Consider the following 62,726-nt stretch of genomic DNA (forward strand, 5'->3'; position numbering starts at 1 on the left):
TTAATAATAAATATTAAATTTCATTTCTTAATAAATAGCCTCATTATTTATTTATTTATATGATTTATATATGAGATTAGAATACATGTTAGCTTTTGTAAGTGATTTTTTATTTGAAAATAGAATGTGGAAATTTCTCAATAATATTTGTGTGGAAACCGGCTCTATATGTACCGTTTACATATTTCAGTTAAGGAAAATGAGTGCATGTTTTTACCAAAACTAATATTGTATATATATTTTTAAATGAGTGTATGTGCAAAACAAAATAATTTGCACAAAAAATATAGGGTTCGTCTCTAAAGAAGTTGTTACTTTATCTCGTTTAGAGCATCATTATGGGTGTTTTACGTTATAACTAACATGGTTCAAACGATGGATCTGCGACAGAGAAACTACGGTTTTGAGAGGTACTTGTCACTACATCATTCATTTTCCAAACGATGCATCGTACTCTGATAATTCAGCTGCGAGTTATGTACAGTACCAGATTGCCAAAGTCAGTTTAAATATTAATTATTAGATCTAATTCTAAATCACTGTCTTGCCCTTTTTTAATTAATGTACAGTAAAACGGCAAAGCAAAGAGAAATTTATGTGACATTATTTAGGGATTTTAAATATTTTCACTCCATGTACAACCCCTTTATGCTTTGTTTTGCTTATTTGTGTGGCTCCCTGATAGTAATTGGATGTAAACATTATGATAAATTAGGATAGAGGATAATTTCTGAATTTTAATCTGCCTTTAAAAAAATTTTCCAACATTGTTGATATGCATTACCCGCTATGGACTATTCCCACATTTTTCATGTTGAGAATAGTGTTAGGCATCTGAAAGAAGATGTTGATTTGGTGATTCGATTTTAGTTAACTGATTTGGTATAATCTGCACAGTCTAGCTATTTGGAAACAAAATACTACAACAACCTATGATGAAATTGCATTAGCTAACGCTATATGATCTACTCATAATTATAATAATTCCTTACATTTACATATCGCTTTTCTGGACAATCAAAGCGCTTTACACATTGGGGGTAATCTCCTCATCCACCACCAGTGTGTAGCATCCAACTGGATGATGTGATGACAGCCATATTGCGCCAGACCAAACAGGACCTCAGTTTAAGATCTCATCTGAAAGATGGCACTGAGCAGTATAGAGTCCCCTTCACTATACTGGGGCGTTAGTACCCACATAGACCACAGGTTGAGCGCGCCCTGCTGGTCTCACTAACACCAAATCTGGCAGAACACTAGCTTTCCTATGCGATCTCCCATCCAGGTACTGACCAGGCACAACCCTGCTTAGCTTCAGTGGGTGTCCATGCTATAGTTTAAAAGCTAAAATGGCTGTCAAAATATTTTTTGCAATGTTTACTCACTGTCAAGTTGTTTCAAAACCACTTTATGAGTTTCGTTATTCTGTTGAACACAAAAGAAGATATTATGAATAAAGCTAAAAATGGTAACCATTGACATCTAAAGGAAAAGCAAATATTATGGAAGTTGACATCTCAGTTGGTTTTAAATCTTTTTTTAAATAGTGAACCTCAAAAAGCTTTAGATAAAGAAAATAAAGAGTTTTATTACAGATTCTGTTGTGTTACCTTTGGCCATTAGACTGCTCAGTTTGTAGTTATTTTGTTTTTACAACCAATAGTGAAGTACAATTTTACTTGTTCCATAATCAATATTTTAGTGTAATTCCACCCTCACACCATACACACAGCAAAAGTTGCAGCTACATTTCTCTGTTTAGACATTTGACAAGACCCTGATTTTAAAAATAAATAAATAAATAAATAAATAAATAAATAAATAAATAAATAAATAAATAAATAAATAAATATTTTTGTGCCAAATAGGAAATATTTGGACATAAATAATAATTTAGATGATTTTTTGGGGTATCTTGTCTTGTAGAACACTTGCAGAAGCAAAAAGATGAACACACAACATTTCAGTATTGAAATAAAATATAGTAATGTACTGTATTAAAAGTAAAAGTAAATCATTCCCTCGTGTGAAACAAAAGGTTGCTAGCTGATTAATTAATCCTGTCATGATGTGAGATACACAACTGCTGAATCTATTGTTAATGAATCGTGCTTTTAGCTACAATCTGAGGCAAAATTGTATGTTGTTAGTGAAGATGTCTAGTTTTAAATTATAAATGTTAAGACCCTGTTATCTTAATTATCATGAAATCATTTCAGCCTCTTTCATTGAAACACATCATGTAAACACTGCTAATTATTAGATTTCATGCGGTTGAAACTCTGCCTTGAGCAAAACTCTTGTTTTATCATGTTAACCTATGGCATTTGTTGATTTATTAATGAGTATATCTAGCATAACAGATAAAAATAAAATAAAAACAAGTTTTATTGTGCAATATTTACACTTGTGTAATATACTATTTAATTCATCCTTATTTCTATAGCGCTTTTACAATGTAGATTGTGTCAAAGCAGCTTCACATAGATGATTATATTAAATTGAAAGTGTCCGTCCAGCTAAATATATTAGCTAACAGAGCAGAACACACTCATGAAGTCAATCTTGTGTTGATTGATTTAAAAAAAGGAATCAAAACCCAATGTATTTATCTCAGTTTGTCTTTCGTTTCATATAGAGGTTGTGAAGGGTCCCCATCATTTGTTCCCTAATTCAGCTGTGTTTTTTCCATTCTTTTAACCTCCCGAGACCTACCATGCAATATTGACGAAATCCTTTCACCATTTTGCTCCCAAGCTCACCTTCACCAAAATGATATTAAGAATTCATATCCAATTAAATGAGAGCAGACATTGCCAGTGCTGCAGGATAGCCTTCACTGATGTCGGCATCGGCTTATAGTTATGAATAGTCTTTATATTCAATATTCTCTGTTCCTGAATTGTGCACTACAGAAGCTCAAGGGATAAAACCATTACTGGGGTCTGGAGCTCACAATGACACGCTGCGTCTCTAGGTTATAGATTACATCTTTGAACTTAATGCTGCCTCTGTTGCTGCTTGACACATTTCAAAGGTACCCAAGAATTCTGAAAAACAGAGCTGCATGCGATGTTCATTATTTTTAGAGCTAAACTTAAAATGAACCTGCTTCCTGGATAGAAACTGCATAGGAATAAGCTAGCGGAGTAGGTACTTTTTGTATGGATATATTCATAGACTATTGTGGTATACCATTTACCGATGATTCCTGCATAATGCATTGAGAACTTGATGGCTGGATCATTATGAATCACATCTATTCTTAGTCAGTCACCTGCAGATGAGGATACTGGGATAAAGTAAAGTGCCTGTCCATTTGCAAGGGAATTCCTAATGATTGCAACACAAAATATAGGAGAATATCATGCATGAGATGGAAGATTCATCCATTTTATTAGCCCAGTGTCCACGGTAGGTTATATGGGTATATTATGTATAATTTTGTTTGGGTTATGAGGAAAAACATTATTTATTCAGTGGCGGGGTAGCTAAAAAATTGTCTTTTCCCTCACTGGTATTGCATCCAGTTCTGCTATCATGCTTTCTACTCTTTTCATTCAGACAGCCTTATTACCTGATATAGACACTGCACGTCTAATTCAGGTAAAGGCTAATTTGATATGCTTGAATATAAGAAAGAAAGACAGATGCAAAGAGGGACTGTCAGGTGTTTTAGAGTTAAATGATAGTCCTCAAAGCGTTTTCAATAATTTTCTGTATCTCCACAAGTCTGCTTATAGTGTTATCAGATAATAGATAGTGTATAAAAGGATAGTGAAATAACACAAGTAATTGGATTTTGCTTTGACAGTAAGAGTAGTAAAGAAAATTAAAGATTTCTTGGTCTCAGTGATTATGAATATAGTTTGCAGTTTTATTTTAAATCGATCAGTTTACCTTTGCAAATTTAGTACATGAATGATTTTATTGAAAGGTGCTAAATGTAACTGTTTTAATATATGAATCACTTTTTATTGACTGTGTGAAAATCAAGGGCTGTGACTGATTTTATTGTTATAAAAACAAAAGTGTATGACATTTATGCATCCTCCTGAGAGCTTTACTTCAAATGTTTTTATTTTTTTAATTATTCCAAGTGATTGGAATAAACAATGTTTAGAATAATGCAAAAAATTCAATTTTTAAAAAATATATTTATTATCTGTTTTTTTGTCCTGTCTCTGTAATGCTGTTGCACTGTAGAAGCTCTGTCACGAAAACAAATTCCTAGTATGTGTGAACATACCTGGCAATAAAGCTCTTTCTGATTTCTGATTCTGATTCTGAAAATAGCTAATAAAGAGCTAAGAGTCTAATTTCAATGGGTAAATAATTAAAAGGAGACTAATTCAAACTATAGTCTCACATAGCAAGATTTATTTGGCCTATAGTCATATATATATTTTATAACCAATCTATCATAACAATGTAATTTTCAACAAAGGCTCATTGAAATATGCACCTCAGCCTAGATTTTTGTAAATCTGCAAATACATACTTCAATATACTGTATGTTTCAAGTTAATATGACAGCCGTTTCAAGTTAAAATGGACAATACGGAGCAGTCTGATGCTAACAACATTTGTTCCGCACTAATGATAAGAGACATATTATTGACAAATAAAGGATTATTTTTAATGCAGTTCTTTGCACAATATGAAGTAAATCCCACAAAACTACTTAACAATGTCTATAATTTGTAATCAAATGCATTTGTTTTAAATTTCTAACTCTAAATTTACAACTTTTTCTGGTCCAGTCAGTTTGCTCAGTAGCAGTGATGCAGAGAGCTCATGTTCAAATCTGGTAAAATCCAAAAAAAGATAAAGTCAAGGTAAATCTATGCGGTTGCAGTGGACTTTCATGTTAAGTTTGCTTTTTAAAACAATATCGGCTGGGTTTGGGAAGTGGTTTCAGCACAGTGGTTCATTAGGTGATCTATATGACTAGTCCTGCCTTCTCGTAGACATGCACACGGAGGACGTGTTTCTGAAACATATAACAAAATGTATCGTAAGTAATGTATTTCATATTTACAGTCATCTGAAACATGCAGTGAAACATAGCTGTAAAGCTAATGTAATTTCTGTTTTTCAAAACGTAGGATGAGTCACGTATTGTCTTGAATTTTCACATATTTTAACATAGCTGACGTTTTTCTGTTTGTTTTGTTATTGAAAAGAGAAAGTGCTGCACATATTTACATATACGTACATCTTAATGTCACTCAGCAGTGTGGACATTGTCTGGAGGTTTATTATCAGTGTATTGCTGCAAAGTAATTTTCATTTGTTTTTATACTAGTAATATAGGAATAAAACAGAACTTTGTCCTCAGTTTGGCATCATTTGAATCAAGTTTGGTCAAGTACGGTACCTTATAGACCACTGGTGGTGTCATATACTGTACGCCCATTATGCTACATTTTTTTCTTTTACTTCTCAGATAAACCTTTTCCAAATTTGGGCTATATGAAGTCTAGACCAAGCGATTACACTGTCCAAGCGGTTTTAACACTTTAGTAAACCCTGACAATAGCTTTTAATGCAAAGAGAGTTTGTGCTTGTGCAGGCTGTTTGGCCCTTAGTCTCAAAATATATCTTTATCATAAAGATTTCTAAAACTGGAAGTGGGTGTCTGGAGTCTTAAGTGTGATATTGGGAGAAACTAAAACTGTACCTTGTCTTTACATTGAAGGCCAAGCTTTGCTTTATCACTGATTGTGACTTTGAATTCAGTAGATTGGTTATTTTCAATGTGAGAATTTGTTTTGTGTCTTTTAAGTCATATTACCATAAAATAATCAGTCTAAACCATTTGTTTATTTGTTTTTTTTTCCATCAAACATTCATTATTTGTTCACTGCTGTCTCTGTGAAGGTCTCCCTGATTTAAATCTGACCTGTATATCTGATGCTCTTTTGCTTGACTACACAAATATCATCCCTTACATAGTGTGTGCTGAAAAGAAAAAAGAAAACTGAGCTGATGTAAATCAGACCTCATCATATTCGGCTCGCTTCACTCAGTAAGATCTGAACAGCAAGCCGTTTTTTTCTCCTCAGATTGTCAATTAATTAATTCTGTGCTAATGATAAAGGACCACCTCATGACCCTCTTCTCCACTGGGTTTCAAAAGCTCCTCTGCATCAAGGGATTATCAAGTAAAAGATGTCATTAAAGAAGAAAGGAAAGAGCACATTATCCCTTCCCCCTCTTAAAAATGGTTGAAAAATGGACAGAGAGGTGCATAAGTGTCCTAAATGTATTCAGGGATTTTATCCTACTCCTCACAAACTGATGCTCTTATTAAAACAGCATAAAGACCTTAAAGGTTTTAAAGTGCAGAAGCTTCAAACAGCCTTTGGGCAATTCTTTCCGGCTTTGCCCATCTCTCCTGTGCCCATTGAGCCTCTGCTTTAAAGAAAATGAAAAAATAACAAAGTTTCACTGGTTTAATAGAAGAATTGTATCGGTATCTAATGAAAATGATTCCATAATGTGTTATCAGTTCACGATTCCCCACTGATTTCTCTATAAGTGAAATAACATCAGCTAGAATTATATGATTATATGATCTCATATCTACTTTGCAGACTACCTATTTTTTCTTAATGCAGTTTAGAAATCTTCATTTTATTTAGAGAGAATAAATATCTTTAAAAAGGATCCTCATTTTTTTTTTTTTTTTTTTTCCAAACCGGAGATTAATTTCTTCTCTCTCTCTCTATCCTGCAAAGATTGCAAATAAACTAATACAGAAAAAGTAATACCCGCTTATTCACAGGTTGTTTATAATTGACATGACAATCTGAAATGCACACAGTACTGCCTACTAAAATGAACATTCCCATGTTTTGCTGTGCTCAGTGGGTGATTTATTCACACACACTGCGAGTCAGGCCTCAAATGTTTTTCTGCACATTTACTGTCAGCCTATTGCTTGTCAATCTCCAAAGGGGGTAAAGCTCAGATTTTTAGAGTTTAGGGTGCATCTGTGATTAAACTGGTTTAGAATGATTGCAACATTTCAATTTGTATATTTGTATTGTCACATTAAAGCCCACTGAAAAAAACCTGTGTGTGATTGTGTGTGTTTTCACAGAACAATAATATAATTAGCTTTAGCGCCATCTGCTGGACAGGCAATTTATTTGAATGGGAAAATGGCTATTGCAGTCACATTTAGATCTAAATTGTCAGAATGTACTGTACGTGTGTGCCTTATTTCAAGATATATATATATATATTTTTTTTTAATTTATTTATTTATTTTTTTGTTGTTGTGCACATATACATTTGAAAAGAGTCATCGCTATCATTCTTTCAAAGAAAAATATCCGTTAAACCATCAAATATAAGGAAAGGACAATGATAAACTTGTTTTTAGATAAAAGAGAAAATTATTTGGTTGAAAATGCAGCTTATCACATACAACGTTTTTTACTATGCATAGAAATGCATAGAAAAGTAAAATAAAAATAAAGTAATATTACTAATATTTCATTGGTACTTGTATTTGATCAGCAAGCATGCATTCTTCACATATGCATTCTTAAATAATGGAAGATTTTGGAGCATATACAAAACTTTTACACTCTCTCATCTAAACCAATATGCTTTGAACAAATACATTAACATAACATAAGGTTTCCCTGGTTTTGTTTTACTGTACATCACTATAAATGAAAAGAAAAGATTTTGTGCTGACTGAATGTATTTAAATGCTGACGTACTCCTAACTCCCTTCTATCCGATAAATAATCCAGGACATTAAAGATTCACCTTTAATGTTCAACGCAACTGATCTTGTTTGTTCCTCAGTTATTGCCTATGCAGAAAATGAACATCTTCAGAGTTACTGCTGCTGTATTGTTGCAGTGTTTGCTTGCTCCCGTTCTTCCTGTCGATGTTTATTTTGTGATAATGAACATCGTTGCTCTACATTACCCCTTGCTTGTGCTATTTTGTAATCCTTGTTTACTGTATAAATGTGATGATTCATGCAATTTCTAAGTACAATAGGATCAGCAATAAAAGCACAACATTGATTCTGGCCCAACAAAAACCAAGTACTTTGTGTCCAATACTGAAGGGACAGTTCACCCCAAAAATGACCCTCTCGCTCTATTAGGCTTGTTATAAATGAATAATGAAACAGTTGATTTTACTTACATTTTAAGATTATTAGACTAAACGTCATTAATTCCTTCAGTCTGCAGAGATTTCCCAGTATTTCTCGGTTGCAATAATTAACCCTGAAAAGCAAAGCAAACACTAGCAGATTACTATGGTATAAATACATCACTACAAAATCCTCGAGAGAGAGAGAGAGAGAATGTCACTTACCTGTAACTTAGAATGTCACTTACCTGTTTTATAATGATTTGATCAGCTGTAGTTTGAAATACGAAAAAGAAAACGCTAAGTTTTTCTCTCTAAAGTCCTTATTATGTGGTCTCTGTCGCCGTCTTGTGGCGGTCAATCATAAATTTCTTTGTTCTGCATGCTGATGGCTGCCAACACGCTGAATATATGGAATTATAAATATTTTAAAATAGAAAAATTAAAAAAAACTATCCTTATAAATAAACTGCATAGTTGCTATCTAAATGACTATAATATATACTATAAATATTTGTCAAACTATACTGAGTTTATTCCTCTACTTGTGGGACGGAGTAATATACTGCAGAAAATCGTATGGCTATCAGCCAATCAGATTCGAGAACCAGACACACACAAAGCAATATTAATATGTTTTATAATATGTCTTGTGAAGATGTAAGCAATGATGACTTGCGATTTATCATTTAGCAAGGTTTCAGCTTAAAGCATAAAAAAATGTCAATTTTTAACGTCTTCATCCTAAAAAGTCTGGTATGGATATCAGTTTGTTTTGCATGTATACAATACTGAGAAATTTATGTGTATGAAGGTGATTTTATTTTTGACATGCCACTGAACAAAACTAATAATACATCAATGTTGTTTCTATAAGTAGCCTAAACATAAATAGCAATTATATATAAGTAGCCTAAACATTAAATGTAATATAGCATTATGTAAATAATAATTTAAATAGTTCATTCATCCTGAATGGTGCTGGTGAAGTAATATGTGACAGTTTAAATGTTTTTAAAATATAAAATGTTTATTTTTTATATTATTATTATTATTATTATTATTATTATTATAATTAGTAGTAGTAGTAGTAGTAGTAGTGGTGGTGTTAGACAGGAATACTGTTAGTCTACGTGTAACTTTTTTTTAAGCACAAGAGTTAATGTTCTGCTGAAGAAGAAGACAAAAAACACCACATCCCTAATGTCATGAGAATTAGGTAAAATAATAGTTAATTTTCATTTCTGGGTGAACTATCCCTTTAAACCTACTCATAAATATCAAGCTGACTTATGTGAATCTGCATTTAGGTTGATCTCAGAAGCATTTTTTTCACCCTGCAAATATTCCACACTGTCCCAGTTCAATGACCCATTTAGGGATGTGCCATCCTACCTTTGCATGCATTTTGACACAAGTGTGTCCAAGCCTGGCATCCAGGGAGAAAAAAAAAGCTTATCGCTTCCCTTAAATCACCATGTCTCATCTCTTCTTTTCCACCAGTGATCACCATAGCTGATTTATCGCGCTATGTCCTGCTTACTCTGTTTTATGAGGATTAAGCCTGCCATGCGACATAAGTGGGACAGAGGTGACCGACCGCGCTTGTTCAGAAATGAATCCCGAAACAAGAACAAAGTAAATTTGCTTTCGCACCTCTAGGTTCAGAAATTAGCAGTCACAAAATGCTTTGTCCTCGGTGAATTAAAATATCAGAGCGAAGTTCAATTAGAGCGTCCTGTGATTTCCAGTCCATTACTTCAGAGGAAAGAAAGATGAAAATGTTACAAAAGGCCAAAAGAACTCAGAAAAGGAGAGATAATTGGCCCATCTTTGCATATTGTTGAGAGTGAGTGAGTGTGTGTGCATGTGTATTCAAGCATTGGAATCACATTAAGTACTGTATGTATGCAACACACGTAGCAGTTCCTTTTACGTTCTCTGTGTTTGTGTTTTGGCTAGCTCATGTTTCTCCAGGGAATGCATCCACCGTGATAAGGACATCATTTTCATACAGGCCAATCTGCTCAACAAGCAAGCCGCCCACATATACACCCACACAGTTCTTGGTACTATTAACGTCATGTCATGCAAGTCTGAGCTTGTCTGAAGGTGTGTGTGTGTGTGAGAGAGAATGTTGAGGCTCTAGAGGAAGAGGTGGAGGAGCAGAGTCACAAAACTATGACAGTATCCATCAGCACAGTGGTGAAGGAAGACTCTTTTTGTATCAAAACTGCATGCTGTGCTTTGAGAAGGATGCTGTGTGGTTGCATCAGGAAGTCAGGAAATGTCTTTGCCAGTCACATCATTGTAAAAAACTGAATAGATATGTGTACATAGGGGATGTGTATGTTAATTGGATTATTGTTAGCAGTGTATGACTGTTGAATGAATCTCCATTTCTAAAGGTTTTACATGTACTCAAAAAGGATGCTGCTTGTTCAAACTACATATTTATAATGAGTTGACAAAAACGTATTTTTTATGCTCAGTCCACTGAAATTTGTATAAAAAAATTAAGTTAACTTAATTTATTTGTGTTGGGACAATATTGAAGAATCTGACTAAGGATCTGAGAATCCTTGTAGCAAACTTGTGTTTGTGTTGCTTCAAGAAGGCAACCATTCATTTGTGTTGTGTTTTATTTTCATTTGTTTATATTCATTTATTCTTTATTTATTTATTTTGTTTAATCATATGCTCATCTATTGTTATGAAGCGGACAGGAGACAGAGGTAAGGAAACGTTAGGGTGTTTATTAAATGACAACAAGGAGCACATGAAGGATAGCCAGGAGGATCAGGAATGATGTTGGGGTCTTTTCCTCCGTGGCTGGGTAACAGGAATACACGAGGATGGACAGCACACACCAGATACAGCTGACAGAGGATGACACAGACTTGGAAGGACTGGAAGACAGGACGATTCGGGTGGACCAGGAAGACTAGGAGGAATACAAAGAGAACAGGTAAGTAAAGCGTTTGTTTTAGCTGAGGATGACTACGCTGAGTGGTCGCTCAGTTGTCCGCTTTCGTCGAGACGAGCCCGGACAATGAGCGACTGGAGTGCTGTGCTTTTATCTGGTGCTCGTGAATGTGATGCAGCTGTGTGCTCATTAGAAGTCAGGTGATGGTGATCTTCGTGAGTGGGGATCGTGAGAGCCTGACCAATCCGTGACAGTACCCCCCTCCCCAGGGCCCGCTCCTGAGGGCCGACACCTCCGACGCCGTGGTGGTCTCCCTCTGCCTCTAGGCGCTGGGAACTCAGGGTGGCTCTCATGAAACTCCACCATGAGACTAGGATCGAGAATATCAGCTCTGGGAACCCATGTCCTTTCTTCGGGGCCGTACCCTTCCCAGTCCACCAGGTACTCCAACTGGCCACCACGACGTCGGGAACGCAAGATCTCCTTCACTGCGTAGACGGCTCCTTCTTCTAGGAGCAGTGGAGGAGGGGGTTCCTCTTCGTGGTCAGGCTCTGTGGAGGGAAGAACAGGATCGTGATAGGGTTTCAGGAGTGATACGTGGAATGTAGGGTGAATACGGTAGTGAGAGGGTAATTGTAGTTTGTAGGTGACGGGGTTAACCTGTTCCACGATGGTGAAGGGACCAACAAATCGGGGACTTAACTTGCGAGAGGGCAGTCGCATGCGTATGTCCCGGGTGGATAGCCACACCTTTTGTCCGGGTGTGTATCTGGGTTCTTCAGACCTTCTTCTATCGGCGGTTACCTTGCTTCGACGGACTGCCCTCTGCAGATGTTGATGAGCCTCGTCCCAGACTCTCTCGCTCTCCCGGAACCAGTGATCCACTGCGGGGACATCAGATGGTTCGCCATCCCAGGGAAAGAGCGGTGGTTGGAAGCCCAGGACGCACTGGAATGGCGTGAGTCCGGTGGAGGGTTGCCGCAGTGAATTTTGGGCATATTCTGCCCAGCCCAAATACTGGCTCCAGGAGCTCTGGTGACCACTGCAGAAGGTCCTCAGGAACCGTCCCACCTCCTGAATCTTCCTCTCTGTCTGCCCGTTGGTTTGGGGATGATATCCAGAAGAGAGGCTGACGGCCACACCTAGGAGCTTGAAGAAGGCTTTCCATAGACGTGAGATGAACTGTGGACCTCTGTCCGACACAATATCTTCTGGAATACCAAATGACCTGAAGACTTGATTAAAGATATTGTCGGCTGTTTCAAAGGCTGTGGGAAGACCTTTCAGAGGGATTAGTTTGACAAACTTTGAGAATCTATCTACGATGACTAGAATACAGGTATTACCTTCTGACGAGGGGAGGTCAGTGATAAAGTCCACTCCTAGGTGTGACCAGGGACGGTTCGGAATCGGCAAGGGATGGAGCTTTCCAGCGGGTAGATGACGTGGGCTCTTGGATTGGGCACAGTCCTTACAGCCCTGAACATATTGCCTCACATCCCTTGCCATGTTTGGCCACCAGAATCGTTGGGATACTAGCGAGAGAGTATTGTTGATCCCTGGATGTCCAGTGCCTAGCGAGGTATGTAAGGAGTGGATCAGATCTACCCGGTGTTCAGGTGGTATGAACTGCCGATGAGGAGGGCATCCCGGCGGAGCAGGGGCTTCCGGAGTGGCAACGACTGGAGGAGCGTTCCAGGTGATCGGACAATGGAGATGTGTTCGGGAAGAATCTTCGTTGGGAGTTCTTCATGATCGTGATGCTCGTGTAAACGAGAGAGAGCGTCTGCTCTTAGATTCTTGGGTCCTGGACGATAGGAAATGGAGAAATCAAAACGTGAGAAGAAAAGTGACCATCTGGCTTGACGTGGACATAGTCTCTTGGCCTCTTTGATATATTGGAGGTTTTTGTGATCTGTGATCACCTGGAACGGATGTTTGGCTCCCTCCAACCAGTGACGCCACTCCTCCAAGGCTAGCTTGATTGCTAGAAGCTCCCTGTCTCCTATGCTGTAATTCTGCTCCGCCGGGCTCAACTTCCGAGAGAAATAGGCACAGGGATGCAGTCGGGGCGGTGTATCATGATGTTGGGATAATACTGCCCCGACGCCGGTGGTGGATGCGTCCACTTCCACCACGAAAGGAAGATTTGGGTCAGGATGAGTCAGGAGTGGGGCCCTTGTGAACTCCTTCTTAAGAAGGCGGAAGGCTGCGGCTGCTTCTTTGGTCCACTCCAGTCCTTTGGGTTTACCCTTGAGGAGATTAGTGAGAGGTGATGTAATCCTGCTGTAGTCCTTGATAAACCGTCTATAAAAGTTAGCAAACCCAAGAAACCTCTGGAGCTCCTTAATGGAAGTGGGTTCTGACCAGGATAGAACAGCCTCAATTTTCTTCCCATCCATACGTATACCGGTTTGGTCAATGATGTATCCCAAGAAATGAATCGACTTCTGGTGGAATGAGCATTTCTCCGCTTTGAGGTAGAGGTGATGTTCTCTCAATGTGTGTAGGACCTCCGCAACGTGTTGGCGATGTTCGGCCTCACTCCGGGAGTAAATGAGGATGTCATCGATGTACACTATTACAAAGTGGTGAAGAAACTCCCGGAGGACTTCATGAATGAAGTTTTGGAATACGGAGGGGGCGTTGACCAGACCGTAAGGCATGACCTCATATTCATAGTGGCCAGTAGGGGTCACGAATGCTGTCTTCCATTGGTCCCCCTCACGTATTCTTATCAGATTATACGCGCTGCGGAGGTCCAATTTAGTGAAGACTTTAGCTTCTCGGAGCTGTTCCAAAGCGGCTGGTACCAGAGGAAGGGGATATCGGTATTTTACTGTACCGTTATTTAGGACCCTGTAGTCGATGCATGGACGCAGCCCTCCGTCCTTCTTGGCCACAAAGAAGAAGCTTGAGGCGGCTGGTGATTTTGAGTGACGTATGTACCCCTGACTCAGAGCCTCCCTTATGTAATCTTCCATTGCCTGATTCTCTGGAAGCGAGAGCGGGTAGATCCTACCTCTTGGCAAACTGGGCATCTGGAACTAGGTCGATCGCGCAGTCCCATGGCCGATGCGGCGGTAGCTGGGAAGCTCTCTTGGGGCAGAAGACATCATGAAAGGAGCTGTACTCCTTAGGAATGTGGATAGACTGCTTCTCAGGAGGACTCTCGACCGATGTTGTAAACAAAGAAATGGGGTTCCGACCTTGAAGAGGGAGATTTGGAAAACAGGTAGGTGTACATCCAGATCCCCATTTCTTTATCTCTCCTGTGCCCCAAGAGATGATGGGATCGTGCTTCACCAGCCACGGGCGCCCTAGAATGATGTCCATATTTGCACCCTCCAGAACCAGAAATTGAATCCTCTCTTGATGTAACAACCCCACTTGAAGAAGGATGTCTTCGCATTGTCGATGGATATGGGTCGAAGATCGAGTGCACTGGGTTATCGGTTGTATCTGGTATATATGCGAGGACGCCTCAGTACGTAGGTGGAGTTGACGACAGAGGGATTGGGAGATGAAGTTCCCTGCTGACCCGGAGTCGATGAGGGCTGTGACAAGGAGAGAAATAGAGGCAGTAGTTATTTGTACGGTGGTAGTAAGTGGTTTACATTGTTCAATATTCGTACTGAATACACTCACTGAAGTCCGAATGGGACGAAGGGGACACTCCATACGGGTGTGTCCACTGACACCGCAGTATAGACACAGACCCCGGGTCAGCCTCCTCTGTCGTTCCGCTGATGTCAGTCTTCCAGACTCTATTATCATGGGTTCTGGTTCTGGAGAGGCTGTTGACTCAGGCGATTGGAGGAGTGCAGACGAGGGGGTGATGGTGTCCTGTTGATAGGAACGGAGACGATCGGAACATCGGAGAGAATGTTGGATGAATCTCTCCAGACCCATAGTATCATCTAATGTGGCCAGCTGGATTCGGAGAGTGGGTTCCAAGCCGAGCCGGTACGTGGTCAACAACGATCTCTCATTCCATCCACTTGCAGCTGCTAGAGTGCGAAACCGGAGAGCATATTCCTGTGTAGATAGAGTACCTTGCTTTAGATGATACAGCTGCTCTCCAGCGGCTACTTCCCCATCAGAACGTCCAAACACCTCTTTGAAATACTCCGTGAAGGTAGTGATGGAATTCATAACCGGCCCGGCTTGGTTCCAGATCGTCTCAGCCCATTTAAGTGCAGGCCCAGAGAGTAGTGATACGATGTAGGCGATCTTTGACTTATCTGTGGGATATAGAGAAGGTTGCATTTCGAATATGAGGGAACATTGTAACAGAAAACCATTGCACTCCCCCGCTCCGCCTGAGTAGGGCGCTGGTCGGGCCATGGGACTGGAAGGAAGGGCCGAAGAAGAAACTGTGGAGGCGGAAGTGCTCGGTGCTGGTGGTGCGTTGGAAAGTGGAGCTGGTGGCTGTAGAATCCGCTTCAACTGGTCCACCAGCTCTTGAAAGTGATCGGGGGTGCTCATGTTGTCGTCGTTATGGGTCCGGGCTTCTGTTATGAAGCGGACAGGAGACAGAGGTAAGGAAACGTTAGGGTGTTTATTAAATGACAACAAGGAGCACATGAAGGATAGCCAGGAGGATCAGGAATGATGTTGGGGTCTTTTCCTCCGTGGCTGGGTAACAGGAATACACGAGGATGGACAGCACACACCAGATACAGCTGACAGAGGATGACACAGACTTGGAAGGACTGGAAGACAGGACGATTCGGGTGGACCAGGAAGACTAGGAGGAATACAAAGAGAACAGGTAAGTAAAGCGTTTGTTTTAGCTGAGGATGACTACGCTGAGTGGTCGCTCAGTTGTCCGCTTTCGTCGAGACGAGCCCGGACAATGAGCGACTGGAGTGCTGTGCTTTTATCTGGTGCTCGTGAATGTGATGCAGCTGTGTGCTCATTAGAAGTCAGGTGATGGTGATCTTCGTGAGTGGGGATCGTGAGAGCCTGACCAATCCGTGACATCTATATGTTCATCATTATATCATTTTATTAATTATTGGTTAATGATTTGATTATTATTATTGATTATTATTTGTCATTTGATTATTCATTCCTTCATGTTCTTTTTGGCTTAGTCCCTTTTTTAATCAGGGGTCACCACAGCGGAATGAACCGCCAACTTATCCAGAATATTTTTTACACAGCGGATGCCCTTTCAGCCACAACCCAACACTGGGAAACACCCATACAATCTTGCACACACTCACATATTCTACGGCCAATTTAGCTTATTCAATTCACCTATAGTGCATGTCTTTGGACTGTGGGGGAAACCGGAGCACCCGGGGGAAACCCACGCCAACATGTGGAGAACATGCAAACTCCACACAGAAACGCCAACTTACCCAGTCGGGGCTTGAACCAGTGACATTCTTGCTGTGAGGCGATTGTGCTGCCCATCAAAATATTATACATGGTTTCTAAAATAAAATATATTGTGTTCATTGGGTTGTTGTTTTTTTTTTACCAAGAGCATATTTTAGAGCAGTAATCCCAATACAGTGATACCGTGATATTTTTATCCAAAGTTATCGTACCGTCAGAATCTTATATTGGCCCATGCCTATGGAATTTAGTGAACTCACTAGACGGTTACACTGTGATCATAAAGGGATGGACATGTTCAGCAACAATACTACGCTGAACTGTTTAAGCAATGCTTAATAAGGGTACTATAAAAATATCCCATACAGTGCATACACCACTACACATTCAGCCTAACTCACTAATACAAGACTGCTGTGCTGACCAGAACAGAAATAAATACAATAGCATAATGATGCACATAATTTTGTTATGAAGTATGTTATAAAGTTAAAAATATACAGTACTGGAAAAAACGTACTTGCAAAGCTACGCTACTGTTCAAAGTTATATAGGAACTTTTATAAAAAGCTGTAAAATCCGGATGTTTCTCCTTGTCATACCAGAAAGCCTGGACGATGATCAGATCAGATCTCTGTGTGTTGTCAGACTCCTTGTGCAGACAATATCTCACTGTATAATTACAATTAATGACAAAAATAATGTTTGGAAATGTAGATTGATATTTTAAACTGACATGCTACAGAAAAATATAGAAATTACTGACTTTAAATGAAGTTTCATAAACTAATTTCAAGAGGAGCACATGATATGATTGAGCATGTCTTGCCGCTCATCTGTAATCAGTAATAATCCAATCAGAGTGATCCTAGTTTACTATAAATGATTCATTTTCTCCCTACTGCTCTATCTTCGTTTGGAAGAATCCCCCCTTCCACCTCATCTCCTCCTTTTCCTCCCTTTTCTAAAGGGGGAGCTCTCGAGACCTACCTGATCTCGGATCTCCTGAAAAGCTTATCAACCGGGCGGGAGCCCTGGGCTCAAATATCTCCGAGCTCAGGGTTCTCTCCCAGGACAGCATGCCAATCCTGCTTTAAACGCCAAGCATATCTAAGTGGGAACGCTTGAAACTTTTTTGTGTGAAAATACTACTTTTGCACAGTACAGTTGTAAAAAGGTTGTAAAATATATTTATGTAAAAAGGTGCTTAGGGATTTTGCTGTGACAAAGTCACTTGTACACACATGACATTGTAATTACAACATGCCAGAACCTGTATTCTGTAACTTTAAGCTGTTTGTCCAGTTTTTATGAAGTGATAACGCACCATTGCTAGTGAATCTGTGTGGTATTTAGGGATTTTAGCATGTTTGGCTGAAGACAGATATATGGTGCAAAATCAATAAAAAGATTTTTTGTAGGCTTTGATTTTGACTGGTTAACAACACAAAGGCATCACTGCTTGTTCTACACTTCTAGGCATTGAATATACTTTGTGCTTATAAATGTGCTTTGGTTTGATCATCAGTCCTGGAGTTGTGGGTCATTGGCGTCTCTGTGACTCATGTGGCATGATGTAATGGACCTACTTCTGGCAGTGTGTGTAAATGTAAAATCACTCTTCAAATATTTTCTCTATGGCACCAGGAGGAAGTCAGGCTTACACTGTTTGGCTAACAAGATCAGTCAGACCAGATCAGTTACACTGTAATGTCCCCTGAGCAGGAAATAATGCTAATGATTTTAATGCTTATAGGACATTATTGGTGTTCTGGAGAGTCTGGTGGAGACTTTGGTGAATTGCCAGAAAGAATTCATTTATGGGACACCAGGGATTGTACTGTGTATGAGAAGTACAGTTGTGGTTTAAAAGGTTAACATACTTTGGTCTTGTTTTCTTTTTGGACTGCAGTCAATGTTTCATTGCTGTTTGTCAATATTTTATTGTTGTTTTATCAAGAATGCTCCCATTAAGTCTACTTAAATAATGATTTGTGAGGTGGTTTCTTTAGGAGGACTTTGTTTTAAGAATTAAGCAGCATTTATTCAAAACATGTTTTATTTTATTTTTGTTTCTTTGTGCTATTATCTGAATTTATATTTATTCAGTCACTATATGATCTATGGCAAATACAAACAGGTCTAATTTGGAAGCTCAATAGCTTGGAAATTTAACACGATGTTGCCTCCTTGTGGTCAGTTGTTGAATCTACAGTTTACAATATCTGTATTTTTGTGCTTGCAAATGACTTGTCTTCAGTGTCCAATGATCTACAAGAAATTATAACACTGATTTGGTGCTCTAGAATTGTTTATCAATGATTGTTTCATGAATAAATTCAAAAGAACAAAATTACATTTTCATACAAATATGAATATAAAAAACATGAATATAATAGATATTGTATTATTTAACAATTAATAATAATAAAATCATAATCATAAAATACTTTTTCAATACTTTCATATTAGATAACTTGTATATAATTGTAGGGGGCGACGCGGTGATGCAGTGGGTAGCACAGTCACCTTACAGCAAGAAGGTCGCTGGTTCGATCCTCGGCTGGGTCTGTTGGCACTTCTGTGTGGAGTTTGCATGTTCCCCCGTGGTCGCGTGGGTTTCCTCCAGGTGCTCCGGCTTCCCCCACAAGTTCAAAGACATGTGGTATAGGTGAATTGGGTAAGCTAAATTGATCGTAGTGTATGTGTGTGGTTGAGTGTGAATGGGTGTTTCCCAGTGATGTTTTTTTTAGCTATTTGCTAATGCTTCTCAAAGGGTCACTATAGTTTAAAAAAACTATAGTTAAAAAACTACCTTTTTTGAAGGTTTAAGTTTATTTTCTTCGTTTTGTTTACATTTTCTTCACTGTAAGTGCATTCGTGTTATGTGATATTCTTTAGCCTACGTGTTTTACATTATTTATTTTTAAATGTATGAATATAATGTCTGAGGTATATTTAAACGGACATATTGAATAAAGTGTAGACTAAATTATTTGGTCCACTGAGTACTGATAAAAGGAACATACCATAGACTGTAAAATATACACACTGAAAAAAATGAATTTCGATGCTTTGATGCTCAAATTACTTATGTAAATAAGTTGAAACTTTTTTTTTTTGGGGGGGGGGGGGGTCCACTTAAATTTGTAAAAAGGATTACGTTAACTTAATTGATTTGTGTTGAGACAACATGAAGGAATAGTGTAGTTAGCAGTTATTGGCAATAATTATTACAGTGCAGTTGTCATTTAACAGTTTCTCACTAGAGGGCGCTATAGTTATAAAAACAAACTGTTTCGTTCATTTCCTTTTTGAGTAGAGAAAACAAGTGTCGCGATGTTGTCAAGTTTCTGTTGTCTACATTTCTTTTCTATGTGTGGTTTGTGCCTTTATATTTTCTCTCATGTTATAGCAGCTTGCCATACTCCTCGAGTTTGTCTGACTGACAGCTGTTTTGAAGGCTTTGAGCTGCTTTTCGGAGACTGTTTTGCAGATCTCATGCTGGAGTTCTTTGACGGTAAAGAAGAGGAGAGGAGGAGACCGACTGAACACACAGTCCCAGGAATGTTTCTTTTCTCACCCACAGGACCTCTGATTGGCTGCCTGCTCCTCGCTGAGGAACAGCCCACTTCCTCCACATGCCAGTAGTTGTATTTTAACCTCTCTAGCACTGTGCAGGCTTTCTCCACAAACCATGTGATCATTTGCGCTTGTCTGAGTTTTGCAGGCTCTTCTTTTATCAGCTCACATCCCGACTTGTGCTGGAATAGTCTGGACAGCTGGATGCAGTGATAAGGGTCTGCACAGTGAAAGCAGGAGGAGTGACAGTAGTACAGACTTCATACAGTTCACACAATACAGGTGGTGATATCTCTGTAATGTAGAGAAACAGCTTTGTTTGAAGATGTTTTTTTTCTTGTATGTTTTCCAACTGACTTTGACACTGTGTTGTGTGCAGACATGTTTTCTGTCAGGGCTGCTGTGCTACGGCGAGGGGTCTTGATGTACAGGTGGGACAGATGCTGTGCACTTGCAACAGTTGTGTCTGGAAACAAGACCTCACAGTGAGTTTGAGTGGGTTTGAGGGCTCTTGTGGATGTAGGACTCAGGAGCTTTTACACTTTATCAAGCAATAGATATTTATTATTATTAATTGTTTTGAGTTGATTGGGGTTGCTTGTAATGTAATAATGTACTTAATTTGAAATGGAAACACCTTATAATAACTATTCATTTGTAAACCTTAGGAATGTATACAGTGCTCAGCATAATTGAGTGCACTACCTTTTGATAATGAATATAGGCAATGTATTTTGCTGCATTTAAACAAAACTGATTTATTAAACCGATATATTTATTAAAACAATATTTTAGTCACCAAACGTATTTAGAAATTGAAAGATAATACATTTAAATTTAAATATTGCAAAAAAAATTACAACCTACAAAATGTTTTACTAAACTTAAGTTTTTCAATTTTTTGCTTCTCTAGATTTTTTTCTTTTTAAATTTGTATTTAACATTTTTCTATAACAGAAATTTGGGTGTACTAGTTTTTGGACCGTTCTCGTAAGTTATTTTGTTAGATAAGCTCCAGATTTGGCTTCAGTACTGACTAATCTAATGTATATGAACAAATATAATATTGTATAGCTTCCTTTTAAAAATATGAATTTAAAAGATAGATTTATGAGGGGTGTACTTATATATGCTGAGCACTGTTTTATTCAATTATATACTATTTTAATAAATAAAAAAAATTATAATTCATATATTGTTAATGTTTATTAAGCATTGATTCATTGCATACACTGGATTTTATATGATTTATTCAGCAATTTTGTTCAAACATGATAGTACATAGTATTACATTATTACATTTCAAATACATTCTATCCTTTTTGAAGTTACTGTTTATATAGGGAAACCTGAATCCTTATATCTGCAAGTCTTTCATAAGTTACTTTTGTTGTAATTTTCCAGGTTATGGTTACTGGATTTTAATCTGTATTTTTCTTTCTTTACCAGAAGCATTGCACCAACCCAAAATTAAAGTTTATAATATAGAATAGATTTTATATAATAAATGTATATTTATGTTTTTACATTTATATTTACAGCTATATCAATATTGAGTCATGTATAACTGAAATACACTTTGTTGGACAAACATCAAAATATTCACATGCTTCATAAAAACAAAACACAGTTATGTTAATATATTAAGTGGAGCTTGCAACTTAAAGTTTTTTTTAAATACTTTTTTTTAGTATTTTAAATTTTGTCACATGTTGTCCACACATCGTTTTAGATTAGCCAATAAATGAATAAATAAAGATGACATGGTGGCTCAGTGGTTAGCACTGTCGCCTCACAGTGAGAAAGTTGCTGGTTCGAGTCCCAGCTAAGTCAGTTGGCATTTCTGTGTGGAGTTTGCATGTTCTCCCCGTGTTCGCGTGGGTTTTCTCCAGGTGCTCCGGTTTCCCCCTCAGTCCAAAGTCATGTGGTACAGGTGAATTGAATAAGCTAAATTGTCCGTAGTGTATGTGTGTGAATGAATTCCACTGTGGCAACCTCTAAAATAGGGAGTAAGCCAAAGGAAAATTAATGAAATTATAATTCAGCTGTTATTATTATTATTATTATTAAGCATTAATTCATTGCTTACACCGGATTTTATATGATTTATTCAGCAATTTTGTTAAAACTTGAAAATTACGTTTCAAATGCATTCTTTTCCTCTGAACTTATTATTTGTATATTTATATCAATTTTTTATATACTATTTATAAAGGGAAGCCTGAATCCCCAAATCCAAAAAATTTTGCAAGTTATAGTTACTGGATTATGCTTTATTTTAAACGGTATATTTCTGTCTTCTACCAAAATCTAAATTTAAGTTTATAATTTATAATATATTTTACATTTACAACTATATTAATATTAAGTCATGTACATTAACTGTAATACAGTTTGTGGGACAAACATCTGAATATCCAGGTGTTTCTTAAAAAAAATTATATTAATATATTAAGTGGAGCTTGCAGCTTAATACAGTACATTTTTACAATAAATTGCCATATGTTGTTTACACATTGTTTTAGATTAGCCAATAAATAAATAAATAAAGCCCTTCAGTGGATCCTTGCAGTAGATGAGATGTGGTAATTCTTCTTTGTATGTGCAGGCAGGTGAAGCAGCGGCTGAAGGAAGAGGTGGAGCAGATGAAGAGTCAGTTTCCAGGCTTCAGGCCAGGCTTGGTGGTGCTGCAGGTCAGTCTGGACCTCGTGCTTATTTTCATTTATTTTTGTTGCCCATATAGTATGCCTCATACTGATAGCTAGCTGTATAATTTCATCTCTCCTGATAATCTGACTCATCTTTTCTCTTTATTGCTTTTTTCCTTTCGCTCTACTCCAGATGGTCATTTGGTAAAGTGCCATTTTCTCCTCTGTCACGGTTGTGGGTGTTGTGTTAAAATAGAAAATCTCCCTATGGCTTCATGGTCATGTGTTGATAAATGCAGGAGTGTGCATGTGAGAGAAAGGTGTGCTAGTTTAAGGTCACAGTGATAAGATTAAGACAGCACTGATATTGAGTGTGACTCAATTACACAACAACCTCACTGTGCTGTTTTGCTGTTTTCACTTTTAAAGTCTGTATTGACCATTGCATGCAAATAACCAGGCTTACAACAACAACAACAACAAAAATGCACTGATTTCTAGATCAAAATGAATATTGTATATTATTTTAATTATGTTTTTAAATGAGGGTTACTGTAGTAAACTAAATACTAAAAACATAAAGCTAAATAAAATATTTGTGTGTGTGTGTGTATACACAAATTACTTTAAAAATGTGCATACAAAAATTACTTTAAAAATGATATAAAAATTGGGGCTGCACGTTGGTTCATTGGTTAGCACTATCGCCTCACAGCAAGAAGGTCGCTGGTTCGAGTCCCAGCAGGGTCAGTTGGCATTTCTGTGTGGACTTCAGGTTCTCCTTGTGTTCACATGGGTTTCCTCCAGGTTTTCCTGTTTCCCCCACAGTCCAAAGACATGCGGGATAAGTGAATTAGATGAACTAAATTGGCTGTAGTGTATGTTTGTGTGTGGATGTGAGAGTGTATGGGTGCTTCCCAGTACAGGGTTGCGACTGGATGGGCATCCGCTGCATAAAACATATGCCTTAATAGTTGACTAAAGCTGAAGGAAAATGAATAAATGAATTCATATAAAGATTGTTTATAACACTCAGTAATGTGGCTTAGCACTATTAAATATTTAAATGTTTTCACAAAATAAAATATTTTTAATTAAACCCGTGCAAAACAAATATCTGCACAAAAAGGTGGACATTTCTAATTAGATTTTTTTATATTCATACAAAACAACATTTTGAAAATTAAGTAGGTTTCTGTGTGTGTGTTTTTTTGTTTCCAAGGTCGGAGACAGAGAAGACTCAAACCTCTACATCAGTATGAAGCTCAAAGCGGCGGCCGAGGTTCAGTCAGCTGATTTAATAAACAGAAATCTTGTTTCTCATAAACCTCTCACTCACACTGTCCCTCTCCTTGGTTTAGATTGGAATCAACGCGAACCACATCAGGCTTCCCGAAACAGCCACTGAAAATGAAGTAAGAGAAACGCAATAAATAACAACCTTTATCCATATATCATCGTTTTAATCTTAATTAGAAGCCTTTTGTTCTAATCAGCGCTGAAAAAATTCAGCAATCAATCTGTTGCTAAGCCCCAGAATTCAACGTCTTTAAAGTTTTAGCATCATAGAGAAATGATGGTAGATCCAATGGTCTTATTAGTTTTATGGAGTTTATCCTTCAAAATGTATAAAACAGTTTGTCTGGGTTACCTGCAACACCTTTATTACATTTTCTAAACCAGCAACTGACGGACCTTAAGTTCTGATTTACAGTAGTTTTGAAAGGAAGTTGTAATTGATGTATTATTTAGTGTATTGATGTATTGATTAGTATTATTAATGAATGTTGCACACAGCAGATGAATCTGTTTTATGAGAATATATGATTTCAGGACTGATGTTCTTTAGGTTCTGCGCAGCATAGTTGCGGTGAATGAGAATCCTGCGTTTCATGGGCTTATTGTGCAGCTGCCTCTCGACTCCATCAACCCAATAAACACTGAGAAAATCACCAATGCTGTGGCTCCAGAGAAAGATGTTGATGGGTACGTCAAATCTGTGTTTTTCAATTAAGCTACAGGGAAGCTGGGTCTGGTTGGGGACTTTCATTAACACATAAATATTCTTTACCACACATACAGTTGAAGTCATAGTTATTAGCCTCCCTTTGATTTTTTTTTTTTTTTTTACTTTTTTATATATTTCCCAACTGATGTTTAACAGAGCAAGGAAATATCACAGTATGTCTGATAATATTTTTTCTTCTGAAAGTCTTATTTGTTTCATTTCAGCTAGAATAAAAGCAGTTTTTAATTTTTATGAACCATTTTAAGGTCAAAATTATTAGCCCCTTTAAGCTAAATTTTTTCGACTGTCTACAGAACAAACCATCATTATACAATAACTTGCCTAATTACCCTAACCTGCCTAGTCAACCTAATCAACCTAGTTAAGCCCTTAAATGTCACTTTAAGATGTATAGATGCTAGAGTAATTGGTGTTTCATTCCACAAAAATAGCTAAATATAGCTGGGGAGAAATGTGGTCACTTTATTTTAAGGTACAGTTCTCACAAACAATACTTCAACTAAAACTTTTAGCTCAATAAACTACTAATTTGCTCTTATTAATAGTTAATAAAGTAATAGTTGGGTTTAGTTATTGGATAGAATTAGAATAAGATAATAAATAAGTACTTATAAACAGCCAGTATCTTATTAATAAGTATGTAGAAAGCCAGTGGAAATTTGAACTTAAAGTGTAACCAAATATATATAAGAAAAATATATATTTTTACAATTACAGCAAAGCCTTTGGCAATTGCTCTAAACTATCTCTTCTTTAGGCTATGTTACATTTAATAAAAGTGCCATTGGGCAACTGCAGAGTAGAACAAATATATACAATGCCAATATACCTGGTACTTGTATTTGGTTTTTATTTATTCTTAATTTTTTGCATCTGGCCATCAAACTGATATAGTTGAAAGTATGTTTTAGAAGAACAACACGAACGATGAGTGAAGTAATGGATTTTATTCCTTTTAAATAAGCAGGTAGTTTTAGACTGCAGTTTTTCATAATAAGGTCAAGTTCTATTTTCCAGATAAAATGTTTTGCTCTTTTATCTTTTTTCCATTTAAAGTCAAAGGGCCAAAGGCCGTTTTTTTGAAGATGTCTGTGAAAATTGGTTCTTTTTTACTGATTTCAGATGTGTTTTTTCAGTGAATTATTTTTGAGAGGTTACTGAGTTTAACATCTACACAAATACAAACAGATCCCACCTGCAGGCTCTTGACACATCTCTGAGATAGATTCATGCAGGACACTTATGCTGTATAGAACTCTTATGTTACTGTGTGTATGATCACTTGTGTTTATATTATGTTCATCACAGGGTTTGATGTAATTACAGAGAGGAGAACTGAGCTATTTTGAGCTTTTAAGGCTATAGAAGCCTTCAGAAAAAAGTCATTTAAATATACTTTTATAAATATTACAATTTAAAATCATTAAAGTGATTTTAAAGTACTGTATAACATATAATTTTATAGTAATGGCTATTTTAGCACACTCTTTTAGCATATTATTAATAATTTAAATGCTAAAAAATGTGAGCCAAGTTTTAACATGTTAAAACATGTTAACAATACACTAGCATGTTAACAAAAGATAAGCTTGCCAGCGGAATGCACATTTTTGTAAACAACATGCTAAAACATGAGCTGTGTTAAAACATGTTTGTAACAACATTCTATATTCTGTTTTAGATTTTACTGCACAGAAAAGGTTGCATGGTTTAGCTACGCTAACATGGTCCTTATGGTATGCTTAAGCATAGTACTTTCTTATCAGAACTATCTTAACAGAAAAAGATTGCTTCAAAGCTACGTTTAGGGAATATTTTGTCGTTCTCAGACAGAAATTCATGTGTCAAATGAATGTCCTGGCAGTAATATGCAGATAACCTGATTAGTTAATGTCATTTAACATTAGGCACAAAGAATGTGTTACACATTAATGTGTAACACAACTGCATAACACATTGTTGTAATCTGTTGGATAATCACTCAATAAGTAATATTTTACATTATTAGGATTTTTTTTTTTGCAATTTTGTGTGTTGAACATCTACAATTTTCACATTTGTCAACTGTATGTTATTTGTATGTTGTATGTTATTATGTTTTCCTCTCAGCTTGACCAGTATAAATGCGGGGAAGCTGTCTCGTGGAGACCTAGGCGACTGCTTCATCCCATGCACTCCTAATGGCTGTATGGAGCTTATCAGTCAGACCGGTGGGTGGAAACCTTCTGACCCTCTACCCATGAGCTCTAGCTCTCGTCAGTCAGAGCCACTGTGTGATTGTCTAAAGGGCATTCATTCTGCTGCACAATGAGTGTCACTGGATAAGTGTGAATTTTATATATATATATATATATATATATATATATATATATATATATCCACACACATACTGCAATGCAGGCTGATGACTCGGTGGTGAAATGAGCTGTCACCCAACAGCAAGAGAAGAAGGATCCAGAACATAATTTTTAGCAGCACATTTGGATGAGCCAGAAAAGAATGCATCTTGCAAACATAAATAATGGCGCATGAATTATATTATCCTTACTTTCTTAGCTGTGCATTCATCATTTTTTATCTTGCTTTTTGTTTAAGATTGTTCAGAGAACATTCAAAATTATAATTCCCACAATCTTTACAAATGAAGGTTCTTTACTAGCGTCAATGGTTCCATATAGAATCTTTAAGATGCATGGAGTCCTTTTAAAGTTTTAAGTAGTTCTTTAAAGTGAAAAAGTTAAAATGTTATTTAAACTGAGAAATATTTAGTTATTTTAAGAACATTATACAAAAAAGGGTTCTTCAGTGGCATCATTGCAAAAAAAACCTTTTTAATTTTTCAATAATTTTAATAGTTCATCATAATTGGAAAACTAATCTTTACTGAATTTTTAAATAACAAAGCCAAATTATCTAATAAATATTCACATTAAAACATTAAATAAAACTGGAATGAACATTTAGTGAACATTCTTATAAATAATGCTAGGCAACTTTATTTATATAGCACATTTCATACACAATGGTAACGCAAAGGGCTTTACATAAACAAGGAATAAAAGAATCATAAATTATGAGCACAAGAAATAAAAATGATAAATCGGGTTTAATACGAATAAAAAAAGACAAGAAAAGACACAAATAGTGCGGTCATATATGTTTTATATTTTCTTGTTAGTTAGGATGCAGTGTTTACATGTTTGGTCTTGCTACTTTTCTAGTGTTTTGAATATATATATATATATATATATATATATATATATATATATATATATATATATATATATATATATATATATATATATATATATATATAATTTTTAGCTAAAACAAATAATAATTCTAAAATAAATATATAATATATATAAAATGTAATAAAAACAGTACTATTAAGGGTAAAATTTTAAGACATTGAAATAGGTGTTTTCAATTTAAAACTGGATTTTCATTTGATCAAATTTGAGTTTTCTGCAAAAAAAAAAACTAAAACAATTTTGAAGTACATTTCATGTTTTTCTATTATTATTATTATTTTTTTTGATAAACGGAGCATTCCCAAGAATTATTTGAATTAGAAATCTTTTATTACATTAATGTATTTGGTGTCTTTTCCTTACCTATTTAATGCATCATTACAAATCTTTACAATGTACTAAATGTTGTATCATTTTTGATTCTACAGTGTATACATGTAGTTGTATGCTAAAGTCTGCCTGAATTTAATCTAAATATTGAGGTGCTGTGTAATTCATGAAATTGATGAATTCCTTGACATCACACTGCTTTGTTTACTGCTGTAACAAAGGCAATACCCTTATTCCTGCAGTTCTAAAGGCTCCAATTAGCATTTTTATTCAGTATATGAATAATGTTTTAGTTTAGTTTCAGTATTTCTTACAATCAGGCAATGAGGTTTTAAAATGTTTGGAAAGAGTCTTAAAAAAGTCTTGAAAGTTATCTCTTTCGCTCTCGGATTCCTGTATATACCCTGCTTAATCTCTGAGCATGAACAATATAGTTGAATAACTTTTTTGTATCTACTGCCTTTTCTTGCTGAATCGCTGAATGCCTCCACAATTCTTAGTCGCTTTGGACAAAAGCATCTGCTAAATGTAAATTCAATTTCTTTAAAAAAAGAAAAAAAGATTTTAACTAATGCAATTATTTTATATATGCAAATCAATTTCTATCACACTGTTGATCATCTATTAAATTTTTACACTGAGCTCATGCGACACATTCTGCCATCTCTTCAAAGAATGCATATGGTGCTGCTTGGCTTGGTTTGAACAAGGCAGCACAATGAAGATGAGATCAGCCTTGGTGTCAGTAGTGCTTCTGTTGGCAGCTCATTATGCTTTGGATCAGAGCAAGTGTGATTCATGTGTGCAGGTGTGAGTGTGATGGGGAAGAATGCTGTCGTGATCGGCCGCAGCAAGATTGTTGGAGCTCCAATGCACGATCTGCTCTTGTGGAGCCACGCAACAGTGACCACCTGCCACTCGAAGACCCCTGACCTCGCCGAACAGGTTGCTTTCATCTGCTTCACACATGCTTAGTTTTATAGGACTTTTCCCATTACATTTCTGTAATTCTAAGCTATTCTTAATCCTTACATGTCTACTCTAACTTGAATTTATGACTTAAATACTATTTTAGTCTTCCAAAAACATTTAATATTTTAAAGCACGTGCTTGCAGTTCGGTTTTTGGCATAATTTGGTGGGCTGAGACATATTTTTTTTAATTAAACGAAATAATTGAAGTTGCTCCAATTTTGCTGTTGTTTTTGCAATTGCAGGAAGTTCAAAAAGGTTCCAAAAATAATGTCTTTGTAACATAAAAGCTTAAAGGGATAGTTCACCAAAAAGGTGAAAATTCTGTTCTTATCTACTTATTTCAAACCTATTTGAGTTTTATTTTTCTGTTGAACACAAAGGATAATATAATGAAGAATGAAAAAGTCATAGAATTCCAATGTAATTTTTATTCTTAATATGGATGCCAATGACTGCTTTTTTCCCAACATTCTTTACAATATATTTGCATTTATAAATGTTTACAACCCCTCGAGTGTGAACAAATAGGGAAGAGTTTCATTTTTGGGTGGACTAGTCCTTTAAGTGGTCAGTTTAATGAAATTAAACTTTACTTACTGTTCACTCAAGTAATTTAAATTCAATTCAATTCACCTTTATTTGTATAGCGCTTATACAATGTAGATTGTGTCGAAGCTGCTTCACATAAAAGGTCACAGTAAATAGGAACAGTGTAGTTCAGTTTGTAGTGTTTAAGTTCAGTTCAGTTTAGCTCAGTTCAGTGTGGTTAATAATCACTACTGAGAGTCCAAACACTGAAGAGCAAATCCAACGATGCGCAGCTCTACAGATCCCGAACCAAGCAATCCAGTGGCGACAGCGGAGAGGGAAAAAAAACTTCACTAAATGGCGGAAGTGAAGAAAAAAAACCTTGAGAGAAACCAAGCTCAGTTGGGCACGATCATTTTAATTTCTCCGCTGGCCAAAAGTCTTGTACAGAGCTGCAGTCTCAGTGACGGAGGCTGGAAGCTGGCCTCAGCGAAGACTCGTCTGTCTCTGGAGCGTCACAGGAATCAGTCTCATGTTCTCCACTCTTCCATGACCACCATAGTAGCTGCTCAGGATACGGCCTGGTCCAGGATATGGAAACCTTGGGATCATCTCGTCGTTGGTCTTGGATTGAATCAGTGACTCTGCATAGTCTGAGGGCCTCGGGAAGAGTATCCCCAGGTGGAAATGGAGAATAAAGAAAATAATTAGCGTAGCTGATGTTCACAGTGTATATCAACAAGATGCAGAACCTGTGTGGAAGCCCCCTAAGTGGTGCACTAAGTGAATGCTTTACTGAACAGATCTTTAATCTAGTTTTGAATTGGGAGAGTGTGTCTGAGCTTCGGACATTATCAGGAAGGCTATTCCAGAGTTTAGGAGCTATAAATGAGAAGGCTCGACCTCCTTTACTCGACTTTGCTATTCTGGGTACTACCAGAAGCCCTGAGTTTTGAGACCTTAAAGAGCGAGTTGGATTGTAGCGAGACAGAAGATTGGTTAGATAAACAGGAGCTAGATTATTTAAAGCTTTATATGTAAGAAGCAATATTTTAAATTCAATACGGCAGCCAGTGTAAGGAGGATAAAATTGGGCTGATGTGATCAAATTTTCCAGACCTGGTAAGAACTCTGGCAGCTGCATTTTGTACTAATTGAAGTTTGTTAATAGAGGATGCTGGGCAGCCAGCAAAAAGTAATTTGTAAACATTTTTTAAGACCATTAGAAATTGCTGAAAATTGTTGGACGAAAGAAGCATCTTTAGAACATGTGGAGGCAGAATAAATTATGAAGTTTTAATTTTTGAGTGAACTACATGTAAATTTGTAATGGTAAAATGTTTTACCATTATGAAGATAGATTTCCATAGCACTGACTGATTTTAAATTGAAAATTTGACAGTGTTTGAAACGGATTATACTCAGTGTTGGGTGTAATTATTTCAAAAGTAACTAATTACTGTCAAAAGTGAAGTAAGGGATTACTTTTTTTAGGTAGTTTCATTTATAATACATTCATAGCCCTTAAAAACTGTACATTAAACAGTTCGGTTGAATTAGTTAATTTGCTTTTTTTTTTCAACTAAAGAAGGTTACATTTATCAAGATGATTTCACTTGCTTAACAATGAATTGAGTAAGAAATAATAGCAATATCACAAATATAGTGATATTGCTTTGATACATAAATTGTTTAGCTTTTCTTTTTGTATACTTTAAAAAAAGAATTAAACTAAAAGGTGCTATACAAGTTGTATTTATATTGCTGAAATGTATAGAGATTTTATTGAGTCAAGTAACTAAATTAGGAACTAAAATAGTAGTTAAATTACTTTTTGACAAAGTAATCAGAAAATTTATTTAAAAAAAAATTTAATGATGTAATTTTAAGGGCAACAAGGTGGCGCAGTGGGAAGCGCTCTCACCTCACTGCAAGAAGGTCGCTGGTTCGAGCCTTGGCTGGGCCAGTTGGCGTTTCTGTGTGGAGTTTGCATGTTCTCCCTATGTTGGCGTGGGTTTCCTCTGGGTGCTCCGGTTTCCCCCATAGTCCAAAGACATGTGGTTTAGGTGAATTGGGTAAGCTAAATTGTCCGTAGTGTATGTGTGTGAATGGAAGTGTATGGGTGTTTCCCAGTGATATCCGCTATCCGCTGCGTAAAACATATGCTGATTAAGTTGGCAGTTCATTCCACTGTGAATGAATGAATGATGTAATTTTTTGATTATTTTTTAGATAAATTTCCTAGCACTGGATATTTTCTAATATTGAAATTCCCTTGTTACATGAGAACAGATCTCAGTGTTTTTTTGCAGGAGCTCAGAGGTGAATTCAAGGTTCTTGCACATCAAATGAGCATGATTGACCTTTTGTGCCAAATTTAAATGTGATTATGAATGCTTATACGTGAATAACAGCCTAAAAAAGACGCGTCTCGTAAATTAAACTGCTGAATTCTTAACGAATCCTTATATTGTTATTGATGTTTTAAGTGTGTCAGAGTTTTTGGGTCAACAGGCTGTCACTGGAAATCTCTCAGCCTTGATTAAAAATATTTTCCTTTGTGTTACAAAGATGAACACATTCCTAATGGGTTTGAATGTCAGAAATGGAATTAATCTTCAATTTAAAGTTACTTACCATTTCCTTTTAGTCCTTTGTGATTCTTTTTAGCAATTTTTGAGTAAAAATATTTTCTATCAAAATACATATATTTTTACTTTCTGCAACAGATATTACATCAAAGAAGAGCTCTTGAAGAGTAAAAAGATTAATCTAATGTTTGCTTTACGGATTTTGAGTGCAGACCTTGAACTGCTATGCGGTTTTGGTGTGATAGCTGAAGTGCATGAATGACTCTCAGTGTCTTGTTTATTTTCCCTTCAGGTGGGCAAAGCAGATATTTTGGTTGTGGGTGCTGGCAGAGCAGAGATGGTGAAGGGCGAGTGGGTGAAGGAGGGGGCCGTGGTCATTGACTGCGGCATCAATCATATACCAGGTCTCTGCTCGTATGAATCAGTAATGGAGAATTGAATAGCAGTTGGTTTTGGCTCACATGTTTACCTTTGACATGCACACACAGATGAGAGTAAAGCCAGCGGGAAGCGGGTGGTGGGTGATGTGCATTACCCCTCGGCTAAACAGCGAGCTGGATTCATCACCCCAGTGCCTGGTGGAGTCGGACCCATGACTGTGGCCATGCTGATGAAGGTATAATTACTTACTTGTTCATAATCATTTTGGCAAATGTGGGCGGCAGTTTTGCAGATTATAATTACTATGGACAGGTGAAGGCATTAAAATGTGAGCCTACTTTGTATTTTTTTTAAACAAATGCAATGTTTGGACAGTATCTTTTTTTTTATTTAAAGACATGACTGCCCTAGCTGAGTAATGTAACTTTGCAGAAGTCTGTGTGTGTGTCTAATACAGGAAAATGACAGTCAATTTAAACTTTCTTTCATGCTCACAAGCTGAAATGAGAGTATAGTTTTATATTTCAACGTTTTCCATAAAACACTGAACAATAATTAATTGCTGTCACAAATCAAAGTTTATATTGGGTAATGTTGATACTGTACTAGATATGCTTTATTAATTTGCTGCCCAATACCAATAAATCTCAGAATAACTTTTTTTTGCCTCCTATTATTTTGTGTAGTCTAAATAAATTACTTATAAAGGACAAAAAAAATTATTGTTTAAGCGAATGTAACTTTTGGTGTATTTTCTTAGTAAATGAATCGTTTAAATGTCTGATCAAAAGTTAAGACATTTATATTTTATTTCTATTTAACATAAATGCAATTTTTGTTAACCTACATAAATTCAACAAAGAATCCAGGCAAAAAAGTATCATGGTTTCTACAAAAAAAAAAAAAAAAAAAAAAATAGCAAACTGTTTATTTTCAGCAGGCACAGGACGTCAACATGACATCAGATTGACATTGTGTCCCAATGTCGTGGGACATTGGAAATTAAAATCGCGTTGACGTCAGAACCCAACGTCAGGCTGATGTCAATATCCTATGTCGGACAGACATTGCATTTTGGTTACTTTCCAAGGGAAACTAAAAACAACCAAATATCAACATCTAATGATGTTACAGCGTGACGTTGTGTGGACGTTACCACTATGACGTCTATCAGATGTTGGATTTTGGTTGCCATGCCTGATAAATCAATGTCAGTATTTGATGTCAATATGACATTTGTTTAAGATGTTGGTTCGACATTGGATTTTGGTCACTTTTCAACACAACCTAAAATCAGAAAATATCAACGTCATTTCACGTTGTTATTGGACGTCAAAATAACTTTGTCCTTAGACACTGGCGACCTAAATCTAACCTATTATTAATGTCTTATGGTGTTGTGTGTCTTCTGGGTTTACAGCATGTTTCATAATATAAAAAAAAGATTCCCAAAGGATCTTGTGACACTGAAAACTGAAGTAATAAATGTTTAAGAGCATAAGAGGATTTTACACACCCCAAACTTGTTAGTGTACAATATCAAAATGCACATTCATTACATTTTTAAAAGATTAACACCAAGTTGGCATTCAATGATTAAAATGTAATAGAAATGAAATGATTCATAATGTGATATTGCATTTTCAGTCATGTAGATGTAAATATTGAGATTTAAAAAAATCTTTAATTATTATCTAAATCAGAAAATAAAAACTGCACACATATATGCAAACTATTGTGGCCGAGAGAGCTTAATATGCTGCAATTTAAGGTGACACGTGCAATTACAAAAAACGCCAGCAAAATGAGAAAGGTCTTCATCCGTTTGACAGCACACATGCTGCAAATCCTCACAATGCACTTTATTAAAATAAACACTTTATTAAAATACGCGCTGCATTTTCTCACAACGCAAACCATTAATAAAACGTGATGCATTTTCTCACAACACAAACATTTTATAAAAACGCACTGCATTTTCTCACAACATTACGAAAATGTTTTAAGAAGACCCTAAAACGTGACAGACCCGGATATTTAGGTTATGGTTATTCAGGTTAATAAATACTAAAGACACGGGAATCGGGATATTAAAATAAACAAACAAAGAACTCACCTCTCAAAGATCACCTACAACTTCACTGAGCAATAGTCACGGCACAGCGGCATCTGGCACAATTTTGGGTCCCTTTAAAACATTTCCGTTATGTTTTGTTCTTTTTGTGTTGTGAGAAAATGTGAAAGAGTGTGCTGTCGAACAGATGAAGATTTTATCTAAATTTTTTTGGCGTTTTTGTTATTGAATGTATTTTTTTCTTAAATTGCAAATTGTTAAGCTTTCTCGGCCACTACAGCAAACTGCAAGAATTACTTTAACAGTATTAGATTGAAAGATGAGAAAAAACCCACACAAACACCTGCCCCTAAGCCTTTCCCCCAAATTCATCAGGAAAGTACTTGAAAGTGGATGAAAGAGACATAATAAAACGCTGTTAAGGGTCAGGTGTAAAAAGGAATGTTTCTCTCTTAAACTTGGGATCCTCTTTTTATGCTTTCCAAATACTGAGCTTATATTGTACAGACACTAAGCATTTTTTAAAAATAAATGCTTCTGTTTTTCTTGTTTGTATTTGGACCAGAATACAGTTGAAAGTGCGAAGAGGTTTCTGCAAACACACACTCCAGGCAAGTGGAACTTAGTGTACACAAAGAAGAGACCCCATGAGCCTCAGCCCAGGTACTCCCTCGACTTGCTTATTATTATGAAAAATATTTCAAGTAATCTTGTTATTTAGCATGATATTTCTGCGGCTTGTGCTGATCCTTCCTCTGCTTATTTTTTTCAGCGATGCTGCAATCTCCTCTTCATGTGAAAGCAAACCAGTCGTTCAGCTTGCCAGAGAATTGGGTTTGTTTTCTGATGAAGTAGAGTCATACGGCAGGAGCAGGGCTAAAATCCGACTGGATGCATTGAAGCGCATGGAGAAACAGCCTAATGGGAAATATGTGGTTGTCACTGGGTAGGATGCATCTTGAAATATAATTATGAACTTTAGCCTAAACCTTTATCATAGTAACTTTTCTCAAGCACCATCTCATTATACTTCATTAGGCCTAAGTAAAGTAATTGCTGTCAAATGATCAATGGTATAATTTATGGTCAAATTATCATATTTATTATGTATTATGCATGTATGCATGTATGCATATGAATGGATGAAATGAATACACTCAGTACACAAAATATATTATGTAAACACAAACTTTTATTTTGGATTAAATCACGTTTGTTTATTTGCTTTCAAAGTCAATCTGTTGTGTGTTACTAGATTTACTTCTTCTCCGATGGGTGAGGGAAAGCGCACCACTACTCTCGGACTGGCTCAAGCTTTAGGGGCTCACCTGAATACCAACGCTTTCGCTTGTGTTCAAAAGTCCTCACTGGAAACCTGTTTTGGTGCTAGAGGTGAGAAACAAACAGTTTTCTTCAAGTTTCAAAGATTAGAAAGTATATATGGACTCCCAGTTTTACCACTGAAAACTTATTACACATTTGTGAAGTATAATTCTCACATGACAGGCCAAGAATTATGTACCAAGTCGTAATTAAATACAGTTAATAAAACATACTATAAAACATAGAAAAGGCTTACAAAGTAGAATAAAATTAAAAATGTTTTTATCATATATAAGTTATGAAAAGTCAAATTTGATCAAGATAAAAAGTCAAATAAGATGAAATTGAGATTAAAAAGTAATATTTATGACTTTTCTGTAACGAAAAATTATGTTTGACAAGTAGTTATGACGACTGAAATAAAATTTGAGATAAAAGGCCAAAACTGATATAAAATTGCGATTTAAAAGATGTAAAATCAAGATGTATACATCTGTGACAATATGTGACAAAGAATTCAAAGAAATTGTTAGACAAATCTCAATTACAACATTAAAATGTTAAATTAAAAGATCAAAAGTCGTGATTGAGATAAAAAAGCAACTGCAATTGTGACAAAAAGTTGCAATTGAGAAATATTTAATATAATTAATTATTATAATTATTTTCAAAGTAATGTGGTAAAATACATATTTGACAAATGAGAGTAAATATGAAACTGAGCATAATTAAGTCATAATTAAGAGATAAAAAGACATTACTGACATACAAAATTGATTGATGTTCCATTTCAAATAGTTTGAAACATTTTAGAAGTTTATTTCTCAAATTTGGAGCTTTTTTAAAACTCTAAACTGAAATAAAACATCTTACATGAGTTTGCTTATTGATTTATTTGAGGTCATAGTTGCTTTTTGTCCACAGGGCCAGCTCTTGGAGGAGGATACTCTCAAATTATCCCACTGGAGGAGGTAAGTTTAAGCCTTCCTTGTAGCACAGATTTGAAAGCATCAAATTAAAAATGAATATCATCCAACACACTGATCCCAGGTCAGCCTTCAGCCTTCAGGCCAGAATGAGCTCGTCTCTGCTGCCGGTAGACTGGTGATGGACACTGTTAAAGCACATGCTCACTATGAGACCAAACTCTCGGAAAAGGTCAGGCTTATGTTTGATATGTGGGTGTTTCTATAATTGGAGATACAATTGGTACAAAAAAAATGTTCAGTAGCAGAAATTCTTTGCAGTAAGTTACTGAAAACAGTTTTAACAATTTACTTCTTGCCAAACACAGGTTTCTTTCTTTTTTTACGTTTAATAAAAACACTCATAGTATTGCTGTCAACTATGTCACACACTGTCTGTATTGTTACTCTTGTATGGAGACCCGGAAGGGATGTCATGGTGAGGGAAAAAATCGGTGGAAGAAAAAAAACCCCAGAGTGATGGGAAAATACATATTTTTTTACATTTTTGCATTCCCTCGCAAATATTGCGTACTCTAGCAAAACAGTTTTTTCACACACACTTCCTGTTCACTTCATGCATGTCAAATCTCCCATTTTTGCCAGGATTCTCTCATATTTTACCATTCTATCTCGCTATTATCCTATTATTTAGTATTTTCCCATATTTCTGATATATCTGAAATAAATATGAACATGTCTGCATTCACTTACTTTCCGTTAAAGCTGTGCGTGAATCATCGTCCTTCATATGCAACCTCTGAATCAGTGAATGCATGTATAAGCACTGACTGACAGACGCACTCCGTATGATAAGCTGATCCCAGATCAGCTTCTGTACACACCATTTAAAGTGACACCTCTGTTATCAAACAAGTGAAGAGCAGCACATGAATCTCTCATTTTGTTTTTGATAACAGAGGTGTCTCTGTAAGAATGCACAGATCTATAATGAAAGCATTCGTTTACTTTAACTGTTTGTGCTCATTTAAGAGAAAATTAGTTGTGTTTAAAATAAAACACGCAGGACAGACATGTTTACTTATTATATTAAGTGTATTTGTCTGTTTAAACATACACCTGAATCCCAAAGTGTCCTGCACTTTCGCTCCTCATTAAATGGTGAGTACAGAAGCTGATCTGGGATCAGTTTATCATACGGAGTGTGTCCGTCAGTCAGTGCTTATACATGCATTCACTGATTCAGAGGTTGTATATGAAGGGCGAAGATCGACGCACAGCTTTAATGGGAAGAATATGAATGCAGACATTTTTATATTAATTTCAGCATGCTTTCAAGATTAAAAATATATGAGAAATATGGGAAATACTTAATGATAGGATGATAGTGGGATAGAATGCTAAAATACGGGAGAATGCCAGCAAAAATGAGAGGGTTGACATGTATGAAGTGAGCAGGACGTGTTTGTGGAAACACATCTTTGCGAGATAACCCAATCTTTTTGAGGGAATTAAAAAACTTAAAACATATATATATATTGCTATCACTCTGTTTGTTTTTTTTCTTCCACCCAGTTTTTTTTTCTTCTACCCATTTTTCCCCCACCATCACCTCCCTTCCGGGTCTCTTGTTAACGGAGTTTGACAGAAACCGATTTGACAGTTTGAATTGACAGTTGAACCTTTTTTTTTTTTGCTAAAAACACAATCTGCTAGCGAAACTGTCAGTATCATTACTCTACCTTGGTAACATACAGTAATTGACAGTAACAAACTTAGCAATGGTAAACATTTTAGCTAAAAACTCTATTTGTTTGCGTGACATTGCAGCACAATGAAATAATACACTTTGCTATTGTGAAATATTAATACTATTAATGAAATAAAACGCCTTTAAACAACCCACGGTGTGATCTGTAACAATTTCTCTGTTGTGGTAATAATAATTTTGACATTTAATAGTTTTATATGAAGTACTTTTTGGATTAAAATGTCTTCTCAGACAGAGCACACATACCTTTCAGTGTTTGAGATATTATCAGTGAGGGAAATTGACATAATTTACAGTATCTTGCATAGATTAATTGGAGATAATTCTACTAATTTAAAAGCAAAGTATAGTTCGTTAAGAGAATTGCATTTAAAAAGTCAAAATGCAATGGCATTATTACTAATTCTATCCCTTTTCATTCAGTATTTGGTATAATCTCACACGCTTGTGTCTGGCAGGCTTTGTTTGATTTGTTGGTTCCTCTCAGAGAGGGTCAAAGGTGCATCTCCTTGGCTCAGCTTAATCGACTGAAGGTAAGTCGCAGAAAACAGAAATCTACAGTAAAATACAAAGCTACATTCAGATGGTCACAGTGTCCTTTATGATCTGTAGAAACTGGCCATTGAGAAATTTGACCCCTTGACCTTCACAGAGAGGGAGATAAGACGTTTTGTTCAATTGGACATTGACACAGACTCTGCAACGGTATGTTTCAGTCTCCCAATGTCGGTCCCAATCACTACATTTATCATAGAGACTTATGTTTGTATGCACAAATGCGTTTGTGTATGAGCTCACCAAGTAATTCCAGACTATTAAGTTGTTTAGCTATAAATAAATAATAACTACTGTTTTTTTAATCAAATAAATGCAGTACCAATCTTTCAAAAGATAGAGACATCTTTTAAAAACATTTGAAAATGTAATCAATGTTATTGAATACTGATCAAAATATTGATCTAGAATTTTCAGAAATCGTTTGAGACACATCTTTTATAATTAAGAGATGATATGTTTAACAAAAAGTCAACCATTTAAATTTAATTTAAATGTAATAATTATGACATGGACCCCTGATAAATAAGGGACTAACCTGAAGGAAAATAGGTTGTTTTCACATGACGTCATTTGATGACGCACAAAATTCAGATGGAGGGCAGGAAGGGATTTTTCTACATAGGAATCGCTATCTGAACATCAAAATGTTTCTGTTTTATGTTGTTTAGAATAGTTTAAATCAGCCAAAATAAGAAATGCCAAACAGCTTTTATAGATTTCCAGAAGTTTTTGCTCATAAAGCAGGGAAAGTTCAAGAAACTGGCTGAAAAACAGATGAAAAGGTAGCATGTAATAAGCATTTTTTCAATTCATCCATGTGTTCAAACTTTTTTAAAGCAATAATTCATTTGACAGCAGTAATAAAAATTATATACAGGCCTAGCTATGGGTATATGTTAATGTGTTATATAAAATCAGATATATACACCAACACACTTCTACAAAATACAGGAGAATGTGTATAACGTGCCCTCCTATGTCGCTGCAATGAAATTTCTGTGTTGTTTTGCAATAATCCATGTCTTTACTGGCATTTCGGCAGAATAAACATACGTAACGTGAATATCGAGATGCGCAGCAGCAGTAAATGTTTGTTGATGGTAAGTTCATCGACAGAAAAAAGAAATGTAATCCTTGCGACAAAACTAGACGGTTATTATTGTGAAGCACTTTTTTCCCATTACAGAAATAAATAAATAAATAATAATGTAGACTATGCGTCCATGCTTTTGTATGCTTTCATCTGTTATTTCATGATATCCACATGGGGAAAAAATATAGTAATTTATAATAAACATGTTTTTAAACTACATAGTAAAATGTATAATGTGTACAACTCTTTGTTAATGAATGTTACAGAATACTGTAGCAGAGTGAACTGATAAACTGTAATAAATACTGTAACATTAGTGTAAACTGTGGTACATTGTGATTAGCATAGAAAACTAAAGCCTATTGAATAATTTGTTTATTACTACAGTTGTGTCGTACCACAGCAACAATATAATTACTACGACAGTTTAAGTCAAGTAATTATCTATAGTATGCTTCCAAACACTATAGTATTTACTATAGTATTTTTCATGTAACGTAATTAAACAGTATGTACTGCGCCGATGACAGGCAAATATATTTTAGTTCAGTAGAAAACTCGTCTTCATGACTTCATGATATAAGGGTCATCCTCAACCTATGTGCTTAATTTCTATTTATATCTCATTTGAAATATGGTATAAATACGGACTTTCCTCTATGTCTCCCATTCATTTTTTTTTACTTCCTGTCCTCCATCTGAATTTTGCACATCACCAGAACCACGTGATTGCAAGCAACCTGTTAATGAATGAATGAATTTAGATATAAGGGTAAAAACTGGACAAAAAGTAATTGTTGGACAACATGAAGGAATTAAGTTATGGGATTAGTTTTTAGAAATTTAAGTGGATTTAACATAAAGCAATTAAGTTGTCCCAAAAAAACTAAAGTTGTGTTGTTTCAGCCCTTTTTAAATATGCAGCTTGAACAAACAACAAACCTCTTTTTTTAGATGTATGTTTGACATGAGGTAAAATTTTCTTTTTTTATTTTGAAAAACATTTACAAGAAATAATTGTCGGTATTGAACTCATTTAAAGTAAAAAAATGCCAAAAAGCCAAAGTTGGATCAGTTAAAATCATGAAATAAAACCAAATCCTAAATAATGAGATTAAATAAAACACACGCACAGTTTATTTTACAACATATAGCACATTCTATTTAAAATATTTTGAATATAAAACATTCAGTATTTGTTGATCTTAAGTGTGTATCTGCACTGTTCAGGATTCATTCTCCTTGGAAAATGAGATCATGGCTGTCCTGTCGCTCAGCAGCAGTGAGGAGGAGATGCAGCGCAGACTGGCCAACATCATAGTAGCCACAAACAAATCTGGAGATCCTATCACTACCGAGGATTTAGTCAGTATGTGTTCACATGTTTAAGTGTGTCCTTAAATGCGTGTGATCTAATATACGAATAACTTCATTATACAGAATGTCAGTGGTCCTTTGGCCATGTTATTGAAAGAAGCCCTGAAACCTGTCTTGATGCAAACTGTCGAGGTGAGATTTAAACCTCTGAAAAGGCCATTGTCGTTATTCAGAATAAATATTTTAGAGTTGTTGTGCGCAGAATGATTTTTATTTATTTATTTTGGCTCTGTCAGATTGTGTCTCAGCACGTCTCAGTCTTTCTCTCTCTAGGGTACACCAGTGTTTCTTCACACCAGCCCATTAGTCGATGTTGCCCAAGGCGGTCCTTCCATTCTGGCAGACAAAATGGCTTTAAAAATGGTTGGATCAGAAGGATTTGTAGGTAAAGAAAAGTTCCATTTAGTAGTAATCATATATTGTATTAATTAAATATTGTGCATTCATATTAGTAAAAATGCAACACAAATGGAATACCATTCAAATGTTTAAGGCCAATAAGTTTTATTTGTTCAGTGATGTTTTCTTAAGCAAGGACCAAGAAATCATCAGAGACATTTAGAATGCAATATCAATATTATGTTTTACATTATAAAAATTTCAAGAGTTGCTCAAAAACAGTTGAACTAATTCTAAATTATATTTGTGTATGTTATTGTTTTTTTAAATAGTTATTTAAAACTAATAATTTTGTGTAACTGAACTGGTTTACTTTTGATCAAATAAATGCATACTTAGCATGTGAGGGTTTTTTTTCCCATAAGCACTGAAAACATAATACCAACTTCAAACTTGCATTGAAAAAGAAAAAAAAAATGAATGGTCAGATTTCTGTATTATCAACAACAAAAATAAATCTGGCTCATCTGATTCTTTTCGTATTTTAGTCACTGAGTCGGGTCATGGAGCTGATGTTGGCTTGGAGAAGTTTTTCAACATTAAATGTCTCTACTCTGGTCTTCAGCCAGATGTGGTAGTGATGGTGGCAACTATTCGTACATTGAAGATGCACGGCGGAGCACCTCCTGTGAGTCACACAATACGCATCCATTATGGATTTGCCAGCCATTTAAAGCTATGAGACATCAGCACATCAATTGTGCTTATTTTGTGCTTCAGACTGCAATTATATTCTTTCTGCTCGTAGATCCAAGCAGGTTTGCCCATTCCAGAAGAGTATTTACAGGAGGTAATACACTTTTACACCTGACAACATTATGATAGTCAGATGGATGGATAAATGACAATGCATATTCATATCACCTATTTAAAAACATATTTAAACAGATTTAATCTATATTTTCTGTTTTGATCAACTTATATATTTAATAAACTTATTTTATATATATATATATATATATATATATATATATATATATATATATATATATATATATATATATATATATATATATATATATAATACTTTTAATACGTACCACATTATGCATATAAAATAAATAATTTAGATGTCAAAATTGTAAATACTGTATATACATTTTACTTTTGGATTTAGACCGTGAATACCTGAAAACTATATGTAGCCTCCTATCTGACAAATGACAATGTCACTTTTGATATATGGCAATATGCCGTATAATACTTTTTTGAATGGTGTAGCATTTCAAATATATTTAGAACCTAATTTACTGACAAAAGTGGTCAATTGTTTTATTTACACTTATTGAATGTAGGAGACACTACTCTTTAGATTGATTCAGTGTGTGCATCACTTGACGTGAAGCATTTTCTCCAATGCAGAACCTCAAGCTGCTGGAGAGAGGCTGTTGTCATATGAGGAGGCAGGTGGAAAAAGCACAATCATTTGGTTTACCGGTGATCGTAGCTGTCAACAAATTCAGGTAAAAGAGCAAGCAGCAAACAATAAAATATTTAGCTATTTGTGACTTTTTATACATTTGGATTATTAGAATAGAATAGATAACTATTAAAATTTCATATCTCTAGAAATGCAACTACAAAAATCTATACCCACACTAATGATTAAGTGAAGTTTCATAAACCAAATTTCGAGAGGAGCACGTGATATGATTGAGCACGTCTGGCCACTCATCTGTAATCAGTAATAATCCAATCAGAGCGATCCTAGTTTACTATAAATGGATCATTTTCTCCCTAATGTTTTATCTTCATTTGGAAGAATCCCCCCTTCCACCCCTTCTCTCCTCCTTTCCTCCCTTTTCAAAAGGGGGAACTCTCGAGACCTACCTGATCTCGGATCCCCTGATATGCTTATCGACCGGGCGGGAGCCCTGGGCTCAAAGATCTCCGAGCTCAGGGTTCTCTCCCGGGACAGCATGCCAAACCAGCTTTATACGCCAAGCATATCTAAGTGGGAACTCTTGAAAGAATATTAAAGTGTGTAGTAGAGCTGGTTGATATGAGGAAAAAAATGCAACTTGCTTTTGCTTGACCAAAATTTTGATTTGACCAAATTCATGTTTAACAAGTCAACAATAAAACATAATTATAAGTGATTAAAGATTCATTACACAATCTCGTAAAAACAATTATTGTAAATGCAGTTTACAATAAGTGGTCAATGTTTTAAATGTAAAACAAAGTTACTTTTTGATCATCTCTGCAAAAAGGACGCATGGACAGTAGAGGAAAATATTGTATGAATCTTATAATAATGTAAAATCTGAAAAGCGATAAATATTTCCTTAAATATTACATTTACATTTAGTTATTTAGCAGACACTTTTGTCCAAAGTGACTTACAATTAAGGAGGCATTCAGTGATTCAGCAAGAAGAGGCAATGCACACAAGAATCAGCAATTAATTATACAAAGGATCTGAGAATTAAGTGCTAGAGTAGGGAGGGGGAGTGTAACAGTCTACAGGTGGTTTGTCAAGCCCACTCACCCGTATAGAGCACACTACATAAATGTTTTTTTTTGTTGTTGTTTTTTTTTTTTAGATAATACTCCGATTGCTTTCCGTTTTAGGTAAACTATAATTGACTTTTAATTGACTCAGTATTAACAGTTATAAATATAACTGAAACCCCATATTTAAAGAATGCTGTTAATTTACTTATCTACAGGTCATAGACCTAGGGCATCTTCTTTTTTTTACTAGAACATTAAATAAGGTTTTTGCTGAAACCTTGATTCTTTGAGATTTAAATGCAAGTCAACAGCTACCAACACTTTAAGAGTAAAAAAAATATCTACAGGCAAAACAAAATTAATACCCGTGGATTATAACTTATGGAACACAACACTTGGTCTGTTCAAGAAGCTGAACATAATTAATGTTAGTATTACGTTCATATTACAAAAGTATTACATTCATATGAATCCATAAATATCAGAAAAGCAACCAGTACTTATCTCTTTCATTTTTATTCAGTGCCACTGATACTTATCCAGTTATGATCTAGCAGTCTCTAAAGATGATTTTTTTGTCCTTTGTACACTAATCGTATGCTTATGAGCCAAATTAAACCACACACAACACTCCTACTCTGAGCAAATGTGTGTATGAATATGGGCTCTGATTGTGTTTGGCAGCTCTGATAGTGACGCTGAGCTGGACCTGGTGTGTGGCCAGGCGAAGCAGGCTGGTGCCTTTGATGCAGTGCAGTGCAGCAGCTGGTCTGAAGGGGGCGCTGGAGCTTTGGCTCTGGCCGAAGCTGTTCAGAGAGCAGCAAAACTACCTGGCCGCTTCAGGTTCCTCTATGATTTGCAGGTAAGAATTGGCAAAGTGTGTAACGCCCCATTCACATGGGCTTCAGCGTCAACGCTTGACAGAGGGCGTGTCTGAAGTTGGGGCTGACGCGATCGTCATAGCAGCATCAGCCAATGAAATTAGTCAGCAATTGGCCACTGTCTGAGCTGGTGTATTTGCTAACAGCAATCTGATTGGCTGACGCTTCCATCGGGACTTGAAAAGTTGAGCAAGTCCTAACTTCTGCAGCGAGCAACGCCACTGAAGCGGTGCCGACGGATCCACAGTGCAGTTCGGCAACGCCTGACGTCACCCGTTCAAAGTGAATGGGAAGCGTTGAAGCTGACGCCACGTGTGAATGGGGTGTAATATGTGCACTCATAACCTAAAGGATGCTAAAGCAAGAGACTTTTTTTTTTTTGCAAAGAGTAATATCATGCCATACTTTTCCAGTTGATTATAAATGTTATAATTAAATATTTAAATTCAATTCAATTCATCTTTATTTCTATTGCGCTTTTACAATGAAGATTGTGTCAAGGCAGCTTAACATAGAAGATTATAGTGAATTGAAACAGTGTCAGTCCAGTTTTTGGAGTAAGTTCAGTCCAAACACTGAAGAGCAAATTCATCAACGCGGAGCTCCACAAGTCCCGAACCATGCAAGCCTGTGGTGACAGCGGCAAGGAACAAACTTCACCAATTTGCAAAAGTGAAGGGAAAAAAAACCTTTTATTTTGGATCGCGATTTAATTTTTGCGATTTAATACTTTATGCAAGCCCCGAATCTCAAAACTGAATTCTAAATCTGAAAGTCTTTTTGCCTGTAGAGTCTTGTCTTAAATTTTTCAAGGGAAGATCCACAATTTTTTATTTTTTTTTTACCATGAAGATGGATTCTAAAATTACTGTACTTTCAGTAAAAGCTTGAGCTGAATTATTAGTGCTAGAGAAAGCACCTAAGAGCATTTATAGCTCAAATGAAAGAATATCTGCTAGAAGTGCCATTAAATGCATTATTCAGGTATACAGTGACGCTATTTTTATTTTAACTCATCATTTTTTATTACCCTGGCTCCTTGTGATCTTTTATATTCTTAGATCAATTAGCACTTTATATATAGAGCTGTTTCATTAATGACTTCATCGTGCATGAAGTCGTTTTAATTGACAAGGCCTAAATATAACCAGCATGAAAACAGTTCATCACACATAGGCAATTAAAGCTTTGAGGAAGTCTGTGTGCTATGTATTAAGTACAGGGAGGGTACATTGGGATCAAGCTAAAATCCTTTACTCAACTAATACATTATTAAAAGTAAATGCATTTTTTTTCAGACTCCAGCCTCTGATAAGTTAAGGACTGTAGCACAGAAGATGTACGGTCTGAAAGACATCAAGCTGTCACTGAAAGCAAAGGAAAAACTTGCACTTTATTCAAAACAGGTGAGATTTCTTTGCACAAAATCCATAGAGCAGAATGCATTTTTGGTCGATCATATAACAATAAGATAAGAGAGACATATTCCAGTTTACACCTGGTATTTAATATCAATTTTCTTTACTTTTAAGGGTATATGGACTGGTATATGTATGGTTTTAATGTCAATAAGCTTGATCAATTTACATATGAATAAAAACAGACAACTGAAAATCATATGAGGATAACCGGCTTTCATTTCTGATTTGGTTTGTGGTTACAGTAAGAACTAATTAAAGGACATTGAGGGTTTTTTTTACTTTCAAATAAAGCGTATAAATAGTCAGGAAAATTTTAATCTCAAAACTTTAATCTGGCTAGCGCACTTCAACAACACATCATGCAATGTTTTACATTGGTTAGTAAGCAGAGAATAGTTCAAACATAGGTATGTTGGAGCAAAGCGTTTGACAGAATCTCATTTCAGATTTAACGTGATCTTTTGTTTGTTTATTTTATTGCTGAGCCACCAAAAAAAGCTAAATGAAATTAAATGTTTCACTGAAATGTTAATTGATTTAAAGATTAATTATTCGTTAAATTAAGGATTTAAAATACTGTCACTCGAGCAAATCAAGGCAGGTTCAGCTTGACTAGTGTAATCGATATTGAACTTTCTTGTGTAATAAATGGGATTGCTGATGTTTGTACATTAAAGTCGTGATGAAATAAAATTATACTAAGATTAGTCAGTACTACTACAAAAGTCTTGCCACCTATCCAAGTCTGATGAACAACAAATATCAACATCTAGTTTGTCATTTGGAATCAGATGTGGCTTATATAAAAGGTAAAGGCCTCTAATCACGCTTATTTTACTAAAATAGAATATGATCATGCCTTGATTTTTAATTATTTAATAAGGACAGTAAGGTCTGGCTTAGACAAAAGGCTTAGACAAAAGGCTTAGACAAAAGTCTTGTCACTTAACAGAAATAATGTACAGTATAGAATACAAAGTCATGGTGCAATGGAAACAGAATTAATATTGTGTGTGACTCCCATGAGCTTGGAGGACTGCATCCATACATCTCTGCAATGACTCAGATAGCTTATTAATAAAGTCATCTGGAATGTCAAAGAAAGCGTTCTTGCATGACTCCCACACTGTAAAAAATAAATCTGTAAAATTTACGGTAAAAAAAATGTTTTATTTTTATTTTACCGTTAAAATACAGTATAAACCGTAAAAGTAATTTCTCATTTTTACAGTAAACTACCGTAGTTCATTAATTTATAGATGTAATATGTCTGTATTTTGAATTACCAACATCTACACATCTTTTGTTTCACAGTTAGACACATTAACACAGCCATATGCAGGTGGGGATGAGTAAGTTACATAATGAACCAATGCTCATCACAAACATCTTTTCCCACAAGCAGAAAAGTATATCAGTATATAGAAGGTGCTCGGTGTCATTTACACAGCTAATAAACACCAGCATGGTAAATAGTATGAAGTTAAAGTCATGAAATAAACATTGTTTATCAACATTAGGTGTAACATAAATTTCTAATGTACATAACTGATGTGGAAACAACTAAAAAGATCCATAGTAATGTCAACTACAAGCATAAAAAGTGATGTGCCATGCAGGGAATTCTGGGAAAGTCAATTTATTCACTGTTTACATTAAGGAAACATACCGTTAACCAGGATACGGGTTTTTACTGTATCATTTTTACAGTTTTTTTTTACTGTTGAAAAGACATTTTTCACAGTGCAGAGTTCATCAAGATTATTTGGATTAATCTTCAATGCCTCCTCCTTCATCTTACCCCAGACATGCTCAATAATGTTAATCTCTGGTGACTGGGCTGGCCAGTCCTGAAGCACCTTGACCTTCTTAGCTTTCAGTAACTTTGATGTGGAGGCTGAAGTATGAGAAGGAGCGCTATCCTGCTGAGGAATTTGCCCTCTCCTGTGGTTTGTAATGTAATGGGCAACACAGATGTCTTGATACCTCAGGCTGTTGATGTTGCCATCCACTCTGCAGATCTCTCGCACACCCACATACTAAATGTAACCCCAAACCATGATTTTTCCTTCACCAAACTTGACTGATTACTGTGAGAATCCTGCGTCCATGTGGATTTCAATGGGTCTTCTGCAATATTTGTGATGATTGGGATGCAGTTCAAAAGATGATTCCTAGAACAAATCTACATTCTGCCACTTTTCCAAATGATCAACTAGAAGTCAAGTTATTATTTGTTGCTTTTACAACTGGGGTCGATGACAAGACTTTTGCCAGGTAGTGCATTTAAAGTAATGTGTTCTAGTTATTTTTAAATATTAGGAACTAAATTTGGAGATTACCCATGGCAACTTTAATGTAATACAGTTTGGTATATTTACCTTCGGCCCACAGCTCTCAATCAAGTTTGGATTTGGCCCTTCATCAGAAAAAAGATTGGGCACCCCCGATCTACACTATGAACACAATTCAGTTTAGTGTGTTTTTGGATACTTCTGATAGGGGTTTATAAAGTGAAGAAGCTTATGGAGAAGTGTTATACTCCATTTAAAGCTGTATTTAATATTATGCACCAGTGTTTGTGTTCACAAAAAATAAACTTAATGCCAAGTGTTAACATTTTATAAGGTATAGAGATTTTTAAAAACGTTTTAAATATTTGCTTGTCTATTGAACATGTTTGTTATGTATATATGTGTGTGTATGTATATGTATATGTGTATATATATATATATATATATATATATATATATATATATATATATATATATATATATATATATATATATATATATATATACTCTATGATTATAATTCTTTCTCTTATTCTATGATTCTTCTCTTTGAAAGGGCTTTGAAAATTTGCCAGTTTACATAGCCACGACACCGCTGTCTATGAGTAATGACCCCATGATGAAGGGAGCGTCAACTGACTTCATGCTGCCCATAACTGATATCAAAGTCAATGCTGGAGCAGGTTTCCTCTGCTGTCTGACTGGCTCTGTGAGTTTTATACTCCTTGATCTTTCTGTTACAATATTACAGCTACACACACACACACACACACATCTGTTCAAAATTTTGGGGTCAGTAAGTTGATTTGTTGTAAGTTAATGCAGCAAGATCAAATCTGATATTTAAAGAATGTTACAAAAAGTCATATCAAGTTGTTTTTAATATAGTTTCCTATACATCAAAAATAATGTATCTACTTCTAAAAAATATGACAAGAGCAGATTAGCATATTAGAATGATTTCTGAAGGATCATGTGAAATTGATGACTTGGAATAAAGATGCGGAGAATTCAGCTTTGTCATGGCAGGAATAAATTGCAGCTTAATATAAAAACAGTTCATGTAAATTGTAGCATTTTATTTTACAATATTGCTTTGTTATTGTGTTTTTAATCAGACAAATGCAGCCTAAGTAGAAGTGGCTACTTTCAAAAACAAAAAAACTACTGATCCCAAAGTTTTGAAAAGCAGCAAAGTTTATATTTTCCTTATAGAACTACATTATTACACCATCTTCCCATGCAGAAAGAAAACAAAACAATTTAAAGTGATTGCTGTTATCAACCATGTTGTTCATGATTACTTGCTGAGCATGTTGATGCAAGATAAAATGATGAGATTACTGTACATGAACACCGAGGTGGTTTACCTCCAGTCAGATGATGTCATCGACACATTTGGGTCCGCTTTAGTCACCCTCGTTCATCGGCAGAGTCTACGGTGTGGAAACAAAAGCAGGAATATCTGGTCACACATGTTGTGTGTATTTTTATCCAGACACGTTGCTAGGCTGCATGAACATTAGCTGTTCAACAAAATCCACTTGTGGTCCAAGTGACCTCATCCAACATTTTATTATCGATAAAAAAAAATACAAGATACTTTTATTTTCATTGTAGCAGCCACTTTCCATACGCAGTTTTAGTTACACTTGGCTCAGCATGGTTTGGTTTAGCTTGTCAGGCTGCTTATTATTTGGTTGTTACATATTATTTAGATCCTTAATGAAAACACCAGGTTGACTAATTTCTTCAAATTCTCCAACAGACAAATGCAGAAATGGAGGATCCCATGTGGCCCTGTTTCCATGGCAACAACCTTTACAGTGACAGCAAGTAGCTCAGTTGTTACTTGCTAAGGCGGGCAAGCTGATATTGGACTAATTATAAGTCAATCAAACTTTTAATAATTGGAAAGAAACTCTACTTACTTAACATGGATAAATGTTTTTAAACCTAGGCTTCTCATGCAAAGCAAAAGAAAATGTTTTACTGTAATCACTGTACAAGTGCTGGTTTTTATTCACTGTTAAGCCTCTTATGCCAAAGCAACTAATTATTTAACATCTTTTTATTGCACTATAAATGACTAAACTGATAAATTATATTGTGTGTTTTAAATGGATCATGAGCTTTTTTATTTATTGTGTACTGTTCTACTGGTCCACTTAATGATAGCAAGACTTGATAAACATCAAACAATCTTGATTTTGAAGTAATAAGTTATTTGATTGTTACTTGAAATAGGAGTTAAAATTAAAGAGTAAAATTAAAGAGTAGTAAAGCATATTGCTGTGAATGAAACAGTTTTGTATATATTGAGGGGTGGACTTAATCATTTGGGGGGCCCTAAGCAATTCCTGGTATGGGTCCTAGCATTGAAACTCAAAATATTCTATATTTTCTTTCTCTATAAATATATATATATTTTTTCTCTGTAAATTTTTATTTATTTATTTATTTTTAATAAAAAATAGTATGGGGGGGACAGTATGTTAAAAAGTATTTAAATAGACATATGAACGTTATATTTAAAATATTTACATTATATTTTTTATATTTTAATATTTAAGAGAACCTTTATCCAGGGTTCATACGGTCATGAAAACCTGGAAAATTGAATTTTGACAGGGAATTTTCCAGGCCTGGAAAAGTTTTGTAAAAACAGGAAAACCCACAAAGTTTTGGAAAAGTCATGGAAATTAGTTTAACAAATATCTGTATACTTGAATTAGGGCTGCACGATATTGAAAAAATCTGACATTACGATATTTTGTATTTCTGTGATATATATTGCGATGTGAATCTAATTTCACCAAATGATTTCACAGGTTTATTTGGATTGGTTGGGGGATTTTGTGAAGTGAATCTCGAACATTATATACAAAATAAATTACAAGCATAGATAAATAAAATATAATAAAGATAAAAGTGAGTTCTACTTTTCAGGTATTCACTATTCAGTTATCGATATTAAAAAAATCAAATCTACATCTTTATTAAAGTTATAAAATTTTTCTTGTGGCCGGATGTTTTAAAATTTGAAGTATTGAAATGTTCACACAGTCACAGGCTTTAAAGGGACAGTTTACTCAAAGATTAAAATGTACTCACTATTTACTCACCCTTCACGTGTTTCAATACTAAAGGAGTTACTGAAGTGTATTCTTTTTGGGTTCATTTAAAAAAAAAGAAAACTCATAAATGTTTGAGACAAGTGAAGGGTGTAATGAAAATAGTAAGTAATTTTTGGGGGAACTATCTTTTTAAAAATGCATGCAGATGATAAACTTTTACTCCACTATGATTAAACTCTATATTAAACCATAGAGTTTAACAAATCCTGCAATGTGACTATTGCGGATGCACATATTGCAATATCAATGCTGACACGATATATTGTGCAGCCCTAACTTGAATAGAAGATAGCCTTTACTTCTTTTCTGTCCATGGTCAAAAACTTGCTCTCACGTTGTTAGTGCTCTGTAAGCATTATCAAAATCAATATAAAAACAAATTTAAACAAAATAGATCGTTGCGTTTTCTATGATATGCCGTAATAAATTTGAACATCATTGTTTTTCTTATTATTTACCATGTATATGTAGACATTTCATAAAACATTACATCATGAAAATGTACTTGAAAGTTCTGGAAAAGTCTTGGAAAAGTCATGGAATTTTAGTAGTAAAAATGTGTATGAACCCTGTTTATCTTCGTAAGGTAAAATTAAATGCAATAAATTCACTATACAGTCAATTAGTAATTTTTGTGATTTAGATTTTAATATAAATAATAAATACATTTAAACAAATTTCATTCAAAACTAATCAAACTAACCTTGTCACCATTTTTCATATGAATTGAATAACTGCTGTTTGTGAAACGCCCGCCGTTACTGTAATTGTATTTTATTTGAACAGGCCCTCTCTTAAGCTCACAGGCCTCGTCATCTGACAGGTGTTTCGGTCGGAGCTAGCTGCGGTTCATTGTTTGTCTTATTTCTACTTTTTCACCGAAAGGTTCTAAAAATTCTCACTTTTGCACATACTACCTACCTCTACTCTGATCGCTGACAGATTGGCAGTGCCTTTGAACCACCGCTCACACCTCGTGCATGTGCAGTACGGAAGAAACTTTTGATTAATTATGGGGGCTCGCGGTTTTGAAAAGAAGTAATAATGTTAAAATCTTATTGACAGATTTTACAGCATATGATGGAAAATGTATAAAAAAGCTATATGAATAATAAAGGCTTCTTGGCATTGGTCAAGGGCCCCCTAATTGTGCATATATTAGATGTAGACGCTGACTTGTTGCTTCATTGCCCAATCAGGCAGTGATTCTAAGGCAGCATCTCTGCATGAAAGCACCTCATAAACCTGATCTCATACAGACTTTTGAGATAACTTAATGATTTTTTCATGTTTAATAAAATAGAGAGAGCTTTGATGGCAACAAACTAGATATTTGCTTACTGCAATAGTAACCTTTTTGCTAGAAATAGTATGAAAAGTGGTAAAAGTTGGTCAAAAGCATACATTTAAACACAAAATGACACCCAAGCGGTGCTTCGAGATGCCCTCTTTTTATCTCAAGGATTCTGATATATCAAAGGAAGTGAAGCATACTTCTATGCTTACTTTTGAAGTTTGATCAGAAAAAATGTATCTTTGGAGACAGGAGGTGAAGCAGAATTTGGATTCGGACATGCCTTGATGTCTTTACACCTTAGTATGCTGCCACTGTGGAGTGGATTTTAGATTGATCTAAAATTAAGTTCATCCACACTTTCCTAATGTTGGAATCAAAAAGAAGCCAATGTAAACTAAATACTGCTTTTCCGACAACCTGTCACTGCACAGTGTCTTGTCTTCCTCATTGTCTTTTTTGTTTGGTTTCTTTATAGACCTCTATTTTCGTCTTTGGTATTTACATATTACAGTGTGAATTGGTGGGCGGGGCTAAACAAGTGTTCTGTGGAGGCGGAGTTTACACACAAGGGGCACATTCCAAAACCTGTTATTTTATCAGACTGTCTTCAAAATAAGCTGCCTTTGAAGATGTCTTTAAGCTGTGTTTGAGGATTTTTTAGAGTACAAAGAACTCATATATGTCTTATATAGCATGATTTCTCACTAAATGACTTTTTTAATACTTTGAAAGAAACTACTTTCGTTAACAGCTCTTCCATCATAAGAACAAACAAACAGTTTTACTGTAAGTACTGTACAAATGCTGGATTTTATTCGCATCTAATTATGAATATATATATATTACCATATATTTATGAATACTATATATATATACCGATATAACTGATTTATTTTATCTTTGCCATGATGACACTATACATAATATTTTACTAGATATTTTTCAAGACGGTTCTTTAGAGCTTAAAGTGACATTTAAAGGCTTAACTAGGTTAATTAGGTGAACTAGGCAGGTTACGGTAATGAGAAAAGTTATTGTATAATGATGGTTTGTTCTGTAGACTATCGGAAAAAAAATTAGCTTAAAGGGGCTATTAATTTTGACCTCAAAATGGATTTTAACAAAATTAAAAACTGCTTTTACTCTAGCCAAAATAAAACAATTAAGACTTTCTCCAGAGGAAAAAATATTATCAGACATACTGTTAAAATTTCCTTGCTCTGTTAAACAGCATTTGTGAAATATTAAAAAAAAAAAGAAAAAAAAATTCAAAGGTATATATATATATGTATGTGTGTGTTTGTATATGTATGTATGTATGTATGTATGTATGTATGTATGTATGTATATATATATATATATATATATATATATATATATATATATATATATATATATATATATATATATATATATATATATATATATATATATATATATATATTAGTGTTATCTGTAAATTCCTAAACTGACAAATGCTATTGCTGTGTATTATGAAAATCACTCCAGATCTCAGTTTTCTCATGCTGTGCTTCTTGAACCATGAGATATTTTTAGCCCTAACTGAGCTTTAGCAGCACAGATCAGATTATCTGTCAGTATTTTTCTCATCAGTGCATTTGTGCTGACGTTTGCCTGTATTATTTGATTCCGTCGATAATAATGTGACACTCTGATTCTGTGAGATAGGTTGATGTCTATACAGTACGTTTGCACTCTCTGCTATCTTATCGGACTCAAACACAATCTTAGCTTGGCCAATGAAGTTTCCAGTTGCTATAGATACTAAGCTGACAGTCTGATTGTAGACTATAATTAGATAATTGTATATTTGTCTAGCTTGTTGGTTCAGTTTATTTTTAGCCTCCACTTCAATACTTGTGTTACCCAGCAGCCATTGCTGCCGTCCAGTAGTCAATGATCACTGTCAATATGTCACTTAGAGTTAGCTGGTGCTGCGTGGTTAGGAATAAATCCATATGTGTTTGCCACTCAAAAGTTTAGGGTTGGTATAATTTTATGAATTTAACAGAAGTGTCTCATGGTCATGAAGGATACATCCATTAAATCAAGAATACTCTTAAAATGAAGACTTTTCTTGTGCTGGCAAAGCTATAATTTTAGCATTATTGTAGTCTTCAATATCTGATGGGATTCTTAATAATAACAATAATTATGTGTTGTTATTGTTGCTGTTATTGCCATAATAATGATGATAATCATCATCATTATTATTAATATTATTATTATTATTATTATTATTATTATTATTATTATCGATGTTGATAACAGTAGGTGTATCATAATATTTGTTTTGAAACCATCACATTTTCAGAATTTTTGAGTTAAAAATCATTTGTAACATTTCATAAATGTTTTAACGTGTCGTTTTAGGTCAATTTAAAACATTTTTGCTAAATCAAAATATTAATTAATTTGAATAAATAAATAATACAGTACATACATGTGTAACAAGACAAAAACAATCGATTACAACAAAATACTTGAATCTAAATTCTTACTAACCCTAGATATTTATAAAATATATAAATGTGTGTAAAAAATCTCAATTTACACTCACCGGCCACTTTATTAGGTACACCTAATACATTTTTAATCAGCTGATCACATGGCAGCAACTCAGTGCATTTAGGCATGTAGACATGGTCAAGACAAACTTCTGCAGTTCAAACCGAGCATCAGAATGGGGAAGAAAGGTGATTTAACTGACTTTGAACGTGGCATGGTTGTAAGTGCCAAACGGGCTGGTCTGAGTATTTCAGAAACTGTTGATCTACTGGGATTTTCAGGCACAACCATCTCTAGTGTGTATGAAGAATAGTCTAAAAAGGAGAAAATATCCAGTGAGCAGCAGTTCTGTGGGTGCAAATGCCGTGTTGATGGTAGAGGTCTGAGGAGAATGGCCAGACTGCATGGTTTGAATTGATAGAAAGGCAACAGTAACTTGTTGCAACCGAGGTATACAGATGAGCATCTCTGAATGCACAACACGTCCAACCTTGAGGCGGATGAGCTACAGCAGCAAAAGACCACACCGGATGCCACTCCTGTCAGCTAAGAACAGAAAACTGAAGCTATAAGTGGCACATGCTCACCAAAATTGGACAATAGGAAATTGGAAAAACATTGCCTGGAATCGTGAAAGCGTGATTCATCTCAGACTTGAGATGAACATGACATTAAGTTCACTGTACTCAGATGGCCTCCACAGTCACCAAATATCAATCCAATAGAGCACCTTTGGGATGTGGTAGAATGGGAGATTTGCATCATGGATGTGCAGCTGACACATCTGCAGCAACTGCATAATGCTGTCATGTCAATATGGACCAAAACCTCTGAGGAATATTTCCAGTACCTTGTTGTATCTATGACACGAAGGATTAGGCAGTTCTAAAGACAAAAGGATGTCCAACCCGGTACTAGTAAAGTGGCTGGTGAGTGTATGTCCATTGCATGTTTTAATGACCAAAAAGGGTTGCATAAATGTTTGTATACTTTTGAATAATTTAGCTTATACAAAGATAATACATGTAAATAAACTATTGTATACATATATATAAATGATTGTCTTGTTTTATTCTGGTTTAAAATGTTGAAAAATAGAATTGTTAGCCTGTTATCCAAATGCTGAAAGTAGATTTTGAAGTAGAATATATTATTATGTTTTAGCACATATTGTTTTGTGAACTGAATGTTAAGCAGGTCTGTCACCATCAAATTAGCCGTGCTAAGTGAGATACTGAGAGCATTTTTTGTATTCAGAGGGTAGTTCAGGACATTGCCATCAAGTTTATCAGTACTAGCAGCCCATTCAAGTGATCCTGAGTGAAGTAGGCCAGACCTAAATACTGTTATGTGTTAGCTTTGTTCAGTACTTAGTTCTTTGCTTACTGGTGAAGCTTTCAAGGGCATATTTTCCTCGGATCTCTAGGGCCTTGTGTCACTTAGCATTAGCATTGGTGGCTTTGAGCCTGAAATAACATTTCATGCATGAGATGTCAAGACTTTGGTCATATATATTTTGAGTGAAAGAGGCAATCCCTCTTCTGAACACAGTTTAAAACATGCCCGAGTGATGAAAAAAGGTCAGCTATGAGGTCCACAAGGAAATGTTTGCTTCGGGCATGGCTATAGAAAAAGATTCTGGGAAAATTGCATAATAGGTCATATTTGCACATATGTCTTTTGCAAACATCAAGCAAGCCTCCAAATGAGATTTAATTTCTGTGTCCCATCTGCTCATCGTGGTTCATTTAACTGCCAGAGATTTGTTTGTTGTAATTTTCGGGTCAGTACTGAACTGACAAAATAAATATTGACTATTTTCAGTATAGCACAAATAGATATCACAGGTACAAGTATCTTACAAAACCGGTGTAAATCACACAACTAAAACTGTTTTGAAATGGTTCATTGACTTGTAAACTTTAAAAACATACTAGTTTGACCAACAATTTCCATTCCTTAACTAAATATTTCAGGTGGACACAACAGTACTCTCCCTAAATTAGAAAATTAGTTACCAAGAAGGTATTTTAGTAAAGTAGCCTACATGGTTACCAAGGAGATAAAACTGCACTGCCAGTTAATGTACATGATTAAATAAATAAATAAAAAACATCTGATGTGTGAAAAGAACAAAAAAACAAAAGCATATTAAATAATATTCATTCATTCATTTACCTTCAGCTTAGTCCCTTCATGCATCAGGGATCGCCCCAGCGGAATGAACCGCCAACGTATCCAGCATATGTTTTACACAGCAGATGCCCTTCCACCTGCAACCCAGTACTGGGAAACATCCATACGCACTTACTTATTCACACACATACGGACAATTTAGCTTACCCAATTCCCCTATAGCACATGTCTTTGGACTGTGGGGGAAGCTGGAGCACTTGGAGGAAACCCACGCGAACACATGGAGAACATGCAAACTCCACACAGAAACGCCAACTGGCCCAGCCGAGACTCGAACAAGCGACCTTCTTGCTGTGAGGCGACAGTACCAACCACTGAGCCAGCGTGTCGCCCACAAGGTAAGTCATATTATGTTATAGTTATGTTATAAGCCATATTTCAGATAGTCAAAAAGTGTGCTAACAATGACCACTAGCTGTCAATTTTACAGCGTTATACATTTTTAGAACATAAATTAATCTAATGAGATTGTGAAAGGTGTTTCATCACTCAACTTAAATAAAGCTGCTCAGTTGTATGCATTTTCAAGGGAGCAAAGATGTACAAATGGTAACTTTGTGAGTAAATAGTGTACGTGGCCGTGATGATGGATATCAATAATATCTTCACATTAGCAGAGCCTCCGCCGTGTTGATTGGATGGATGAGAGGCACGCTCACATAAACGTCAATCAGCTGGTCGTCATGGAAACAGAAAGGCGCGTAACCTGCTGTGCTGAGTCTCCGCGCCCGCCAGATCTGCGAGTGGATTTATAAACGAATCTCCTCGCTCTTCGCAACCGTGAGAAGAGTTTACGTCGTGCTCTTCACTTTACAGGTAGGTGTTTTAACTTATAATTAATGTAAGACTTTTTACATTTGAGTAAACATACTAGCCTTTTTGACTGAGTTTTTATAGTAATAAACATAAAGATGGATAACAATCTTAACCGTTTAAATTCGCCACCATAACAAAGACGTCACAAAATATAAAACCGTCGCAAACTAATTAATGTTCATCATTTCATAGTCTTTAGACTTCATACAGATATATTTAAGGTTAAATATTGCTGTTGTCTATCTTATAAAAATATGTTGAGAGATAAAGTTATTATTTGCTATTAATATGCTATTTTATTTAAGTTTTACTGTTAGCAAAATGCCTTGCCAAATTCATAAATTTTTTTAAAGGTTTTTAAAAGATGCTTCTGACTGGTGTCACACCCATTTTGTTGTTTTGTAAACATTGCACAATTTCTGTCTCTTGAAATAGGCTGTTATATACACCAAAAAATCACATTTGAATTGTATAACATATGAAAAGGAATATAAATAAAGACAAATTAATAATTGTTTCACTCAAGTGCAATACAGAAAGCCTGTAACTTCACCAAGACAATGTTTTGTTTTGGTTTTCAGCATCTCCACATCTTTATGCTGACAATATGTACGCTGATAAACACCCAGTTGTGTAATCAATCCTATATTCCCAGTAAGGACTATTATTGACTTTGGTGCTGTTTGATTAACCATGTCCACACAAGAGAATGAATTATCCAATGTTCAGGAGAGGGTGGGTTTAAAGAGAAAACTGACTGGTCCACCGAGACTTCTGCTGGGGAAGTCCAAATCAAAGGAGAAATTGGAAGGTAAATCTCAACGAAGGCAAAGAGAAGCTAAATCTTGTGACGGGATAATGGACAAAAATGATCAAGAAAATGATGGAAAAACTAATGAATCTTCACATATTACCTACAACAGTCCTCAAAATGCCTCAGAGGACACAGCAACCAAGCCAGAAGATACCTCAAGGATTCTTGTAACATTGGAGGAGAGCAAAAGCAAAGATGAAACTTTGACAAATAAAATAATGACCAAAAGTACTTCAAAAACATCCATTAAGAGGACGTTTTCCTCACTCCTCAGGCGTGGAAAGAGGAAGGAAAATGAGTCTTGGAATCCAAAAGAAACTACGAAAAATATAAACAGTGCTCAAAACAACACGTGTGAGAATGAATTAAATGATGCAAACAACAAAGAAGTTCCAAATGGAAAAGGTAAAAAAAGGGGTTTCTTCGCTGTTTGGTTCATTTCTAAGAGATCTGCAACATCTGATGTTAGTCTAGAAAGGCAATGTAAAGAGGAAGATGGTAGAATGGATTCTGAGGAGATTGCAGCACCGAAAGGTTTGACATTTAAAAAGATCTACCGCATCTTTTCTAGAAAGAAGAAAGCACCCCCTATTGATCAGTTTGAGTGTAGTGTCCCCAGCGCATCACAAACTGAAGTAGATGATCAACTGGATCAATCACCTGCCGCTGAGATGGACAGGCTCAAGGGAGAAGACAACCAACAGGATAACCGAGAAGTGCAAGCAGAAATCGTTCCAGAGACATTCACATTCAGTGCAGAGGTCAGCATTAACACAAATATTGTGTCTAGCCAGACTGATGAGGAGCAAATATGTCCCGACCAAGACCTGAGTATGAATACAAAAGAATCCCAGGAGCTTCCAACTAGTGGTCTTTTGGATTCTGAGGTTCTGCAATCAAGTTCTATTGATTGTAATATCGTCTCCGATTTGCCAGGCACATCGTCAGATGGTGATCAAGTCTTAAAGCCAATTGAAAATGATGTAAAATGCAGGCCAGTGATTACTATAGAGCATGCAAACTCGTCAGAAGAAGAGAATGAGAATGAGCCACCACAGTTTGATGCTCTTACAGTCAATGGGTCCTGGCAACATTTAAAAATAAACGGTCTTACAAACAACACGCTACATACAGACGTGGACCACAGCCGATGTAATGAGAGCTTACTGATTCAGACGGCATTTTCAATGGTGCAAGCAGCCATCCGTGGTGCTGTGGAACAGTTCACAATTGAGCAGCAGCACAATCAGATAAGTTTGGACCATGTATAACCAACCACTCATATATTCTAACTCTGTATTTAGCGAATGCTTTCTTATTTCTTTAAAATGGTATGTATTTGGATGTAACTAATGAAAAGTTAAGAGAGGAATTTCTTGTGATTTTAAATGTGAAACCTAAATATACTTCTGTTTTTCCATGTATGCATGACTGTTTTGCATACTGTATAAAAACAACAAAATCCACACCATACATAAACACTGAAGTAGCCAATGTAGCTTGCTCATACACTTTCAATTGTTCTTGGGCTAATTAGCTTTTAGTTTTTTTTTATTTTAGTGTTTATTAAACTATTTAGGTTATTTATTTGTTTATGTTTAACATGAAATCATAAACACTTTGAGGTTCAGATTTTCTAATGTTTCTGTATGGCTCTCAAACCTAAAGATGCTCTGTTCCTGTCCCCATAAACAATACTCAACTGCTATTGCTTTACAATAGGTCCATTGATAATGTACGAACACAGCCACTCGACACTAGAAAGATTTCCATCCCATGCACTCATTGCCCGTTGTCATACCATTTTTATAAGGTTTTTTCCTGACTGAAACACCAGTTGGTTCACCTTGTGGGTAAGCTAAGTAATGCAAAAACTAATTAAAATGGATGTGTGAGATGTCTGTACATTACACACACACACACACACAAAACACTGCACATGTTATTTTGAAGACAAAATTTGCCTCATACACACTGTATGTGGACCTTTGCTTACACAAAAAAAGGGTGTGTATCTTAGGCTCAAGATGATACATTTGTACATGTATAAACATTTTATTTTAAATATTAGTAAATAAGTTTATGTATGTATGTATGTATGTATGTATGTATACACACACAGTTGAATTCTGAATTATTAGCCCCACTGTTAAACACCATTTGGCACATATTTTAAAAAGAAAAAAAATTCATAGGGGGACTAATAATTCTGACTTCAACTATATATATATATATATATATATATATATATATATATATATATATATATATATATATATATATATATATATATATATACATACATACATACATACATACATACATACATACATACATACATACATACAGTTAAAGTCAGAATTATTAGCCCCCCGTTATTTTTTTCCCCAATTTCTGTTTAATGGAGAGATTTTTTTTCAAAACATTTCTAAACATAATAGCTTTAGTAACTCATTTCTTATGACTGATTTATTTTATCTTTGCCATGATGACAGTACATAATATTTTACTAGATATTTTTCAAGGCGCTTCTATACAGCTTAAAGTGACATTTAACGGCTTAACTTGGTTAATTAGGTTAACTAGGCAGGATAGGGTAATTAGGCAAGTTATTGTATAATGATGGTTTGTTCTGTAGACT

At 35.4% G+C, this 62,726-nt stretch overlaps 1 protein-coding gene across 1 annotated transcript; it reads left to right on the plus strand.

Moving 5' to 3' along the window:
• The first annotated feature begins 19,733 nt into the window (after positions 1-19,733).
• mthfd1a (methylenetetrahydrofolate dehydrogenase (NADP+ dependent) 1a, methenyltetrahydrofolate cyclohydrolase, formyltetrahydrofolate synthetase) lies at positions 19,734-51,421 on the plus strand. The gene is made up of 27 exons (XM_056481737.1): positions 19,734-20,269; positions 20,367-20,472; positions 22,596-22,680; positions 23,858-23,917; positions 23,997-24,050; positions 24,485-24,621; positions 26,774-26,874; positions 29,057-29,193; positions 32,634-32,745; positions 32,830-32,957; positions 35,362-35,459; positions 35,569-35,742; positions 36,052-36,188; positions 37,044-37,090; positions 37,170-37,277; positions 39,275-39,349; positions 39,429-39,521; positions 41,698-41,832; positions 41,908-41,976; positions 42,118-42,229; positions 42,732-42,871; positions 42,992-43,033; positions 43,606-43,706; positions 45,385-45,562; positions 46,880-46,987; positions 49,853-50,005; positions 51,065-51,421. Exons 2-27 carry the CDS (start codon positions 20,369-20,371, stop codon positions 51,134-51,136), a joined length of 2,760 nt encoding a protein of 919 aa, XP_056337712.1. The 5' UTR covers positions 19,734-20,269; positions 20,367-20,368; the 3' UTR covers positions 51,137-51,421.
• The last annotated feature ends 11,305 nt before the right edge of the window (positions 51,422-62,726 follow it).

This window comes from Danio aesculapii, chromosome 20 (assembly GCF_903798145.1).
Source record: "Danio aesculapii chromosome 20, fDanAes4.1, whole genome shotgun sequence".
NCBI lineage: Eukaryota > Metazoa > Chordata > Actinopteri > Cypriniformes > Danionidae > Danio > Danio aesculapii.

Coding starts and splice junctions, on each gene's coding strand:
- mthfd1a (XM_056481737.1), top strand. CDS start 20,369: ATGTTTTCTGTCAGGGCTGCTGTGCTACGGCGAGGGGTCTTGATGTAC. Junction 37,278..39,274: donor AGACCAAACTCTCGGAAAAG/GTCAGGCTTATG, acceptor TGTGTCTGGCAG/GCTTTGTTTGATTTGTTGGT. Junction 43,707..45,384: donor GTAGCTGTCAACAAATTCAG/GTAAAAGAGCAA, acceptor TGTGTTTGGCAG/CTCTGATAGTGACGCTGAGC.